Below are 72,089 nucleotides of genomic sequence, written 5' to 3' on the forward strand. Positions count from 1 at the left end.
GACAATTCCACTCTAGGGACTGCTGTTCCCCCCAATAATTGCCACACCTCCCCAGCACAGCCATCATTAGACACTGCTGGCTCTGTTATTCCTACCACCACTGACCTGGGAGAAGCCCTGTCCTACGCCACCTGTACAGAATTGTTTGCTCCCCCTACTCCTCACTTGCAACCCTTCCCGTGCCCCCTACACCATTTATTCCCCAATACACCTGCTCCTGCCACCTAAGGCCTTCATCCACTTTCAAATTATTGTTCAAGAACCCAAGAACACCTCGCCTGGAGAGTGAGCTTGCAATAGAGTGCTATCCCCACACCGCAAAACTCTTTGCCATGGAGAAGTCTCTGGGGGGCATCCCTTGCTTGTCCAGGGACCCTGTCCTGATGGTATCACAGGAAGGTTGCTGCCAACTACCCACACTGTCCCTGGGCCCTGAAGCTCCCACTTTGCTGATGATAGTCCGGAAAGAATGGAGCTGCGAACTCCACTGCTTCCCGCCCCGCTTTGCCGCAGTGCTGGCCATATTGATTCCCAGCCTTCAGGGTGTTGGTACCAGCAGTGCATGCACCTCTCTTGTCCACAAGGCAGTGGGGAACTAAGATGATCTGGACTTCCATGTCAGGACTCTCTCACTGATGCGTCCATCTCTCTTGGCTCTTCAGGTCACTCTGCCCCAACAGGTGTACTTCCCAGGGGCCTCACACCAGACTTACTGTGTGATGTTGCCGAAGTCTTGCTCCAGCCACGACCCACACCAGGGTTGACTAGGCCTGCCCTATCACTGCCTTCTGACTGGTTTCTGGCTCCTTCAGAACTCATTGTCCAATATCTAACCGCACCAGGACTGGAGTCGCTATTCTTCCTTCGAGCACCAGGTGGGGGCACCGCAGCAGTCCCCCCAACCTCCGGCACAGGGTCACCTGAGTTTCTTCCACACCTCTGAATCGAATTACCAGCCAAAATCTCCACCAAACCCTTGCAGACGCAGGCTGATGAGGGAAGCCATGAGCCGCATGACCCTCCCCCTGAGCAATCAATGCCAGGAGGAAGCTGCTCCATGGCTTCCAGGAGCATGAACATGTACTGAATTTCAAGCTCTGTGGCGTGATTGTAGCTATCAAGTTGACCCCATCCCCCAAACTTACTGCCATGTACTAGCATAATAAAATCAGCATTGCTCACAAATTAGTAAAATTGACCACCTCCAGCAAAAATTAGGCCTTCTGATAACTGTATCCCAAATTTAAGGAGCTCAGAAGATTGGCTTTAGCTCGGCAGTGGCCGCTACTGAAAGTGTGCTTGGCACCATATGTGCTGACGCTACATGTCCTTTCCAGCTTTCCCTCCCTAACACTCCAAGAGCCCATGCTTGGAGCCCGCCTTGAGCAGGCAAAATACCAGCCGGATCTGAGTTCTGTGTCTGTAATGAGGGTGAAAGAACCGAGATTCCAAGACTTTTTGCCCTTATTTTTATATTTCCCATATACCATATCTTTGGTTTTTGACTTGTTGGCAACCAACTTTGTGATTGATTGTACAAATGTAATTCCTTTCAAGTTTACTGAAGTCCTAGTTCAGCTTGAGCTATTACAACTACATTGTCTGCATATTGTAAAAACAGAATCTGGTGTGTGGCAGTCCTGGGAGGGAATGAGCCCTGGAAAGAGCTTGGCCTAGATTGACTGTATACAGGCTAAATAGTAGTGAGGCCAAGTTAACCCTTGTTTGAGCCCTTTGATTGTATTCATGCCGACTGATACTCTAAATCAGTTACCAATCTTAACTCTAACCCTGGTGTCAGAGAATAAGGAAACGATGGTCCTAATATCTTATCAGAGGTTGTAGATGGTAAATATAGTTGGAATGGTGGTGTGAGATTGTACAACCTCTTCAAGTTGTTCCCCATCGGAGTCTTTTAAAGCAATCTTGTTTGTGCTTTTTAAATTATTATTTCTGCTTTTGTCATCTGGGAGTAAGGAATCAATAGTTGAAGATAACTCGATTATGGAATAATCAACTTGATTTGAAATGCTGTGCTATATCTGAGCAATAGTCTCAATGTATATTGGTTGTTTGAAGTTTGAAGTTTCAAGGCTCGCTCAAGTAGAACTAGAGTCCTGAGGGACTCATTTTCCTCATTCTTGCACAGATTGCAAAAAAATTGGGAGATTGATGGAGTGGTCTCTTCGGGAAGGACCAACTCGCTCGAATATCTGAGGTGGCTTGTGCTATTGAAAGACAGCAGTGATTCTCCTCGCTCCTGCCACTTGGAGCTACTGCTGCCAGACATCCTTTAGCACTTCACTCTTTTCCCTGCTGCCCTTTGCCGAGGCAGTCGGAAAACTTTATGTGATACCTTCCAACTATGATTGAACCATTCTAGTAAAGGGGCGAAGCTCCTATTATTTCAGATGACTAAATTCCGACCTGATTTGTGAAGGCTTGGGAAGAGAATTGGAGCACTTGCTGGGTTTTCGGCAGTGCCTTTCTAACCAATGGGTTCCTAGAGGCAAGAAAGCACAGAAAATTGAAAGGAGTCCTTGAACCCGTACTGTGGAACTGTGGCCCCCACCAGAGTATCTCTGGAGAGACTGGCAATGATTGCTTTGCTGCATAATGCAAAGTCTCAGCCATCTGTCTGAGTTATTGTGTGCTGGCTTCTGAACCTCTGTCTGTTTTTTTCTTCGTTTTTTTCTAGAGTTTTATATAGCCCAAACTAGACCCGACAATATCGGGTGTCAGAGCGCTTTACATGAGCACCAGTTTCGTTACAGATGGACACATTCTTTTTTGTTAGGCCGATTAAGTGATTTGCCCAGAATCGCAGGATGTTAGTGGCTGTTCTCTTGAGGTAGAGGATACAGGTCCTTTAGCAGTTGAGACTTGGAACATAAAAAAAGTAACCAAATTTAATAAGAGAATGGGAACGTCCATCACAAATATGAAGAGATAAATTAATCAATCATAAGGTATTAAAGATAAAAAGTCGTAAAATATAAACCCCTTGCTCTGCTCACTGTCCCCCCATTCCACACTTTGAGTCAAGTACTCCTGGCAGCTGGTCTCTCCGCTGGGTATAATAGGCAGGACGACATTGATTAGAGCGCTTTGGACAGTTATGTCGGAATCTGTAAATTTATTCCGGGAACCTTTAGTTAGGAGGCCTGTTTTTGAATTTGATATCCCTGGTTGTGAGGGATAAAACGTTTTTGGGGGTGCATCTCACCCTGCACCCCAAACCGTACCAGTATCAATAGAATAAAAACATAGAACAATTTCCCTACACTACCAAAGACTGGAGGGAGGGGCAAAGGTGCTGGGGACGTTCCAATATCTCTAGGTGGAAAAGTACATTTAGAGTGGCTGTTGAGTATTGATGCCACTGTTGCTACCACCACTGTATTGTATTGCTCTTCAGCATTTGTTCTGTGAAGAGGGAAGGACTGTATTCCCACGTTTGTATATAATAATACACAGTTTCTGTTTGGTTACATAGAGTATAAGTCTGGCATGGAGCGTGCATCTGTTAACCTAGTCAGTATTAATTCTTGTAGCAAGTTGGTGCACATGCCACAGAGGTGCGGTATCGTGTAGTGGGATGTGGAGCTTGGTGATGTGTTTGATGATGACATAATAATTTTCTTTGCAATTTACACCTGTTTCAAAAACGCCAATAACGTTAGTTATTATTAAAAATAGAGATGTGGATAACTGGCATCTGCGATACTGTGGTGGGTGGTTAACTTCTCAATCATGCGACAGATCAAGATTGCTTTAAAAATTATTTTATTTTGTTTTTAGTGATAAACAAAATGTGCATCCATTCCTGGATAACAGAAATGAGGTTCTGCCTGAAAGGACATATGTACAATGGAATGTAAACAAGGTAACACATAAAGTGGTAGAGTAACGCCCCTGAAATGACACAGGTCCGCGAGAACATCAAACGTGAGGCCACAGACCAGAGTTATCAGCGATAATAAATCCAAATCCCAGAAGCGCCCATTGGAACACTTGCGACGAGCACATTCATACGGACATACAGTGATATATGATAAAATATGATTGACACAGGTCTTTCCCATCACACAGAACATAATAATACAACAGAGCAGTTAGCCCATGGGCTCCATGACACTATTGTACTATAGCAGCAGGATACACAGTTGGTTCATTTGTTGCTTTTACTGCTGTACTTCTACTTGCCACTACTTGCTTGTGGCTTGAACGAAACCATGTCTTTCCAGTGCAATGCAGATCCACCTCCAAAGACCCACAGTTAAGGCACAAACGTTAAGGCACTTGTTTAATTCGGCAACAACATAGTTTGGATGCTATAAACTTTTACTGCTGATTCTTTATTTCAAGCTTGGTGATTGTGATTTGGCAATATAGGACTAGCGCGTTGAGCCCCTCACGGGTGAGTAGTGCGCTCTATAAATCCCTGATTGATTGACTGAGCTTACACATAGGCTAGAATAGGTGAGTACTGATATGCAACAGTGTGGTGTTTACAGGATGAGAAAAAAACCTCACATTTCAATGTTTCCTCTTAAAAATGAGGAATAACATGCAGATTTTGTGATTTCCACTCAAGATTCCACTCTCAGAATATAGGTGCTGAAATGTATCTCCGTGGGCGGGTCCAATCATTGCCGCACTTCTTATAATTCTGATCCCTGTGCATACGGGTCAGACATCGAGTGGAATTTAATGGTCCACTCATAATCAGGGCCACGCGGTATTATGGCTTGAGGGATTTCAAACATACCCCTATTAGCTCTCTCTGATACAGATAGTGCAGCTAAAAAAGCTTCCTCCAAAACATGAATTTGGCCCATTGTATTTGTAAACAAAAGATAAAGCCTGATCATTATTTACAACTAAAATTAAGTTTATCCCAACTTTTATATATATATCTACATATATATACACAAAATCTGGTACAAAGAAATCTGTAAAACATACGTTAATGTCTCTTTAGCTGCTGATATTTCCACCAGCCATGGCGATTGAGCATCCTCCCATGAGCTAGTCCCTAAAATCTGATCTTTAATTTCAATATTGTGCAAATGTTTCTTTCTTTCTCTGTAATAATAATGACCATGGAAAACAATGAGAAATACGAATCATGAAGTAGGCAGCATGGGTATGATTAACATTTGTAAAATCATGACCATGAAATCCTGAATTCAAGTTTAGCAGGCTTATTATATTTAGCTTTTTTAGATGTGTACCACATATTTTACTCTTGTAAGACAGATGTGAAGAAGTGAGGCTGAAAAGAGGCTACTAGTCCCTTATAATCAGAGTTTTAAACGTTATGCTCAAATTATATTTAAAACAAATTGCTAGTTTTTTCTATTGGTTTACTGAGGGCTACCAGTAACTCCCACCAGGCATCCAGACTGTGAAGAATCCAGATTGTGAAGTCTGGATTCAGCTACTCATTGTGAAGAAAGCTAAACTTTTCTTTTGGGACAGAAGACATCTTTAAAATGTCATATTAGAAAATGTATGGAGCATTCAATATCAATCCTGGGAAAAAAAGGAGAAAAAGAAGAGTGTCTGTGAGTTTCACAAAGACGAAAATTCTTATACATTTTTTATTTTATGGACTCTTTTTTAATGTGGCTTGCTCGTTGATCCCTTAAGAAGTAGTCTCTGCAAAGAAAACAAGCATTAGCAAAGCCAAAAGGCTCTCCTATGCCAGCTATTGTCATTGTTTTTAGCCATGTGGCACAGCAGCATTGCTGAATAAGTTTAAAAATAAAAGAGTTATAATGTGCCCAGCGATGGGCATGTAATAGTGTGCTTTTTTAAAATTGCTGGTGGAAGTTGTGAGGGCATGCAATACAGAAGGTTTAGATGGCTCCTGCCACCCTTTTGCAGGCAATACAAAAATTGCTTTGACGCAGCTAGCACTGGTCCCGCCGTAAAGTTTATTTTTATTTTTATTACTGTGTGCAATAGCATTTATGAGAGAACCTCTGAAGAGATACTAAGAAGAGTTGCTAAGGTCCAGCCTAAAGGACGCAGACTTTGAACAAGGTATGATCTCACCTTGATTTATGTGGAACGAGAAGCGATCATCTTGATTCCTACAGTTAAAATTGGGTGTGATGTGGAACTTATCCTGCCGTCCTGGAGAATATCAGAAATGAAATCCTGTAGGAACAGTCTAATATTTTGTCAGAAAAGGGACAATGTCTATTGCGACAAAAAGGTCAAATGTTAACCTGTGTTCCTCTATATGGGAGAAGCTAAACCCATTTTTCCTACACGTGAGCAACATTACCCAGTTTCTACAAAATATTTTAGTCGCTAACTTAATAATATCTGAATGTTTACATCAATTTTTCTTACCACAAAACATTCATTTGTTACATTTTAAACATTAGAAACTTTTTTTAATCCAAGTTTAGAAATATACCAGTCATACTCAAATAGTTGCCATAAATAATTTTTAAGTTAAAAAACAGACCGTGTGCATAATTGCTGATCACTTTAGCTATTAAATGTACACATCCTAAGTGCTTGATTTTTTTATACATTTGCCTGCGTTTTCTTACCTATGAGGCAAACAGTGCATTTTGTTTCTTTTGCTTTGAATAAAGTAAACCATTTGTCCAGTGCCACACCTTGGCTAAAGGCTGAGATTGGCACACATTCTGGAACATTGAAAAGTGTACAACGGGTGGAAGATAGTTCTTGGCCGATTCAGTTTTTTTGTCCGATAATATTGTGACCCTTGTTATGTTATGTTGTTAATTTAATTTATAGCACGCACAAATCACCCCAGGAGGGGTATCTTGGCGGAAAACAAATCACAGGCAAAGCGGGAACAGCTAAATTAGAATAGCATTGTCTTAAGCAATTTTCTAAATTTCAAATGATTGTGGAGAGGTAACACATTCCAGTAAAGAGGAGCCAGGTAAGAAAAAGACCTGCCCACTGAATGGGACCTTCTTCTGGCCTGAGGGACAGTGAGCAGCGCTTTAGTAGTACCTACATCGAAGTATCTAAGTATGTTGTATTTATATAGCTTGAACCTAGCTGAAAGCGTAACGCAGTACAGGGTCAAAGGCAAAGCTACAGTCAAGACGTGGACTGCTGGTGGGTGGTGATGTAGTGCTGTTCAAAGAAGGGAATCTTCAGCTGTATCCTAAATTGAAGCAGGGTCTGTGTTGTCCTAAAGGATACATGGATGTTTTTTTCCAGATCCAGGGTACATAGAAATAGATCACAGCAGAAAGTGTTTCACATGATTGTGATAAAATGGCAGTCGAGAACCTGCTACCAGATTCTTGAAAACGTGTGCATGTGTGATGGAACTTCAAGTATTGTAACCTTTCATCTGCTGGTTTTCTACACACAGGAGACAAATTAGAGCTGTATGCAGGAGGAGGGCATGATTGGAAGGTGCAAGTCCTGACTATCCCACCTGCCTTGCATACTTAAGTAGAAGGCATGCACCCAGGGCCGGCGCTAGGCATGGGCAGTGTGGGCAGCTCCCCAGGGCCTTGTAGTCAAGCCTCCAACCTGGGGCCCCGCACCAAAGCAAAAGTCAGACCAGGCATAAAAGGTGAGACCTTGCAAGTGTGCCACCTTAGGAGGCCCCCCCTCCCCTGGCCTCAATGCTATGGTGTAGCAAGGGGAACCCAAGGAGAGGGGGGCCCCCATTCCCAGTTGCATGAAGACACATTCCTCAGGTTTGTCCGGCCTCCACACTCCACCCACACAGAGTTACAGCCGGATGACTATTGCCGGCTGTTTAGCTCCCTGGCAGTATTAGCCCTCTCTGGAGATAAGCAATTCTCACACTCTCAGCCCTTGATGAGCTGCTAAGAGATGCTTGTAGGTGACTGAGAGGGAGTGGCTGCAGCTTCAGAAGGAGCGGAGGGGGGGGGGGCGTCTATTGAGATGCAAACAGCCCTGAATGTTTCAGGTCTATGCAATTTAGAGGGGCTTCGCACATTTCCTTTCTGCCCATGGCCCCACAAATACTATAACCGGCCCTGTATGCACCTGATTCGTATCTATGTAAGCACTGATTCTCACAAGCCATGGGGGGAGAAAGAGAGAGAGGACTTCTTCAAGTCAGCCATTATCCTCCTCTCCGGCCTCCTCCAACATGGTTCATGGAGTGTTGTTCTCTGGACAAACTTTAAAAGGAGGTCAAAGGATTTTTAATGGCTTTATTTGCGCTCTTAATTAAGGGGTGCCAATGAGAATAATTTCACCAGCACTCCTACCAGTATCAAAGTGCACAACACAGGCATGGGATATTTTGGACAGCTATCTGCACACGCATCCCGCGTGGCTTTACAATACCAGCCCTGACTGGCGAGGAAGGACAAGCATGCCCATTTTTGAGCTTCTACTGCTTCTGGGTCTGTCACACCCCTGGTCACTTTCCGCCGCACAATTAGTGTGAGTGGCCTGTCTGCACATGCTCATGAGAAAACATGCTTACAATTTCAGCCACGTCCATTCTACACAATTTTACAATCTACCTTAATACACAATTTTAAAATCTGTGAATGCACAGATTAGGACAAAAAAATATGGTGAATCTTGGTTCCTGGTGCTTAGAAGCTAACCACATCTGCCCGGCAGAATGAGCTTACTGCACAAAAAATATATCATTTCTGATTCTGTCTCACTTGATTATTACACATGGACAACCATTTATGTACATTTTTCGAGGATATGTTCGAGAGGCCTCAAGACCGGGCTCTTTGCGTATTAGACGTGGCTTCACGACCCCATATTAATGTTTTGTATCCCCACTCCCAAAGCACTTACAAGAAATGACATAGTTTCTGCCAGTAACTGGTTCTAAAATGCACTTCCAAACATCATGATTATTTGTTTTTAACTTCGAAATCCCTTTCAAAAAAGCTGAGTGTGCTTTGTAACATCCACATATATTATTGTTCGAAAATACTTATTCAGAGTCTGTAGAAAAGCAGCAGTTTTTGTTGTGATTGCTCAAATAGCCAGAAGCAAGAACCAGGTTTCAGATTTGTTTCCAGAGTTTAAGTTGTTCTATTTTTATCAAAAAAGTATTGTTCGTCACAAAAAACATGTCGATCAACAACATTCATCGTCCGCAAAATCAAGGAAATATTTGGTTTTTCTTTGAATCAGAGCTGAAGATTTAACCCCTGTGCAAACTAGCCAGCATTCCCCTCCATGGTCCACAGCTGCAGCAAAACATGGGGTACTGGCTACCCGACTATGGTTTCCGAAAGATTACTTCGTTCACGACTAACATATAAAAGTACGACAAGGTTCTCCAGGTCTGGCATAAAATATTATTAATTCTGTGACGTTTTCCTAGGTCTACTGCACAAGATAACTTCCCCAAACGTAGCTTTGCCAGGCCCAGTGATCTGTACAGATCTGAGCTGAAACATATAAAAAAAACTCAACATGAGTCATTGCTTCCGGAACAGGTTTGAATTGTTAAGGGTAAATCGGCAGTGTGATTTTTGCTTTAAACTATGCTTCAAAAATAAGAGCTGGAGGCGATTTTTGAAATTCAGTTTCTTTGTCATGTTGGCATCACTTGATCTCGTGCACGAAGACAGACGTCAAAGCTTCTCAACTTCTTCAGGTCCAGACACTACCACCTACCCTTTTGAACAGAACTCTCAGTCACAGATTTAGGGTCTGATCAGAAATGTACCTTTCTGTAAAAGCATGTTCGACTGGGATTTATCCACCCTCTTGTGCAAGTTTTTCAGCTGTTTCTTCGGTGGAATTTGCCAAACTACTGTCTGTTTTGGCATAGTCTCACACATTTTTCATCGTGTCTGCAGTGCATTGGAACTTTGGTGGTAAAGCGGTACCAATGCGCCTTCTCCCAGAGATTGGGGGCACAGGTCCTCCTATAGGACGCCAAAGGAAAACAGCATCCAGTAGCACCGGTAGCAGCTAGGAACGATCGCCTATTGGCTCACATGATGTGGCTGTTCTGCAGGAGTGAGCTGACACTGTTCTGCAGAGCCACTGTCACTTTCTTGGAGGTTCTCCTCAACAAGGGGCTTTCAGGGTGATGGTCTCGCAGGTGCACATAGTTGGCCTCCTGGCTGTTAGCTGTGAACCCACACTCTTCGCATACGTACAACTTGGTGCGCCGCTCCTTGTAGGCATACTGCTGGTGAACACCATGGATTTTCTTCAGATGGGACTCAAGCGAGCACCGTTGAGTGAAGGCCTTGTCACACAGGCTGCATTTGTATGGGCGCACACCTGGAAGGGAAAGACAAGTAAGCAACTGACCACAGTTCAGCATTTATTGTGTATGCTAAATATACACTTAAAACAGTAGTGATACAACTGACTGTGTGGGCACAGAATATCTAGTGGGGGATATTGTTATACTTTAATATAAGTAGCCAAAATATCAAATACAAAATTATCAACAGGTATGTATAGACTTCATATAGCTACTCCAGATACATGCATATATTAAATGGAAAGAAACAAAGGTTAAAGTAATGTTACAGCTAGGTGAATTTGTCAGTGACAACATTAACATTTTGAACTAAAAAGACACAAAACTTTACCAGTTATAGTCAGCAGGGCTAACTATAACTTGTTCACCGCCATGCACTGCTTATGACCTCACATATGACATCTCTCATGACATGTTCTATGACATCATTTATGACATCTCTGATGGTTCTGCATAATTATCAGGGGGAGGATGTTGCTCCCCCTCCCTGGGCCAATTTCGGCACGTGGGGTCCCATTCCCGAGTCCCAACATGATTATCAGGGGGAGGAGGCATGTAGCCATACTTCAAGAGCTGATGTGGCCCTGGGGACCCCATCCCTGGGCCCTAGAGTGCTTTTTAGGGGTAGGGGGCACACAGGCTCCCTCTCTGGGCTAATTTCGGGCCAGAGGCCCCATCTCCCGGGACCCTCAAACTTAAAGATAGATGCCCAGGTGCCCACCCAGGGCACTGACCCTGGAACCCCAGCCAGTTCCACACATAGAACGGGAGCCAGTATTGCTCCTACCCACAGGTAGCAGCTCCTAATGCTTCTCCCTCTGGGCGGGAGCAATAATTCGATCTGTTTCCCTGCCCGCTTCAGTGTGGGCAGGGTGAACAAATCAAAGGTCCACTTCCACCGAGCAGGAGCATTTTCAGAGTTCTCACCCACTGGGAGTGGACTTGGTGTTTGCACCCGCTTGGTGGGAAATATAAAAATGCTCCCGAAGAGTGAGAGCTAACACAGGTTTCCCTGCATGGGCCGTCGTGGGCAGGGAAACCACTATATCTGGGGGTGGACTCCGGGGGACATATCTACTGAGCCGGCCCCAGGGGAAAGTGTCCCCGGGCCATTAATGGTTCAAGGAGGGGGGCTGCCCGGCTCCCCTCCCTTCAAGTAATTGGCCCTGGGAGCGTGCTCTCTGGAGCCTTTAATGGCTCAGGGAGGAGGGGGCTGCATGGCCCCCCCTTCCCATTTTGTCACATTTTTGCTCTGAGGGTGGGCTCCCCGTGGCCTTTGGAGGCTTGGTGAGGGGGGCTGAATAGTCCCCTCCCTGTTATTTCAAATTTTGGCCCCATAGGTGGGCTCCCGGGGCCTTTGGCGGCTTGGGGAGAGGGGCTGCATTCCCCCCTTCCCATATAAACACATTTTGGCCCTTGGAGTGGGCTCCCCAGGGCTTTTAGAGGATCTGGGAGGGGGACTCACAGCTCCCCTCCCTTCTATGAACTCAGTGCTAGGGTTGGCTCCCCAGGGCATAAGCTATTTAAATGTAGCCCGGACACCGTTTTGTTTTTCGATCCTGCAAGAATCTCAAGATTTTGGCATTTTTTGCCTATTTTTTCTTTTTGGGCCCGGGGGAGTGGGGTCCCTCTGTGCCCCCCACCCCATGGAGTCTAGGGGGTTAGCGTATACATGATTTTTAACAGCTCCGCCATACCTACTTGTACCATCACCACTGGCACATTAGAATAGACCTTGCTCTTCGGTCACTAATTTTGATAATTTTGCTACTTCAACCACTTTGTTCTTCCGTTCACCTCGACCCCCCACTATGGTTCGATCTAGATGGCATTCGGCACACAGTTGGCAATATGCGGGGGTGATTTATAAGGCACACTATCACTGATAATGCCTATAGACAACATCCCCCAGCACAATGGTCAGCTGCACAGGGGTTATTACACCTCCGCACCAGGTTGAATTATTTGCATGGTTAGATAGTGTGCATGCTTGATTGACTAAGCACACTCATGTGTTGACTGGCAAATTGAACACAACATGCAAATTGTATTTGACCATCATGCTCAAAGAAAATCTTATTATGTGTTTTTTCTTGTCTTCTCTCTCCGAACTTGTTTTTATCTCACCAGGTTGGGCATAGGTTTCTACAGAAAGAATTCCTATCAGCGCTTGGACGCTTAACTCCTTTAATATTAAGGTACTACAGGTTCACAGGCTTTTTCTCCCCTGGAACCTGTTTCACTTTGTTTTCACCTTTCATACCGGTCCTGACGAAGCGCCATGGGATCCCTTAGGGACCAACAGCGAGCGCGAAACATGGTGACCCCATTTTAGTAGGACTTTTTTCACCACAGCACCCCATCCTGACAGCAGCGGTTAGTTACACATCTGCCCTCCATATTCTTTCCAAAGAGGAGCTCCAGGATCCACTCCTTTTTGCTCCAGGATCCACTTCTTTTTATTTTGCCATATGGACCCGTGAATAAAAACTTTGGTTCTGGGTTCCATATAGTAATTTTAACACACTCACTCACCTCCCCTTTTATAGCCCCACACACCTTCATGCACAACTGCGGCGTCTCCTCAAAAGATCTACGACAAAGAGCCCTCTTGCGGGGGCTGTGAGGGACTGCAGCACCACCCCCATGAGGAGCAACGCCCGATGATGAAGCATAACACTCGCAAGGGTGTGTGAGGGCACTATATTCTAAAGGAGGAATTCCCCCATCCTTACTCCGACCCAACCTTGCGACAACCTCGCACACCTACTTTTAGGTCTCTTCTCTATTCTCTGAGGAACAGCTACCCTCCTAGTATTTATACTGTATCCTGTGGGAGCATGGGTACTGGACCTCCCCCCTTTTCTAATTACGCTCCCGGTCCCCAACTCTTTTTGTGTTACGATGGTAAGCGTATTCCTACTATGTCCCCTTAAACCAATTTTTAAAAAAAATAAGGGATAGAGAACTAAGTCCTCATGTCCTCTAATGGCTGCCAGCAACATAGTTCTCTTGTTGCTGGGAGCTAATCAGAGCGCTAGCTCCTGCGGGAGCGAGGTGGCCCAAGTGAAATAAAGCTTCCTGGGCCAATCAGAATGCTTAATTTTTCAACTGACACTCCTACAGGCTCTCGCAGACCCAACCATTTAGATACACAATTATTTTTTACCCTTAATTTCTCAAAAACTACTGAACGAATTTACACCAAATTACAAAAAGTAAAATCAGAAGACCAAGATCTAGCTTCCTGCCTAATTTGGGGTAGTTTAGTTCAGTAGTTTTTGCTGAGGCCCGACTTAAAGAGGCCTATGGAAAATGCATGGAGATTTTATGTTTTGAGGCCCCCCTTGGCCCTTGATTGACTGATCATCCCGAATCTTTCCAGGAAGGACCTGAGGTGGTAGAACTTTTTAGGGAGAGTTTGGATAAGATTCATCAAACTGCGCAAAAGTTATTAGTGAGCCAATAAATATTCTTTCTATGGAAAAGCAGACCTAACTATAACTACCCAGTGGCAACAATACATATATTGTCAAAGTAGGCAGACATGGAGATAATAGTAAATCTGTACTTCCCTATATGCACGTACCTTTCAATATTTTGGTCCTCAATATTTTGACTATGATATTAAGATATCACAGTACTTCATTCTCAGTAGTTCAGACTACAACAGTACAGACAGAACTTTCACAGTTATGCTTTTCACAGCATCAAATCTTAGAACTTGCTTCAGTCTATACATTTATACCACATAGATCTCGCCACATGTTTAATTGGGGTTGGTGTAGATGTTACTGCCTTTATGTATGTAGTAGGTTGCACATATTTGGTGCCAGCACTTCTTTTCAGACACAGAGGCTTATTTTTCATCATTAGAGGAAGTCAGCAAAGGGGAGGAGAAAGACACAGACACAGTGACAAAGTGAGATGCAGTAAGTGTAGTGAGGGTGGTGGAAGGAAAGGTAAGTGGTTAAATCCAGGCTAGGGAGCGCTGGCATTCAGCAACCCCAAATATTTAGTAGTACCAGTAGTGTGCTTCTAAGAAGAACTTTGGGACCTGTACTTTTTTTTTTTTACAAATTAAGAACATGGTGGAAGTGCATTAAGTTTTGCCACTTAAGAAGAATAAGAGATGGTGTAATTCTTGGTGTTTCATGAGGGAAAAGGAACAGAAGGTCTCTAAATTGAGTACCATGAGTTGGGTAATAGTAACTTATACTATTTACAGTGCTGGGACTCCACAGAAGTGTGGCTTGAAGTGCTATATAAAAGTCAAGTTACTATTTATTATCACCAATGACCCTGGCCTGGTTTGCTAGTAATAAGTGTGGGTAGTACATTAATAACAACAAGAAAACTAGTGACGTTAACCTGGAAGTAGAAAAGAGATGTCATCAACACAAGTATCTCAGTCTTAAAGTCAAAAGAGTTTATATTTTCCCATCTTCTTGGCCAGTTCTAGGTAATCCTCAATGATGCTGTATTGTATTGTATTGTCGAGCGTGAGAACCACTGAGGTGCGGTTATTGTGTTATGGTGATGTGCATGAGGGAGAGATGAGAGTGATCCTTCAAGACAGAGATGACACTACCAGCTATTGGCCTTTGGTGCTCAAAATGGCAGAAAGGGCACACATGTATCACCTGTATTTTCAGTTGGGCTCTCCCTTACCTGTGTGTGTTCGGACATGTCGTTTGAGGTCGAAGGTATCATTGAAGCCTTTGCCGCAGAAATTACAGAGGTGCCGTTTGATGTCATTGTGGCACTTCAGGTGGCGGTTCAGCATGCGCTGGAAGGAGAAGGTCTTCTGGCATATGTGGCATCGGAAAGGATCCCTTGGGCAATTTCCAGTCTCTACCTGCACAGGAAGAAGCACATATCTCAATCTTTTACACATATCATAATGGTACATTTCTATGTTTGGTTCTGAGATTGATTTGTGGTTGTTCTCCTGAGCACCCCAATATTGTGACTTAGAAGTTCCATACCCTCACCTGCTTTTGAGATTTACTTTTGACATTAAACTAACTCGACTGGAAAAATATCTTGAAGATGCATGGAATGCATATGCTTCATTTTGATATCAATATTATAATAAAACACAATAGCTTGGATTGTTTCTCATAAACGGGGCTACGGAAATGATGCGATTTTGTGGCCGCTGCATTTTCTGCATAATTATCAGGGGTGGCTCGTCTGCTAATGCGGAGAAGCATCGCCCCACTGTTCTAAGAGCAGAGCAAAGTAAAAATAAAATGATAATAACAGAACATTATTGTCATTTTATTTTTAGTCTGCCTTTAAGTTCCATGTTAGGGTGGAGCGGGGCTGGGCACACAAGACTCCAGCAGATGGAGGAGTGGTGGCTGCACCAAAAGTGCGCATGACGGTTTAGCTGGCCGTCTTGGGCCGGCCAACCCCTCATGCACACTGTGCATGTTCTCCACCGGCTGTATTGTACAGCCTGGGTGGAGAACATGCACAAGCTCCCAGTTCCTCTCTAAGCACCAAACCACAGGGATCAGACCGATCACAATGCTGCTGTAAGGCAGCATTGTGATTGGCTGGGAGAGTCTGGGAGCCTGGGTACTTCCGTTCCGAGAGAAGAGAATGGAGAAGAGGCAGCGGCATTAACAGGTAAGTCTTTTTTATGTTTTCTCCCCCCCCCCCGCCACCGTCACCACCAGCCACCACTGAAAATTATTGGTTTACCATAAACATCATATAATCCCTAATATGCTGCATAGTGTCTAAATCACAACAACAACAACAAAAAATCTGTAACCAAAACTGGTCAAAATTTACTAAAAGAAAGTGCTATATGTAGTGCTATCAGCTATGGGCCCTTTGCCAAGGTTAATTGACCACTGGTCAGCTGAGGTCGAATAACATAGTAATTGCTGGAAATTACATTCCCTTTTTAAATTTTGCAGAAACAGTTCCCATTCTATTAACAACAACAGTTCCTACATGCAGCAGCGGCCAGTACAGGTAAGGGCTGTGGTGCCAGGTATGGGGGGGGGGCGGGGGACTTTGACAGACGACGACGAGGAAACATTAATTATTTATTTAATTTCCCCTCATCTGTCGAAATCCCCACCGCCCCACCACTCTTAGCTGCACGGGCCACGGCTGCCTAGATGTTATTACTTAACGACTTCCCTGAAGCGGAAAAGGAAGGAGAGGTGGGAATCCTATACCAAGAAGATGAGAGTAGGGACAACCAACCTAAAAAAGCCTTCTGAGTAAGGTTCCTGTTTCAGAAAGAAATACACATTTGTGCAATAGGTTAATTAGTTGTTTATGGACATCTTAGGTCTTCAAGACTGCAGAGAAATTGTTCATAAATAACATTGCTAGGAAATACCACAAGAATGGGCTGTGGGCTTTTAGCTGGCATGCACAGGGAAGGAAACACATAAAGAGAAAGATTAAACAGGGGAGAATTATGAGAGAGAGTAGAGCATAGGAAAATACTTAGCATGAGAAAGATATGAAAGCAAAAGTAAGGATGAGAGCAAAAAAGACGGGAATATAAAAAGGAAAAAAAGAACGGGTGGCAAAAGGAAAGGTGACAGGAAGGAAGGAAAGGTGAAAGGAAAGATGGAGGTATGATGAAAGGGTGTAAGAATGAATGGATGGAAGTGTGAAAGGATTGATGAAATGGTGAAAGGTTGAATGGAAGAGTGAAAGGATTGATGGTAAAAGTGTGAATGATGGAAAGACGGAGGAATGGACAGGTGCAGAAAAGTGACTGGATGGATAGTTGAAAGACAGAAGGATACATGAACTACTATCAAATCAAATCAAATAGTGCTTGTAAAGCACACAGCTACTCAATAGAGTATCCAATTGAACGCTGGTCTTACCCGCCAGAGGGACACAGTATAAAAGGCATGATTAAAAAGAATGATATTTAAACTACGTTTAAAAGAGCCTGCATCCCTAGTCACACTGAGATCCAAGGGAGGGCATTCCAGTTTGCAGCAGCTAGCGCAGAAAAGGAGCCCCCCCCCCCAACTCTTCCACCTCTTCTTATGCATAGCAATGAATCAGCCGAACGCAAGCTTCTGGAGGGGTGATAACGGGGAAGTCCCTTGGACAGATATTTGGGGCCTATTCCATAGAAATCTTTATGAGCTAGCACCAGTCCCTTGAACTTCACTCTCACCCGGATGGGAAGCCAATGCAACTCCTTGAGATGGGCCTGAACAGAAACGGTCCAGGGAATATTGAGCAGGAGCCTGGCTGCAGCATTCTTCACTAGTTGGATTCTCTTAAGTTGGTACAGAGGGAGGCTCTAATAGTATGCATTAGCATAGGCCAGCTGACATGTTATAGAACATGGACTACCATCTTCATACAGGAGGCCAGAAGAAGGAACAAAAAGTTCCTCAGGAAACGAAGAAGGTCAAAGCAGGTCCCAACTGTGCTCTCCATTTGCGGTTTAAAAGACAGACTGCTATCGAACTTCACTCAAGGGTTCTTAGCCACTGTAGTTAGAGTCGGAGGAGAAAAAGCAGAACTAGGCCAAGCTTCACCACCCAACAAAGGTGGAGGGAGAACCAAAAACCAGAACTTCTGTCTTGTATTACACTGGAGGTTGCTCTGGCACATCCACTGAAACACTGCTGACAGACACGCTTTAAATCTGCATTGGCCACAGAAATGTTCTTGTCCCAAGTTAGGATGATCTGTGTGTCATCAGCTTAAGAGATCTTCTGCACTCCAAAGTACTCCACCAGGGTTGCCAAAGGAGACATGTAAACATTAAATAATGTCGGAGTCAAGGCAGAGTCCTGTGGGACCCCAAACTCAATGGACTTCGGGTTGATGCAAATGACTAGATCCACACCGACTGACATCTGCTCAACAGAAAGGAACCTAGCCAGGCCAAAGCAGTCCCATCCATCCTGATGTCCTGCAAGTGTTGCAACAGGATAGGATGGGACACCATGTTACACTTTGCCGATAGGTATAAAAGCATCAAGGCCTCTTTCTTCCCGTTGTCCACGGCCATGTTAATAGTCACTGAGACCTCAACCAAAGGAGACTCAGTGCTGTATCCGTATCCAGGGTGGAAGCCCAATTGTGAAAGATGCAACAACTTGTTAGCCTCGAGATAGCTGGAAAGTTGGATGTCAATTAGTTTCTCGAGGATCTTAGAGAAGGCAGATAACAAAGAAATTGGTCTATAGTTGGCGAGTCAGGTCTTATCTGATAAGGGTTTTTTTAGCATTGGGATTAGTCTAGCGTTCTTCCAGCAGCTAAGATAAATGGATTGGTTCAGAGAGTTATTTAGAAACACATTCAAGGTGGAATTTATGGCCTATGGATTAACCCGCAAGATTCAGGGAGGGCAACAGTCATCGGAAGAGTCCGACTTACAAGCTCTATGGGCTTGCTCAGAATCCTCCAATGAAATGGGGGAACTGTGTTAGAAAGCAAGAAAGTGGAAGAGGAACTGTCAAGGGCTGAACTCGAAACCAAACTGTCTCACTGCTATTAGTGTTAGTAGATACCCTTTGGCCATCTGACCAGTGAGAGTCAATGCTGTTGTTAGTACCAGCAGCCTTTAAGGATTCAATAATGCCCCAAATCTTACTCTCAGAAAAGTCAGAGAGTTGAGAACAGAGTTTTGGCGAGGCCTCCAAAGGCTAAGGGAGAGAGAGGGGATTGGTAAATTTCTTAGTGATTTTAAAACTTCTTTAGGTAGATTGCTAGACCTAGCGATATCGTCAACAAAGTGCTGATAGTATTGATAGGTGGATGAGAGAAAAGATGCACAGATGGCTGGATGGGGCAACGGGTGAGTTGTTGAAAATGTGAAGGGATGGACAGATGGATGGATAATTAGATGGAAGGGTAAATGGATAGATAGATGGAAGGAAGGTAAAAGGAATTCTTCTAAGGGGTGTTGCATTTGGTATGTTGTAAGTGGGGTGGTGGTATTTACATTTTCTGGCTGCTACTTTGATAGCATGTAAGGGATTCCACTCAGGTTGACAGTTTCCATACTTCCCATACTTTTGTATGCCATTCAACCATTGCCGCTCCGTTATTGACTGATCTAAACCGGGGTTAAACTGGTATTAACAAGGTGAACCATTTGTACATACACATTTACCATTTGGTAAAGTGAAAATATGTTTGAAAGTGATGAAACAGCAAAATAATATGGCTAGGCAATGAGCAACAAAAAGCTGTATTATTTTCATTTTGTTGCCATATATTTTCGTCAGCGGCCCGTGCAGGTAAGAGTGGTGAGGAGATGGGGACTTCGACAGACGGCAAGGGAACATTAATTATTTATATAATTTTTTTATTGCCACAAAATTCCAGTAGCTCTGCTCAATAACTAAGCGGCATGAGATCACGAGGGAGGGCGGAGTTTTAAGCATCATTGATGCTGGACAACCTGGTGAAGTGAGAAACGGCTGTATGAGCAGGGGGCTTCAATGAGAAGCAGAGCTGAATTAGCAAATGGCATCTACAGTAGGCTTTGCTTTTCTAGCTATCAGAAGTGTGAATATATGTTCAGTCATATTTAATACTGGCATAAATCAGCAGCCATTATAAAAGCAGTCATCTTGTTTCCTAGTCCTGCTATTACTCCTTGTCTTTTCACTGGAAGAACTGCCAGCCAGTTTGGAGACTTCTGGGCAGCTATTTAAGGTGAGTGTAATCCTGTCCTTTCTCTTGATGATCCTTTCGGGCACCCTTACCGTCATCTTGGCATGCAGATAGGTTGTAATTTCACTGTCGGTCTCGGAGACACGTTCGGCATCATCCTCTGGTCCATGTGACACGTACAGGGGACTACTTTCACCGTAACCAGAGTCTCGTCTTGAGAGGTCAATCGCCTCGCAGCAGGATGGCGGCATCTCAGTGTAGGTGGGGACCGCCTGGGCCACAAACCCGAGACTAACTGCAATGATCAAAAACAGACAAACATCATTATAGGGATGATGAAAGTGCCACCATAGATTCATGACAATTCAAAAACACATGGAATCTGATCCGGCAGCAGATCTCATAGTTTAGTACCCTGGCCTTCCTTGACCATCATTGCTCCCCCACCCAGCCACCGCACTGCTATTGGGATGCCAATATTTTAAAGCTCCTGAGAGGGCAGTTTTCACATCCAGGAGCTCCCTCTGTGTGCATACTTCCTAAAGGGAAAGACAAAGCATGGTGAAGGCTGGGACTATCGAATGCCGAATATCGACGGGACAGGATATTGTTTCCACAATATTGAGGGTCAAAATGTCAAAAGATACATTTCTATACATTTTTTTATATCTAACTCCACATATACGTACCATAGTGATATACATTTTCAAGGTATGTAGGTGTGGAGTTAAGAATAATACATCTTTACCTCTCTTTGTGCACTTATCTTTCAATACTTAGTCCCACAATATTGTGGAAACAATATTCTGTCCTGTCGATATTTGGGATTCGATATTCCCTAGTACAGTCCAAAGGATGAGTAACAGTAGCTTGGAATCCAGGAGGTATCATGAGATACTTCAGTCATGACCCTTTCTGATATTGACATCCTGCATTACAGGACTATTACACTTAATGCAACTATGCAAGCCTGTTCAGGAGCCCTCTAAGGTAGGTCTCCAATAACTACCACATCCACCCTTCTTTGACACATCACTGGGTGAATATTTGGGGAGTGTGTGATCTATGACAATTCCTTACTGCGACCATGTGAGGTAATGACATTTTGCATCTATTATGAGTGGTGCTGGACCTCCTCATTAGTCATTTTGCACCTAACTTTACTGAAAATGGGGGGGGGGTAGGTTAGTGGAATTACTGGGTCAATATGAGTTTTGAATCAATAAATCGGCCATACCTTCGCAGGACATCCGTGCTTCTGCACTGATTGCTGAAGGTTTACTGCCAGTTTGCTCCACACTTAGTCCATTTTTTCCTGCTGAAATGTATACAGTAAAATCTTGGGTGTGCGGAGCCCCCTCATCACTTTAAATTCTCATTCGGCCAGTAACTTCAGTTACCAGTCAAAGCGGGATTAAGAGCTAATTTGTTCTCGGCCCCTTAAGGGCAAAAGGAGAAACCAAAGTTTTTACCTTTACACTATGATCGATCTAACTTCAGGATAATTATCGCCTCTTCAACACTTCTGCCACAATGTCACTTGCAATAATTGGTGGTCAATGTTCTGTCTATGATGCTTTTGGAGCCACATATTAAAAACATGGCATTCTGGAAATATGCTTTACAACCTACACATATTCACCAGTATCATAAATTCCTTAACTTCACAACACAGAGTTAGCATGTTCTGTAGAAATGTGTTCCACTCAGTCTGAACTCTGCTCTAAAAGTGCTAATGGGAGCTGGAAACTCCTTCCAACAGTTCCAGTAGAACATAATGGTCAAAGGCATCCCTGGTCTAGTAAAATGTTCATTCAGGTGGCCTTTCTTCATCATGCATAGACATCAATCTGCTAAAGACACACACAAGAGCACTGGGCCCATCGAGTCTTCTGCTCCCAGTACATTCTTACAACTGCTACCTGACAGAGTTAGGAAGACTGGCAAGGTGTTCAATTTCCTCAAAGTGGTTATGCACCTATCTGTACTCCCACACTTGGCACGTCTACGTCTAAACTCTTTTCAACCGCATAAAGCTTGTTTGTTAGAATTTAGACCCCTATATTTAAGGGGACCAGGCGTCCCGGTTTACCGCATTCAAAAACACCCCTTAGGCAGTATATATTTCACTTTACATCTAGTATTATGTATACATAACTAGAAAGGCCAAGCAACGCACGTTTTTAAAAAGAAAATAGAACTTTTTAATTATCCAATATTAATTTAAATACAAAAGATAAATATATATGACACACTGCTATCCTATGAGCAATCTGAGAGAGCATATCCAATGACAATTCATGGTCTGGTTATGAATTTATAGCGTATATCAGAAAGGATCATTTCAATTGTTACACAGAACAATTCATACATTTTTTTATGGATCATAAGTTGGCTTAGATCATAGTTGAGGCTTGGTATACTCTCCTAGGATTTTCCACCAGCTGTCCCGGCAGATTTCGGCAACCAACTGTGGCTCATGTCCCGTTTTTAGAGGGGGCTCAAATGAAAACAGTGAGAGACACTTTTTGGGTATTCTAAAGCTGTGCTAGTTAATAGCTGTTATAAGCAAGCAATTTAATTAACAGGTATGATGCTGGCTGTAGAAGTTTCATTTTATGTGTTTTCTTAGTGCCTCTTCTGTGATCCTACGTTGTAGCGAGCCGTCATTCTGCGCCATTCCGTTGATGTAAAATTATAGTCCTTCTATTTTTACAAAATGTCCCGATTTTGGTTCTCAAGATCTGGTCACCCTACCTAAATTGCAACAGAAATTATATTATATTATTACTTTGTGGCCGCATGTAGACGGTGAGCTATGGTTTCAATGGTGAAAGTGGGGATAGAGGGCATTGTTTTATGACAAGCGAAGTCCCAGTGGCTGGAGTCAGTTCTGTCGGATTGCTTTTGTACCTTGAAATCAACTTTGGCATTGGCAGACTCTGTCACAAACTACAATAGGTTTACCAGGTTCAACTAATGCCAGCTGGAACAGATTTCCACCCCCATCTATGTGTTCCTGTGTTGTGCAATAAGTGAAGGCAGCTTTTAGACGCATGGCTTTTGTTGTGGTTTCATAGTGACCACATTTTAGCTGTGAGGAAAGGCCTAGTGCGCTCTGACTTTGATGTCAAGGCAGTTTTGACAGTACTTTACAGTTCACCTGTTTTGTTACTTTCGGCTATTGTTAAACATTTTGGGCCAATGTGCTGAGGCGGCTGGGAGCAAGGATGATATTTTGCTTGATTTGGAAAACCGTGGTCCCGATTAAGAAGGACTTTTCAAAGAGTAGAAGTAACTTACCCTTGGGGCACTGCTGGCTTGCTCCATTGGTAGCTTAATTTGTGCCTATGTTTGCCGCTGCTCTGTCTCAAAGCTTATTTCGCAACGTAAGCACTTATTTCTCAGAGGCCGCCACAGTGTTTCTTTCGGCATACATATTTAAGAAAAATTGATTTTTAAAATTCAATACAAACTAAAATAACCATACCACGTCTGGTTCGGTTTTAAGCTTTGGTTACATCCAATAATCCAGATTGGCACAGCTGTTGGAGTGTTAGGGTTAGAAGGTAACGGTGGTACTGGCATTTGGCAGCTCTGGTATGCCATGCAAGCTGCTGCGGCCTCTCGGGAAATACTTCGGGCCCTGGAACTCATGTTTTGTTTTTCCAAATTAAGCACTGAAGCAAGGAGTCCTCCATGCCTACCCTTGACTTACTCGTAGAACTCAGTAGTAAGTTAGGAGAACTAAAGAGTGAGTGGCAGCAAAATCTTTGCACATCCTCCCCCCATGGGTTATGTAGGAAGTACCTCTGGGGCAATCTAAGCTATGTGCAAGCGAAGATGACGACAGCACCGGAAATGCCTGAATAGAGTGAAATAAACGAATTGCAGATGGAGCAGGCAAGCAAACCATTTGGTCTGGTAACAACCAGTGCATGCAACTTCACATGAATGCAGCTAGCCGGACGTCTTAACTGCTTTCTCTCCTTCACTCCAGAAAATATAAATATTGACCAACCCAATATCCACCATAGCCGATGGAACGGAGATCCAAACATCCAGCGCTACACAACTCATTTGACAACTTTTGTGAAGTAGTAGCACGACAATAAAACATCTTACTGTAAAGATAAATAAATACCCTTGGAGGTAGTACTGTGCATTGGCACCTTTTGGAAAAGTCCCTAGGGAATTACTGAAAAATATAGCACAACAGTTAAAGTGACAGCTACAGCTTTCAGCATCTGCATTTGAGCAGGCTATGTGCGCAGAGGCAGTATGCCATGTTGATTGTATGCTGTCACCTTAGATTGTGTCTCAACCAATGGTCCTCGTACATTTACTTTATATTATGGGTGAGATGCTTCCCTTCTGTTTGTGTACCCACACTTATTGTTAGACGCATTGACAAGCGATCAATATAGTATGTTCTTCCAAGGGAGATATCTTGTGTTGACATTTAAAACAACACATACCAAGGTGTGAATAGAAACCTGTTAAATAAACCTCGGTTTCTACAAAATGGAGTTAAAATGGATACTGCTTAGATTAAACTGGAGCGATCATATGTTCAAAGTGCAACCAACTCGCCACCTAAGCCCTACTTTTATTCCATGTTATTAACGTCTCAAAAGGATCAGCTGTTCCGTTTGGTGCCCGACACCTGACAGTGGAACTCACTGGTGCTTTGCCAGAGAAAAAACAATTAGGAGGTGAAAACCTACCTACTTGCACAAGCCTATTCAATTACCCAACAGAGGTTGCCTCCACCCAGACTGACGGCATTGGCAATCTTACCAGTGCCAAGAAACACCACGGGTGTGAAGTCCGCTGCACAGGAACCACATAACATAATATCAGGTGCACGGATACTTGGGCAGGTAGCCTCCTCTGAGATGGAATATAGCATTAATGCTCTTGGTTTCAGCACAATGCCAAAGTGAAGAAGGGCACTGGCAGAAATGCACAGGGAGGATAGTACAGTTCTCCATTGCTTGCAGCGAGACCTGAAGTTGGGTGGATTGGGTTTACCATAGGAGGACATAACCACCACCCTTGCCCGGAGCCCACCCGACGACCCCACCGACCCCGACACTGCCGCCCGCAACCTCAGACAGTGGATCGACAACTGCGCCAAGACCCTCGCCCCGTACAAGAAACCCTCCAACAGCCACACCAGCAAGAAAGCCAGCTGGTTCACTGAAGACCTCCAGGCCTCCAAGCAAACCTGCCGAAAGCTATAGAAGAACTGGCACCGTGAACGAACACTGAACAGCTATGCTGCCCACAAGAACGCCACCCACAGACACCATCACCTCATCAGATCCGCCAAAAGGGCCTCCTTCAAAGACCGCCTAGACAACAACGCACACAACAGCAAAGAGCTCTTCAACATCGTGAGGGAACTCTCCAACCCCAGCTCCAACACCAACGACATCCCACCTTCGCAAGACCTGTGCGACTCGCTGGCCACCTTCTTCCATCGCAAGATCGCAGACATCCACGACAGCTTCAACGCCACGACCGCCCCGACAACCACTGGGACCTCCGCTTGCTCTCCTGGACCAACATAAATGACGACGACACCGTCAAGATCATGAACACCATTCACTCCGGATCACCGTCAGACCCATGACCACACCACATCTACAACAAAGCCAGCACCGCCATCGCACCCCATCTCCGGAAAGCCATCAACACTTCCTTCGAGACAGCAACCTTCCCTGAGAGCTGGAAGCACGCCGAGATCAACGCCTTACTCAAGAAACCCAAGGCAGACCCCAAGGACCTCAAGAGCTTCCGGACCATCTCCCTGCTCCGGCTCCTGACGAAGGTCATCGAGAAGACTGTCAACAAACAACTGACCCGCTACCTTGAGGAGAACAGCATCCTAGTCCCGTCCCAGTCTGAGTTACGCAGCAACCACAGCACCGAAACTGCCATCATTGCCGCCACCGATGACATCAGAACCCTGCTAGACAACGGAGAAACCGCGGCCCTCATCCTCCTGGACCTGTCAGCCGCCTTCGACATGGTCTGCCACTACGCACACGCCTCCACGACGCCGGGATCCAAGGGAAGGCCCTGGACTGGACCACCTCCTTCCTCTCTGGCAGAACACAGAGCGTCCGCCTCCCCCCTTCCGCTCCGAAGCCACCGAGATCATCTGCGGAGTACCCCAGGGCTCATCCTTCAGCCCAACGCTGTTTAACATCTACATGACACCGCTCGCCCACGTCGCCCGACTGCACGACCTCAACATCATCTCATATGCCGATGACACCCAGCTGATCCTCTCCCTCACCAGGGACCCCCACACCGCCAAGACCAACCTCCACGAAGAAATGAAGGCCGTCGCCGAATGGATGAGGAGCAGCCGACTGAAGCTGAACTCGGACAAGACGGAGGTCCTCACCCTCGGATCCACCCCCTCGGCCTGGGACGACTCCTGGTGGCCTAGCGCACTGGAAACAGCTCCAACACCCACCGACCACGCACGCAACCTAGGGGTCATACTCGACTCCACCCTCTCTATGACTAAGCAGGTCAACGCCGTCTCTTACTCCTGGATCCCCACCGAAACGAGAACAACGGTCACCCAGGCCCTCGTAAGCAGCTGGCTGGACTACGGAAACGCACTCTACGCAGGAGCCTCGGCCAAACTCCTGAAACGACTCCAACGCATCCAGAACGCCTCGGCACGCCTAATCCTCGACATCCCTCGCCGCAGCCACATCACACCCCACCTGAGAGACCTGCACTGGCTCCCCGTCAACAAGAGGATAACCTTCAAGCTCCTCACCCACACACATAAGGCACTCCACAACACCGGACCAGCGTACCTCAACAGACGACTCAGCTTCTACACCCCCACCTGCCAGCTCCGCTCCGCCGACCTCACCCTCGCCACAGTCCCCCGCATCCGAAGAGCGACCTCCGGCAGCAGATTGTTCTCCCACCTCCCCGCCAGGACCTGGTACACCCTCCCCATCCACCTACGGCAGACCCAAGACCTGCTGACCTTCGGAAGACTCCTCAAGACCTGGCTCTTCGAGCAGTAGCAGCATTACGCCCCCCCCCCCAGCGCCTTACGACCTTCACAGGTAAGTAGTGCGCTTTACAAATGCTATGATTGATTGATTGATTCTATCAGAGGTTCTATTTATGTCAACTGTCCACATGCATGAGGAGAGCTTTAACCCCACTTTGTTAGCCCAGAATGTTGTCTCAAGTGCTTTTGTTTTTTACAGATCCTCTTTCTGCAAGGCAGTTAAGCAGAAGCCCGATCAGTAGTCTATATTTCACCATCAGTACATAAAACCAGTACTTAAGTTCCAGGTGCTAGGCACCGGAACTCATTTAAGGGCACCCAAACGTATTTGTCATCATCAAACTTTGACCCAGAGCAAGAGGGTAAAAAAGAAAAAAGGGCAAAAGAAGAAGGAAGATAAATAGAGGATGAAAAACAGTGACAGAAAGAAAGCAGGGATGAAAAACTACTTTCAAGAATGCGATAAATAAACTGAAGTTGAAGAGTGGTGGAAGTAAGAGGTACTTAGTGGAATCAAGGCAATTTATGAACCAGGCATTTTGCAACCCCTGCAGCTGACTCCTAAGAAAAACTTTGGGCCCTTATATATTTATTTATTTTTACAAATCATAATACCGAAGTGCGATACCCTCATTTGAGTCTTCTTTAGAGTCTTTAAGGTGTTTCAGAGGTGTGAGAAATACCATTCCGTCATACTCTGAAGTCTTCAGTAACAATATGTATGAAACCACCAAAACAAACATTTTATACAGCAAAAATCAAATGACAATGTAAGTGTTGTATACATTTTTAATTGAGGTTATTCCGAATCCAATGCTTCTTTCTGCTAGATCTATCAGCTGCTGACTCAAATGTCTGAGCACAAGCACCATCTGAAACTAGTCTATTTTAGGTCTGCTTTTAGCTCTCTGTGTCAAAAGACCACTTATGGGCCATATCAGAAACTTGCAGAGGGCTCGCAGTCAGTCCACTGCTAACTATTGGTTGACTTTCATGCCACAATCATTTGTTACTTCTAATTAAATGGTTTTCCTTCCTCATCTTGACTGTGCCCCTCCCCAAGATCTTACTTTTTTTTTCAAAATCACTTTCACGCGCCTTTATATTTTTTAATTTGCTGATCCATGAAGCATACACCATCTTGGGACGGTAAATAAATAATCAAAATGGCAGCTACATTATACTATGTGTGCGCATGTGAACTCATACACATCATCCTGCTCTTTTATCAATTTTTTTTTTAATTTGCTGCACAGGGTCAGCCAAAAACGTAGGCAAAGCCCATAAGTTGAAAAAGCGTGCCTTATTAGCTTTGGCAGTGCTTGTTAAATATAGCATTTCGGTGCATTTATATGCTAAAGCATGTCTTTTTTTTATCAGAGTGATGATGCTACTTGGCTAATGAGACTCCTCTCCCGCTCACCATAATCCCTTTATGGATATTTTCAACTGTCCAAACCATGTTTGGGGCATGTCTTCCAATTTCCTCCACGCTATCAATATCATTATCAGTTATTTTTTTGAATTCTTTACTTGGAGTCCACTCTAGAATCCGAGCAGACAGACCTCTGACGTCACGGTCCACGTCACGTAGCTCTCCACTCTCTGGTTCATCCAATCGTTCGCACATCCAGAAGCTTCCCTGCCCAGCCTTCTGCACGTGCTGCCTCCGCGCGCCAGAGCGGTTTCTGTCGGGTGGTGGGGCGTGGGCTGCCAGCGGTAGTTACAAGCTTCGGCAGAACAAGTCGACTGTTACACATCTGATAGTCCTTGCCAATTCCACCCACGATTTGGGCATCGCCTTCCCTCCTCGCCTACCTCCGCCTTTTTCGTGACACCTTGTTAAAAGTTGTTCGACGTGCGTTTGTGTCACGGGTGGAGCCGTTTTGTTTTCTTTCAGGTAGATACACCCAAACAACACAATTCCAAGTAATCTCGCCGGAGTCTTTTCCCTAAATCTCTTCTTATTGTGCTCAAGGACGGGAGTGATCGCTGATGACTCACTAAGCCGGTGCAGGTAGAGGGAATTTTATCACCTCTCTGGTTTCTGTTCCACCCCGGGAGGGATTCGCAACAGTGAGGGCCCGGGGGTGACCACTGTACAATCAGTATGGGAACTGTTACACCACGTTCACATCAGTTCCTTAACGGAAAGCGCCAGTGGAATTTTGCGGTGGGGGGGATCAATTTATGTGGCACGGTTGACTGAATTAAGCGACAAGAAAAGGCAAATTATGCAACCTAATCCGACACATTTTATGATAGGACTGCTTCATAATTTTGTATGCAGCAGATGACGGTTTATGTAGTGAATGGTGAAAGCAGCCAATAAACGTGTGAGAAAACACACAGCGGCCGCAGAATCGCATAATTCCCTCAATGGAGTAACACAGGCCCCTACCACCCCTGTGGCGCATGGGTGAATGGGCGCATGAGTGATTTGGCCTAAATGGGGCCCCAAACCTTCATTGTGGCCCCATTCAGCCCAAGGTCAATTAATATCTTTTGAGTTAAGGGAAACTCAGGGCCCCCCCTGTCACATTCATAAGGGGGGACCCCATCATTTAGTGTTACACCACTGAATGTCAGTGGTCCTGCTTATGCATAAATGCCTATATCAACAAAACCAGACATCTGAGCGTACAGTCTAAGTTGTAGGGCAAAGGCTGTATGGGCGGGTGGAAGGGTTAGTTCTTCCTAGGCCTAAGAAGTGAGGTCTACAGAAATCCTAGTCACTGGGAGGGCATAGATTCCGATCTCTAACCCTGAAAGAGGCAGGATAAGGGAAGAACGTATACAAGCATTAAAGTACAGAGTCAGCAATGGATAATGCACCAGCAAAGTAAGCCATACAATGTGTCTTAGGTACGATGGGCAAGTCACAAAGCAGGTAGTGTTTTTTTTGCACACCACAAGACCTTCATTTTGTGCTGCAATTACTTTACTAATCAGTCGCATCGTAAAATTCCCATTCGCAAGCGCTTGCAAAAACTCCTGTTGCATGAATATGTATGAGGAAGTAGCCCTCATAACAACTGACTGTGAGTGCAGGTGATAGGGGCTTCGATGGGCAGTAGACTTCAATTCCTACATTCATATTTTGTTTGAATTAATTTTTTTAAGCAGCCCTGTCAAGGGTGGAGACAAGGCTGCTTTAAAAGCAAGCATATGCGAAAGCTATTGGCTTTGTCAATTTATTTTTTACATGTTGCACAGCAGCGCAAATTGATGTTCAACATGGCTAAAAAAAAAAGCACTAGCAGTCAGCCAGTACTGACAGCCTCATGGGGCTTTTTTTTGCTTTAGGCCATGTTGCACAGCAGCCCGCGCTGCTGTGCAATACGTATAACAAGCATTGGCATAGCCAATAGGTCTCGCCTTTGGGACCTTATAAGTGTTTAGCCATGCAACAGTTGCATAACTAAAAACTTATAAGGTCCCAAAAGCGAGACCTATTGGCTATGCCAAGCGGCCGTGCGGCCGCGAAAGTGATCACGATCAAACATCAAAGCAGCCGTGCGGCCGCGAAAGTGAAAGTAATCGCGGTAAAAGCGGCGCGTGCTCCCGCGCACATGCACTGTAGCTCTAGGCTGGCCTGGTAGCGCTTTTTGGAGACCTCTCAATAAGTCTCACCAGACCAGCGCATGCGCTGGGTCAGGCGAGACCTAAAAACTGCATAGGGGTAGTGAGGGGGGATAAGCAACACAAGGGAGGAGGGTGGGAAACACAACTGAAAGCGGGAGGATGTCCGAACGTGGATGAAACAATGGAGAGTAGGAGGTTGAAAGAACAGAGCGGTAGGAGGGTAGGGCGGTGGGTGGAACAACAGCAAGATTGAAAGAACAGAGAGTGAGAGTAGGGCAGGGGTAGGTAGAAAAACAACGGAGAATGAGAGGAGGGCGTGGGGTGGATGAAAAACAGAGATCGGGAGGAGGGTTGGGAGTGGCTGAAACACAGTGGATAACAGGAGGAGGGTGGAGGGTGGGGGAAACACAACCAAGAGAGGGAAGAGGGGTGAAGGAGAGGGCCTGCAGACTCTCTTTGAAGATGGCTCAAATAAAGTGAGACTTCTATCACTTCTGGACTTCACCCAGGAGCAAAAGGAGTCCAATCCCAGGAGACATTTTTAGTCCATCAGCATTGACTACATGTGGATCTTCCCAGGAGCAATAGGAGCTTCTCCTCAAGAGGCACTGTTAACCACCAACAGCAACTTTATGGAGACCACCCAGACGCGATGGGGCCTAACCCCAGGAGGCACCGTTAGATCATCCGTATTTGCTACATGGTATCTACCCTGGAATAGTCGGAGCCTGGCGAAAGGCAGCACTCTGAAACCACTGGTAATTATTTTACGGAGTCCACCCAGGTGAAGTGCCAGCACAGACTCATGAGGCAGTGTTAGACTGGCAGTAACTACTATAAGGTATCCACCGAGAGCACTAGTGGCCCAACCCTTGAAGGCACTGATAGGCCACAAGTAAAGTTTTGAGTGCATACCATGGAGAAATCCACCCTAACTGCATGCACTAACTGGTTTCGATCGAGGGTACCTGCAGGAGGAGGATTATAGCTTGAGAGGAAAAGGAAGGGGGAAGAGATAAGGACCACGCTTCTTCCAGGAGGAACAGGTTTTCTGGCCCTAGGCCTGTTCCATGCCTTAAAAAGTCCTGACAGAGAAGAGGATTCAAGAAGCCACCTTTAACCTCTTTACCCTTTACATGGACAGGTGGACTTAATGATCTGAATGGGGGGATTAAATATTTTGGCCGGATAGCGAAGGGAGGTGGGCAAACGCTAATTGCAATCGCTTTTATATAGGAAGCAGGAGTATAGCCAGGCCCTACATGTGATCAAAAAGCAACCAATGTGAAACACAAACTATGGACAGACATTAGACCCCAGATACTACAAAAACACAATGCAGTTCAAATGGAAGTGCAGAAACAGCTAGAGACATTGTCTTCCGTTTGCAAACTCAGCATCAGTGTAACTCCAGATTGAGATTAATGATCCCAATTAATCTGTATATAATAGATAAAATCCACAATTCGGCTAACTGCGGGTTATGGGGAGATCAGAGCTCCATGCTCACGGTGGAGGCAGGGCGTCATTAACACAAGGGTACCAGGCCACTGATCTTTGCTGTGCCATCTCTCACTTTAAAATGACAATTGCCTGGAAAGGAAGGAAGCCACTGGAGGAAGGTGACAAGAGCGGTCATTTAGACCAATGGCTTCCAGGGAGAAGGAAGCGTAAGCCAGCCCCTCTATGCGGTTCAAAAGCAGACACAAGAAACATAAGCGATGTGCAGAGATTAAGCTCTAGTACTTTAAAAAAAACTTTACAGTTTATATCATCCTCAGAAATTCAAATGAATGTGAATAAACCTACAGAGGCATTTTTCCACATAATAAAAACAGCCCCCATTTACCATATCAGCATCAAAGCAACTCCGCATTAACATGCAATTTAGCATTTCATGTATTGAAAACGCATAACCTGCATAAAAGTGCTAAATGTGGGCCACCCAATCTCCATGCTCAGGGTGTGGGCAGACCGTCTTCAGCAGAATGGAAGAAATACTCTGCTCTTTCCTATGCTGTCTATCCAATGCCTCGTAGAAGCTTGCTCAGCTAACCATAACTGGCCAATTTCAGGGCACTTTAGGTTTTGTTGCAGTAATTATAACTTCATTTTAACTTTGTTTTTACTGAATTGTTGATTTTTTTTGTTTTAATTACATCAGTATCTTGTAAGCAGAAGAAACCATACTTTACAATTAAAGGTTTTTTCAGAGAATGTTTTTCTTCATGATATATACTTCATACCCCTTTGTTGCACCCACCGCTGCCTTTGGTCGTGCACAGCGAGGGTTGGTCCCACAAGTAGGCCTTTGGCCAGGCCCTGTGACCACTCTCTCTGCCCAAGCCTTTCCAGTGTGGACAGTGTGGTTTGACTGCAGGCCTCCGCCCAACCTCTAACCCTCCATTGGAAGCAGTCACAGTTGTGTTGCTTAAAGAACATCCATGTATTTGGACATTTTTAGTAGGCTCTTAATGGAGACCCCGAGCCAGCCCACAAGTTATTGAACCAGCTCTGTTCGGCATTTGGAGTTCTCAGCAGCTCTGGAGACATGGACCATCCAGGGTTTATCTGGGCAACGGCGATGCCCAATGGGCACCCCAACAGCATTCCTCCTAACATTAAAAGTCATTCACAAGATGAAACATGAGCAACCGAACTGACTATGCCACCGCTTATGACACATTCTAGGAAAGTGCATTAAAGCGAATGCTGTGTTGAAAGATGTAAAGGTACATTTTTTTTATTCTCAACAAAATGGGAATTCAGGCCAGGACAAGAAAATCTTACCCGACTCCTACTTCTCATACAGCACTGAAGGAAACATTTAAACATGCGCACTTTGGGTGCGATATAAGGATCCATGTGACATGTATGTTATGTTTTGAGGTTCCTCTAACTGCCTTCCGGCAGCGCAGCCATCAGTGCCCACGTTCGACACCTGTGCTGGGGAAGCTTGGCGTCCTCGTCCTACGTCTACTGTAGTGCCGCCCAGATTACTGTTACCATTTGCATCCCAAATAACATTTTGAAACCTTGCGAAGGAACCAACGCCTCTGGGAAACCAGTTACTCTAGCCACCACCTAGGAATGCGCACAGGAGCCTCGCCAAAGACCTTCCAAACATGGCGTTTCCGGCGTCGGCCTGCGTGCGCTTCAGACCTCGTTCTACTTCTGGAAGAACCTTGCGCGCGCCCCCGGCGCCATCAAAGGGATGAAAATAACAGCACTGGGAACTGCTGCCGAATTCGTGTAAGAAAGATGCACCCCTATCAAGAGCCCCGAATATACAGGATTGAGGACCCAGACAGACAGACCACTAAAGATCTACAACAGAGCGTCGAACACCACAAATCATATTCCTGCCATTGAATGGTAGAAGGTCTCTGCGAAAGGAATAAACCGCCAGTACACGATGCATAAAGCTTCTTTATAAAGTCACAAAGGGACTTGTTATGAGTGTCCCTGTGATGCAGATTGCTGCGATCGTGTGCCTAAAGGTAGCCACGGGCTCCAATGCACATCATAAAAAATAAGCCCTCTTGTCCCCTGGTTGGTTAGTAAAAAAAACATAGCCCTAATTCTGATGCAATGGGCCCCTCTCATCCCTTGACCCTGGTACCCCTGCACCTGAGTCATCAAGTATATCCTCGCCCTGGTGTGAGCCTGGTATCTTCGAGTTCTGTGCCTAGTCCCTGTTGTTTGACAGTTTTTGAGCTGACCCAGCGGATGCCTCTCACAGGGTTGGGGTCTGGAGTGGGTGTGTGAGGGGTCATGCCTATTGGTGCTTGCTGGTAGAGATGTGCGTGTAGGTGTGGCCCAGCCTTATGGATTGGTTGTTCATGTGTCGTTGTCGGCAGACTCCTGAGTGGGTGAAGTAAGCTTGCCTGGGATCTCGTAGGGGACTCTTTTGTCATCAGTTCTGACAGACAGTAAGCTGGACAGCTGTTGTATGACAGTTGGCTTGTTAAAGGACTCTAGAGGGTTGCACCTAATCCTCCTCCAACAACTGTTGCAACATATAAATAGGTCAAGTCATTTACTTAAAATATTGTTTCAATCTAAAAGCTCTGATGGTGACCCAGATTTCCATAGGTTTGCTACACAGTGGTATGAAACTGTGTTAGCCTTGCCCAGTCAGTTTATCTGTGTCACTATCAGACCATCTTGAGACTCTCCCTGTATCTTCCCTTGTCTAGCCAGCTCAGTCTGTTTACTGCCTTCAAAATTCGCGAAGTTTGTGTTTCTTCATTCGTTGTCCTAGCCTGTGTCTTTCTATGTCTTCAAAGCGCCTGCCGAATAGACACTTTACCCCTCACGCTTTCGCAACGCGTGCCATTACCCTGCGTTTTTTACTCCACAAAATCACAACGCAGGGCTTTACAATGCAATCCATTACAAGGCATTCCCCATTACAACGCAATTTACTATTCTAACTCCACCAGAACGTCACTTTGGGTAATGCCTTGTAATGGTTTGAGGTGTTAATCCCTGCGTTGTAAAAGATTTTGCAGAGTAAAAAAATGCGGGGTAATGACATGAGTTGTAACCCGTGCATTGTAGGGGATGTTTACCATGCCTGCATATACTCTCGGTGTGCCTATCCATGTCGTCCGATGTCTCAATCTTCCCAGTATATTACTGCGTATCTGTTTTCATGACTATGGGCCTTATTTGGGGTTTGGCGATTGGGATACACGTCATAACCGTGACGTTGCTGATGTCCCACCTGCCTTATTACAAGTGCATTATAGCCTATGGCCCTTGTAGTACTGCAGATGGGATGTCTGTCATGTTTTGACGGAGTATCACTTCTGCCAAACTCTACATACGGCTTTATCATGTGGGCTGCAAAGGCCTGGAATGACCGTCCCTACCACATTAGAAATGCCACTGACTTCATGGCATTTAGGAAAGGACTAAAAACCTGACTTTTTAACGGGTAGCATCATTACATCATTCTGTGCTCAGACGATAGTAGCTAGCGTCAGGACACCTTCGGGTAACCGCTGCACTTTAGAAATGCATATAACAATAAGATAACAATGGTCCAGTGATGTCCCCTTATGCATCCATGTTTGTGTTGGCCATTATGCATTTCCCAGGTCTGCCAATGCCTGCTTTCGTGCGTCTGCCTCAGCCTGTGTGTATTTAAAGGCCTTCCCACCTTTCTGCACCACAACATTGACGGAAGAAAATCGAGGTGGCATAGACAAAGGTGAAATGGTAAAACCAGGGTCAACAGAGGTCACACACATTTTCCCCTGTGAAAGACATTCGACTCCCATCAGGAGATGGGGTGTTGGAAACAGCACCACTTGGGCTCTGTCTTCAACACTGTTTGTTTTTTAGGTCACGCCTGACCCAGCGCATGCGCTGGTCTGGTGAGACTTATTGAGAGGGCTCCAAAAAGTGCTACCAGGTCAGCCTAGAGCTACAGTGCATGTGCGCGGGCGCGCGCACCGCGCTTTACCGTGATTACTTCCACTTTCACGGCCGCTTTGATGTTTGATCGCGATTGCGATCACTTTCACTTTGCATAGCCAATAGGTCTCGCTTTTGGGACCTTATAAGTATTTAGTTATGCAACTGTTGCATGGCTAAACACTTATAAGGTCCCAAAGGTGTGACCTATTGGCTATGCCAATGCTTGTTATCCAGTACCGTGTGTCCCATTGACGATATCCTCGATTCAAATCTTCATTTACATTTGACTCTTTCAAGAGTTGCAGCTGGTCGAGCAGTGAGAGAATGCACCTGTGTGGTACAAGCACAGACTTTTATTGAACAGCTTGAAGAAGCTGCTTTCCACCTTGTGACAATGATTCAGTAGTTCTCACTAAGAAGTAACAAGATGACATTTTTTAATCAAAAGTACCACAGTTGGTTTTATATGACAAAATAAACTTAATCGTCTACAAAACAAATAAATACACGGAAGCCTGCAATCCCAGAACAAAAACCTGTCTCTAATGTCCTTATTGCAGTCCAATTGCGACGTATCTAGTCGTCTGTAATAAGAAAGTAGTTGTGCAACTGTAATATTAAAGTTGAATTGTAACATCATAATGACTGCAGACATAGCCAGTAGCCAAGGTGAATGGCATCATTGCATCTACAGTGTAAACAACGAGAACTTGAATTTTGTTCTAATGATCTGTTTTTCTAAAAATGAACTGTGGTTAGTAGAAAGGAGATGTTTATGGTAATGTTTGTTTTCTGCACATTACAAAGCAATAATTTCTCAGTATGTTGCCACTTGTTGTGAGGTACAACCCTTTTTAACCCAGTTTACCTTAGACTGATATTAATATGTTTTCGCAACAAATTACCAATTACTTTTTAGTGTGTTTGATTTTGCACTACAGGATGCAATTCTATGACTAATGTCTGCCACCATAATATCTCTTTCATGTGACGGAGCAAGAGCTCAGTGATTTAAGAGGTTTGTGGAAAGAGTGATGGTGTGACCTTGTATTATAATAAAATAACCTCTGCCATACATTGAATGATATTTCAAGCCACTTCAGAGTTCGATGACCTTTTAAAGGAATACGGTCACAGACCAGTGGCGGCTCCTGCGCTACGGTGGAGGAGAGTCGCCCCACTGCTCGCCGAGCAGTGAAAAAAGGGGATTTTTTTTATATAATTACGTTATTGTCATTTTTTTTTCCTACTGAAGTGGCTCCATTGTTTCCTGGGGCGAGGCTGGGCCTCGTGATGCCAGAGCACTGCAGGGGGAGGAGTGATGGCATTCCAACTGTGCATGACATTTTGACCTCTCGGGCCGCCCAAAACAGTCATGCACACTTGCCATGTTCTCCATCCAGGCTGCTTTACCGCCTCCCAAGGCTCCCAAGCTTGGTCTGAGCACAGAACAACAGCACTCAGACCAATTACATGGCTGCATTGCAACCTTGTGATTGGTCAGGGGAGCTTGGGAGCCTGGGCGCTTCCTGCTGCCGGACTCCAGACAGGAAGGAGACAAGAAGATGAAGCGTATCGGAGGAGAGTCGGCAGCATCACCGGCTGTAGCCAGGTAAGTGTTTTTTTTAAAAATCTTTCTCATTTCCCTGACCTACCCCCTTCCCGCCCTCCCTGCCTCACCACCCAGCCGCTACTGTCACAGACCTCCTCTGTGACTTGCAATAGGTGCCTACAAAAATGGCTACCTGTTAACAGATTCCCAATTCCTGCCATACTCACTTCCTAATGGCTGTCTCTTACTACACGGCTCTGATAAAGGGGGCCCATTTTCTAAGCTTGAGTGAAGGCCCATAGCACCCTTGCTACGTCACTGTACCATAGTTTCCCACAGCACTATCATTTTTGGGTACAAGTGCGTGATACTGTGTGAATATCAATATTTTTGGATATAGATGTTTTGTTTGATTTGTAATTTTGCAGTTTATTATTTTCGATCATTATTGCTGTAGGAAAGCTTTTCTCACATGCTACATGGGACGTTTTTCTAAATCATGAGTGCAGTGAGGACAGAGCTGACATATGTCATCATAAAGGACAAACAAGTCCTTAACTTTATATTGGAAAAAAAAAGCGCAGTGGCCCAAAGTTTCTCTTAGCACCCCACCGCTCGCGCAGGAGATTGCTGGACCTGTCGAATACCGAGGATACCCAGTCCTGGTTCAGGGTTAAAAACTATCACTTTTAATAAATACCTCTCACGGCAGTGACATAATGTGATGTACTATGGTGAAGCACTACTGTATGTTAAAGAACAACACATTTTTTAATTTTGAAGAAAATTTGACATCTGTGTACATGTTTGTTGCTTGATGTACCTGCAAATATTTTCATGGCTTGGTTGGTGCACGGACTCTTAGAGCCAAGCCAAACCCATGGCTCGGCTCTCCCTGTTAATATGGTCTGGTACTGCCTAAATCCCCCTCCTCCCATTAATAAAAGACCCTTGGGTGGGGACCGTCCCGGCTCCCAGCTCATGAGGGGCTTGCCGCCCTCCCTTTCCCCCAAGGCAACCATTAAACCAATACAAACAACACTACTGTTTGGATTAGGGGTCGTAAACCCCGGCCGTATTTTATTACATAAAATATTATAACATTCAAATTAATATTATTTACATTATGTACACAATACGCAGAAAGTCCAATACATTGATAGGTACAAGATGTCAGTTGGCTAACCTTAACATGTTTCTAATACATAGCCATTCCTATAGTAAGTTAAGCGATGAAGATAATTTCTTTCTTCGTATCCCCGTTAGAGCCTACGGCAAGGTCAATGACTGGCGGCCCCAGATCACATATCACACTAAGTCCCAAACTCCTACCGGAGTGACGTTGCATAGGGGTCCAGCTTACCGGATGGATACCTCCCACGGGCCCCCCCTACGCCCTCAACATTAACTCCATAAACGGGCCGCTGCAATTGTGCATCCTTGCGCCCTTGAGCGGCTCGTCCGCCTCTATTTCTCACTATTGTTCATGGTCAAAGTCTGGTAGATTGAGAAAAATACATCCCGGTCCCCAAAAATGAGTGTTGGTGCCAGCCATCGGCAACCAATAGCACCAATAAAACACAAGCAATTGTTGTGAATTTTCTCTTCTCTAAGGTGCTCACACTCACAGAATCTTAAAAGTCTGATTGGAAGGCACTTTGAATTTTGGACCAATTATCTCCTTGCTTGTGCAAAAGCAGACGGTGTACTTTTGGAATTCAGTAATTTACCATTAAGGAAGTGGAAGCATCTATGTATAATGGGGAGTAGTACCAGCACAAGCAGATTTGCAGAGGCACTTTTACAATATGCAATAAGATAGCAGGGATGAGATAAGAACGAGGCTCTTTAAGGTCCATGCATATCTTCAGGGTTTCACTGTGCATTCTGGTACTTGTAGTCATGATTTTATAATGGGATAAACAATCTCCAAGTCTCAGAGTACAGCTTAAATCTGATCTGGATGAGCTTCTCACACATACACGTGGGAAATTTCAGAGCTCTGCATTAATCAAAAAGGACAAATATTTATTTCAAGTTTGGATTGTAGTGTATAATGTTGTAGCAATATTTATATAGCATTTACTAGCCCACACGAGGTGCTGAAGCATTACTTTTTTGGAGTATTGGCTTTATGGATTTATTAGTTTGGACTTCCAAGAGTTTGAGCCTTACCATTCAAGGGTCAGTAGGAATACGTTGCTGTTTTGGAGCAATGCAATTGAAACCTGCTTCTGGTTCTAGACCGTAGTAAGAGGGTTCTTTGACACATTTTACTATCAACTCCTTTTTACCATATAAAAATAAATCTCCCATTCATAGATCATGAACACCTAGGTAGCTTTAATTTTTAAACGAGTTCTTCAGCTAGTGTTTTTTACTCATTCTGAAATTTCTCTCATTTTTAAGGACCAGGACTTGTTTTTCACCATCAGACTTTCAACCAGAGCAAGAAAGTGGACTGCAGGAATGGGGTAAAGAGAAGGAGAGGCAAACAGTGACAAATGGAAGGGATCTCATGAACTGAAAGACGGTTCAGACAGCTGAAAAAGGAACAAACCTTCTTCTCCGCGTGCCTGCTACCTGAAAGAATTATACATGTATTCAGTAGGTTAATCGGCAAGTGCACATACTGCTTGTGAGCCAGTTTCAAATCAAAGAAGTGGCAGGGTCACATGCGCCAACTTATTACATATCCCCTCTTGTACATAAAAGAACAGTTCTCAAATAGGTGCTCCAAGGAAGTGGGCTGCCACTATTGCCCCCAAATATGGACGGGGTACACCCAGTCCTGAAACAGTCAACAAATTTTCCCGAGCACCCAAGAATACAAATATGTCCAATTATTCTTATATCAAAAAGACTTATTTCTTCAGGATTCTTCAGTTTCCAAATATTCTCATCTTCCAATATAGCCAACACGTGTTTCGTCAGACAATCGATGTTCTTACATCTCTGACTTAATCAGGGCTTCACAAATAAATGTTAACGATAGTGTTTAAAGTAATCCTGTCCTTATTCCATTAATCTCCTCTGTAGTAACACTGACCGGACCAGTCTCAAAATGACTCAAACGAGCAGAGAGTACTCCATACTCAGTTTTGAACGCCATTCAGAGGAGATTAATGGAATAAGGACAGGACTACTTTAAACATTATCGTTAACATTTATTTATGAAGCCCTGATGAAGTCAGAGATGTAAGAACATCGATTGTCTGACGAAACACGCGTTGGCTATATTGGAAGATGAGAACATTTGGAAACTGAAGAATCCTGAAGGAATAAATCTTTTTGATATAAGAAGAATTGGACATATTTGTATTCTTGGGTGCTCGGGAAAATTTGTTGACTGCTTCTGAGCCATTATGGGCTTTAATTGATAGAATCATTTGCAGTTTCATGGGGGCAAAAAGCTATTCTTTCTGGGAGATACTGTAAAAGGATGTTACCAGTTCTGAAATGTCTACTTTGAAAACAGCAAGCTGAAATAAAGAAAAAACATTGCACTGTGTAAAGCCTGATTGTATATTACTAAAAATATAACATTTGAAAGCACAGCAAGCACTTACAACGCTGAATCTTTTTACACATTATGTGGTAGCCTATCGTACACTGTGTGCAGCCTCTCTTATACAGTAATACACTTTTTAAACTGTAGCAGCCTACCTCACACTGTGTTTAATACATTTTAAACTAATGACTAACATATTTGTAGTGCTTTCGATACTAGGCTCCGGCTCATGGCTCTACAAATATACATGCCACTATTCCCAACTGCACCAACCAGGATTCAAATCAGTGACACTCTATTGACACTCACAGGCACCTGTAGTGAATGCATTAAAGTGTTTGTTTTTTTAACCAGAACAATGCATATCCGACAGATTAGTTTAACTTGTATTTATTTTTCATTTAAAGTTGTGTCCATTAAGTTCAATATACAGTCATCTGTACTAATGTTTGGATAATTGTATTATTTTTACCTATGTCTTCGGCCTTGCTTTCAAATTCACTGTACTCAATATCAGAGTTCCCCTCATATTTCTTTTTATACACTTCGGCTGCTGCTTTAGGGGGGCCTGGGGGTCAATTCTATCGTTAACTGACAGCATTGGAGAGCAGTATTCTTCTCACAAAGCTCTGGTGAGCAAGAAACGCCCCTGGTGTACCTGTTACTTGCACGTTTGCTAAGCAGTAAGAGGTTGGAAAGCAGGGACTTTACCATATGTTTGTTCTGGGCCCTAACCACACCTGCTGTGATATCCACAAAACACACAGCACGCCCTCGCCGCAATCGCAGATGTTGCCTCACTGGTGGCGGCTCTGGCCTATACGGGCCGACAGTCAAGCATACATGCCAACATTTTAGAGTGAAGTGGGAGATTTAAAAAAATATAACCAGGAGAACGTATGCTGCTGCAAGATCGGATATCAGAAGAAATGCAAACATAGACTTTTTTCCTTGCCTGTCAGGAGCAGGGAGAAAGCGCTATGGCAGGTAGAGAGAGCGCGACAAACATTTCATGCGTTGGCCTGTGGGAGAAGGCTACTGGCAGTGCATACTCGGTGTCACACAAGACCAGTCCCTGTCGGCAGAAGCCCGCTGAGGAAACGGGTTTTTGCATGCAAGATTCGGGAGGTGGGAGACTGGCCTTGAAATCCGTAGTCTGCCGCCTAAATCGAGGGGGTTGGCATGTATAGTCAAGACATTTCTAGGAACATTGAAAAACTTGCCCCTATCTTATTTTTATTTAGAGTTTTATATAGCGCAAACTAGACCCGAGATATCAGGTATCAGAGCGCTTTACATGAGCACCAGTTTTGTTACAGAAGGACACATTCATTTTTGGTAGGCACGGGGACATTAAATGATATGCCCAGAATCACAGGATGTTGAGCGTCATCGCCGAGACTCGGTTCCCCAGCTTCGAGGTCGACCGCTCTAGCCTTAAGGCTACATCCTCTCCCCTACTGATAGTGAAGCATGCATGCGCGTCAGACGCCGCTATTCAAAGGGTTGGAAATGCAGAAGAAACACATTTACTGTCAACACCCAGGCACTACCACATGCCTCCTATTATCAACCTGAATACCATGTATTTATTTATGTTGTTTCTTTGACAATTTCCTCCAGGTGTAGCAGGTGATTGATAGAGTTTATCTGTCATTAGGATGACCAGATGTCTCCTTGTCACTAGAATACAACTTTTACAGTTCTGGGTTTCGATTTAACATATCGGTGTATTCTGGGAGTTGTAGTCATGGTTCATTTTAATTGGGCAATTGGACCAGCACACCTGATAACAATGAAATGGAAAAGTAGAGTCCAGGAATGGAAAAGTGGTGTTTTGGAGGCATGAATCCATCTGGTCACCCTATATGCGATGTTCTGGTAAAAAGGGGAGTTGGAACTCTGTGGGATTTAAAACGTAGCAAAGGAAAGATGCACAGAATGGTGAATTAGATATTGCAGGACCTTCTTGTCCGAATCCAAAAATAAATTCTTTAATTTGAAGAAATCTTTCTTTTATTTGTCTTGAAACACCTCCTCCAGTTAACCCTCCCTCGGACATTATGAGTAGAGGTGTTGCGCAGGTGGCACATGCTTCGCCCAGACTCTGTTTGCCTTCGAACTGTTTCAAGGCGTATTCAAACAAGAAGTGTGATAACGACACAGTACTATGACACTAACTGTTTGAGGTTCAAGATTTTGTTCTAAAGGATTTTGAGAGAAGTGTGTTTCATACTTGCCCAAAATCAGAATACTTCATAGCCACATCTGGGTACGAAGGTCAGTCCCAGTAGAGGGAAAACGCCTCCCACAAGAAGTTTGTGATTCCCAACAACACTTTTCCAGTTCCAGTCTACTTGCCAATCACTGACCCTGAGGAAACTTATCAGGGTCAGGTACATCGTCAAGGAAACCCGACTTTAAAGCAGCAGATTGGCCGCAAGCAGTTTTGGTTTAAAGCACTGTGAGCTATCTCAAGGAGTGCTGGTATGGGTGGTTTCTGTGAGGGAGGTTTAAGGGTGGTTGGTAGTTAGTTGTTGCATTGATCATACCATAAGGCCTGGAGTCTAAAAGGAGTGCCATTCCCAGGGTTTACTTTAGTTAGTGTGGAGCTGTCACATTAAAGCAGACTTTTCCACATTAACTGATTGCCCGTCATGATTGCACCATTGCATAAAATAAAACATTGATTAAATGGGAGTCATAGGAAATCGTGCAAAGGCCATGTAAGGGGTAGTGCGACAGGTTGTATGTCTCTAATGAGGAGGGCATAGATAACAAGTGCTCCGTGGTCATTTTTAAAACCTTTAGCCAGTTGTAGCCTTTTATCCAAAGTTTCTTCGCATGCTGTGATTATTAATCCCATAATCCTAATGGTTAAAAGAAAACTACAAGTCCCAGCATGCAAAGATTTGTTGGCTAAAAAGCGAGGACTGGCCGAAAGTGTCACACACATCGTGATATGGGTCCACTTGGCTTGGCCTCCATGTGTTTATGTGACAAGGAATTTGCTGTAGGAAATGAGCTTTGTGGTCAATAGAGGATCAGAAAAGGAGGGCTTTGAGCCCTCTCACGCCAGATACACAGAGCGAGTAAGCCAACTTTGTTGAAATGAGGCGCATTCCCTGTATTGGATGTCTATCCAGATCTCAGGCACAGGCAGGGACTTTATGCAGGTGCTTCTTCAGTGAGGACTACAGCGCTCTCAGGTTTTCCAAACCATGCGCGAGTATCTCATTGAGGCCAGGTTTTTTTTTCCTTTGCATTCTGAGACTTGTAGTCCTGATTTTATAATATTATAAATCCAGTGCTTTAAATGGGCCGGTACGCACCGGTACGGGTACCTGCACTTCTGAATATTTTGCCCTTGAGTACCGGAACTTCTCCTTGGCCAAAGAGAGTACCGGTACTCATGGGGCACCAAGGCAAGCTCAGTGGAGTGGATATATACACAGTAGCGTAGTTGCTGCTGCTCACTAGCTGACAACAAATTAGCCTGTCCATTTTCGTGCTGCATTCTGACAATTGAGTGCCAAACCTCTGTTGTCCTGTGCTGCTGCTAGCTGATCCAGCAGTGGCTTATTGCATTTATTCAGAGCTGCCCCGGAGTTTGGAATTGGCCTGCGTCACACAGTGATTAATGGCACTGGGTCCAATAAGGCCCTGTGGAGTCGATACCATGCAGTGGTGTGACGGGGCCTGCTGACTGCCACATCTCGTGACGCGTATAAAATGTAAGTGAAGACTACATAATGGTAGGTAGGTAAAGCTTTATTCGATAAAAAATATCATAAAAGCACAACATACAGTAATATAAAAAGGATCAAGTTGGACAATAAAAAATCAATTAATCATAGATATGTCTAAAAGGAATTATAAAAATAGCTAAATACGACATGTGCAAAGTGCAAGAAGCTTGGGGACCTAAAATTCATTGTAGTGAAATAAAAACAGGTCACATAGGTAATTCAGTGCATATAAAGGGCAAGTTTTTTCTTCCGCAATAACCAAGCACAACCCAGATACTTAGCAATACCACAGACAATGGTGAGGGACGAGGCATCAGTTTGTAGAATGCGTAACACAGTACGGTAATCGCGGCAACCGAGCATTCTACAAATCGGTCTCAGCCACTTGGCTCTTACTCTTCTATAGTGGAAACAGGCAAATAAAAAGTGAGGAATAGACTCTTTGGGTGCTGCACAACTCGGACAACCAACAGATGAAGGGAGAAATCCCTTCCAACCAGCAGTAACACAGTGAAGAGGAAGGGACCCCATTCTGAAGCGCACATACAAAGATCTATCCAATGGAGACTGAATAAAATCAAGATAGGGTTCCAGTTTGCAGAAAGGCTTATGTTCGAAAAAAGCCTCGCTCAGCTTCCCCAACTTTACATTGTTCAGTTCTCTTGAGTTTACCCAGCTCCAATAGGCCTTCTTAAGATCCTGTTTCGAAGGGGGTATCTGGGATTCCCAGCAGTCTTCGTAGCCAATGGACCTCAATGTTTGTTTTATATAGGAGATCCATTTTAGCCTCCTCCCAGTATCCACTAAAATAAGTACATAATGGTGTAGCAGAGTAAGCCAGCATGAGGTGGGATAGGGCGACAGTGACAGTGAGGCACGGCGGAAGGCAATCAAGGTATATCAGAGCGAACATTAACGAACGTAAGCATTTGTAAATACAAATGTATTGAATGCTGTGTGCGCGTACATGAGTGCTTGTATGTCACTGTGTGTGCTTGCATGCGAGAGTGTTGCAAGCAGTGTCCATTTTTTATTATTAACAGATAAGGCTTTTAGTTAAATAGACTGCTATCATGCTGTTTGATTTTAAAGAGCCCATACTATTTGCTATTGTGCATAATGGAAAAATATGAAATGTCTCGATCGTTAATAAATGTGTTCCCCTAGCCACGCCCCTAAAAACAGCTCTAGCCCCGCCCCCAAACCCCACCCATAGTCTGCTTGACTCAGTTTGGAGAGTACCTGCACTTATTTTCACCATTTAAAGGACTGTATAAATCGGACTACAAAACCTAGAATGCAAAACTGAAACCTTTACTGGGGGGAGCTGCTCATGTATGGACCATACAAACAGGGCCTTAAATGGGATTAAAAAACTGGGGGAGTCTCTCAAAGGGGCGTGGCCAATGTAATTAAGGGCATGGCTTAAAAACACGCAAGCTAAAAATCTGTGCTTAGCATAGTGTGCCGCCCGACTTGTATTTTGCTGTTTCTGTCATTGCATCTAGATATATGACACAACAAGTCACATCATACCTTCAACAAGTCAGGGCTATTGGCTTGGTCAATGGTTGTTAGTTGCATAAGGCAAATAAGCAGCAACTATGGCTTGTATATAATAATGAAAAATCTTCCACTTAAAGCCCTGGTGACACCTCGACAATGGGCTGCTCCTGAGTGTCAAAAAGAGAAGGGAAATCCAGAGAGAAAATTACTCTCTTTAAAGGATTTCCCTTCCTCTACAAGACTCACCTGGCATGACGTCATGCCGTAACTTCTCCACTAGTGAGTAGTGAGCAACTGCCAGTGCTCAGTACCGGCGAGACCCGGCCCCCTTAAAGCCCTGCATACAAACATGGGACTTCCGCAAAGTTTGCTGTTTTGGTTTGACTCCAGAGACAGAAACATTATTAAGGTCATCAGATGACTCCAAGCATGCAGGGACCCCATATTCCAGTTTTGGGCTTCCCTTTTCAAATCACTGCATTCCAGTGTATTAGTCCTACTGGTGTAGTTGACGTGAACCACGAATATAACTCGCAGAAAGCACTAGATCATTAAAGAAATTGGAAAACTGTGCCTCGGGTGTCATTGAGAAACTTAATAACCTTAAATTGTCTTTGAAAGTCATGAGTTACAGCTTGTACCCTTAAAACTTTATAAGAATGAATCTATCTTAAAAAAGCTGAAACCAGTGTAACTTTTGACGCCCTGTGCAGTACTGCCAGGGCAGAGCTTTCCAGTTTCCCAGCTCCATCCGTCAGTAGCTCATCCAGGCTGGGTGTTTTCTTTGCATTCTGGGACTTGTAGTCCAGATATTAAAATGGGTTTAACAGGGCTACGAGTCCTACAAGGTAAAAAAAAAAATAGACCTGAACTCACTCGTGAACCTCTGACTCTTGCGGGCGCTACCAGTGTCAATTGGTCAAAAATGCTTGCTGGAGGAAAATGTGCACTGATGCGGTTTAGGGCCAACTTCCCACCAGTAAATCCCTAAGAAACTGTTCCACTGGCTGGAGGGTTCCTCCAGGCCCACCTGTCCTCAGGAACTTGTGTGGGATCTGGGCAAGACGGGGCGGAAATAATGTAGTTGCGGGTTTGCTCTTATGTGACAGAGATGCAATCTAACATATTACGCCCCAACACCACCTCAAAGCAAAAGAGTTTTTAGACAGAGCCTCTGAGTTGCGAAAATAACTGCTAAACTGCCCGTGCCCGCTGTGTGAGAACAGACCCACACCGCTGCCCTCTCCTTCCCCAAACCCAATTATCTGAGCCTCCTCCAGTTACACCCAGCGCCGGAGATTACTCGAACTTTTCATCCAGAACAAAGGCGGAAGTGCCGAAAACTAACGGGTGAGGCCAGTCAAACACCGCCCTGTGCAAGTTAATAGTTTGGGAGGGACATCTTAACCCCCTCCGCCTCCCCCCCCGGGTATGTTCAATCACTGGATAACGCAGCTCTCGATCCAAATGGCACATTTGTTAGTTTAGGGGGCACATCGCCCCCCCCCCCCCTTCTCCCCAGATTGCCTGATGAAGTCCCCTTCTACTCCTGCACACGGAACATTCGGAGGGTCAGCAAAGCAGTGTGGGGCACGCGTTTAGAAAACACCTCCTCGAACACTGTTCCACAGAGGTTAAAATAGCCCCTGTGTGGGCTACTTGCTACAGAGAGTTGTGTGTCTAGTCTAACCTGAGTAGAACAACGTATTGCCATGGTAACAAGAGGAGAGAATGTGGCCTTACATCTAGAGCTGCCGACTTTGGAGTGGGGAACCGGGTTCGAACCTCGGCGTCGGCTCAACATGCTGTTATTCTGGCTAAATCACTTAATCTCCTTGTGTCTACCAAAAATGAGTGTGTCCTGGTGTAGTGTAACTGGTGCTCGTGTAAAGCGCTCCAATACCTTCGGGTCGAGTTCGCGTTATATACATCTGCAACAACAAAAAACACTATAGCTCCTATTGTCTAGCGCCTAGAATGATTGAGGCTAGTGCTGTGCAATATAAATTTGACATATCTGAAAAGATCCAGCAGCGTCTGGGCACAGAACAGTGGCTGTGCATCTTCCAATGCCCGTTAACTCATAAGTATTAAAAAAAAATCCCCAAAGGGGTGCTTCTGTACAACCACACTGCTAATACCATAATTGATCATCACAAGGAACAGCGTTAAAGCGCTCGAATAACATACATTAATATTCACAAGAATGTGGACACTTTTTTCATCACTCTCCGAATTTGGCCTGCAGGTTATGCACACACCTGTGCAGTGGACTCTAACTGTTGAGCTGTAGTTGCAAAGTGGCACGCATTCATATTGTGATAGCATTTTATAGTGCCTACTACCCCTAAAGTGCTTTATGCTGAGTAGCACGCTACTCCTAGGCCCGAAGCTAGCTATTCATTTGATGGGTTTGTTTGTTGGGATCAGTTATGGGTTCTAGGCAGTGATTGAAATGGAAAAATAGAAGTGCAGGTACCCTATAGCAGAGTACCTGCTCCTTTCTGAGAAGTGCTTGTACTCTCCAATTAAATGTCTTACGTCACTCTTGAGAAGTGCAGGTACTCTCCAATTAAAAATATTGCGTTTCCCTTGAGAAGTGCAGGGACTCGAAATAAAAAAGTGCAGGTACTCCCTACCAGACAGTACCGGCCCATATAAAGCACTGCTTCTAGGGAGTTGTTTCCAGTTCCTTATTGTGAAGACTGTCCAAAGTACACCTTCAGGGTCGGACTGGGACAGAAAGCAGGCCCAGACCCAAAAGAAAAGTGGCCCACATTAGCGAATCACATAGCAAGAAATAACAAGCTTTGGCATAGCCAATAGGTCTCGCCTTTGGGACCTTATAAGTGTTTAGCCATGCAACAGTTGCATAACTAAATACTTATAAGGTCCCAAAAGCGAGACCTATTGGCTATGCCAAGCGGCCGTGCGGCCGCGAAAGTGATCGCGATCAAACATCAAAGCGGCCGTGTGGCCGCGAAAGTGAAAGTAATCGCGGTAAAGCACGGTGCGCGCGCCCGCGCACATGCACTGTAGCTCTAGGTTGGCCTGGTAGCACTTTTTGGAGCCCTCTCAATAAGTCTCGCCAGACCAGCGCATGCGCTGGGTCAGGCCAGACCTAAAAAGTGGCCCAAACGAACCTGACTGTAAATGTGCAGGGGCGTAGCTTGGTCAGTAAGACTGAGGGGGTGTGAGCTTCGTTTTTTTTTCGACAATCGGGCTGGGATATCAAATTTATTATCATATGAAAAGCAGCGCTTGAGGAGGGCTTAAGGGCCAATGGAAAGTAAAAGGAGTGTAAATTGTGAGAGGTAATTAAAACACAGTATTTTGTAAAATACCCAGTTTTAAGACCTTCAAAACAGAGGACTCTATGTGTGTTTGTGTCTGAGTGAGTATTTAAAAATCTAATGTGTAATCCGGCATACACCTTACCATACCCGACTGAAGCTCCCGTACCCAACTATTTCCTAAATATTACATTTATGGGGGGGGGGGGGGGGACACACACAGGGAACACTGCAAACACCCAGTGCTTAATTTGAGCCAGTGGTTTCTAGTGCTCAGCACCATTCTTATACCTTTGGGCGCCTGGAATAGTCAGAATTGACACACTTGAAGGAGAGCGATGGTTAGTAGTTGTGTTGTTGCTATCATTGGCAGCATGGCAGGGGCAATGTGTGGTGCAAGCTGCAGTGGCCTCCAGGCGAGGGCCCTGCCACTTATTGTTTTACAAATTCATCACTGCAAACACCCCCCCCCCCCCCCCCCCCGGTACGTTTCTGGCAATGTGTGCGGTAATATCAGCGAAAACAGTAAAACCCAGCCCACTAGACCATAAAACAGGTCCACAAGCAGCCAAAAAACACAGCCCACACACTGACCAGTCATATCAGCCCTTCTAGGACTACCAGACAGTCCTATAGGCCAGCCCGATGCTTTCACTGAGGTATGTTAGCTCAACTGAGAGGCAGTGCCATCCTTGAAAGCACAGTATGCCCTTCATCTGCCACTCTCAGCAACCCAAGCCCATGGGTCAAGAGCCATTGCCAAGGCATAGGAAGTTTACCTCCCAAAGGGAGGGGGTTGTGCCATGTAAATGGCCAGCTCATTGGTGTGCTCAGCATGGCTCTCATTTTGTCTTACAGTGTAGTCAGGCCTCGCTTCTTAGCTCCTATCAGTTTGCATGGTGTAACTTCGAGCTTTCTCTTTCACTTCACCCTGAGAAACAAAACATACCTGCTAGTTTGCAACACATTTTTGGAAGAATTTGTTGCCAGGCCTATTTTTAGGTCTCTCGCACAGACTGCTTTGAAGGTGTGTAGGCAGTCCTCTCTTCTAATACATAACATATATAGAGTGGACTGTGGACCAGCCCCCTGCTCATAACTGGATGGTTCTCTTGTCTATCTCAGTTGTCTGCTCCTGATTCGATTGTGTTCCTCGTTATTCTTGTGTTTACCTCGCTGAGGAGCATTTAGGTCTTGCCGTCTTCTAACTGGATGAGTTGTATGCTTCCACTGATAAACCTGAGGAGACTCTTTCATTTAGTTTTAAGCACTCAAAACTGAATGGAAGTGCGTGTTATTCATTGCTTTCCCCTCCTACCCCCTTCGTCACCCCCCCCCCGTAGGTTCATGCTCTCATATCTCCCCCCCTTGTTTTAATTATTTTATTTATTTATGTTATTTTTTTCAGACGGCAGGCATGCAATAAAGTGGCATGTGCTGCAGAAGTGCTTGCTTCTCTTTTTGTCGCTTTGCTTACATTCTTTCACTTTTTTAACATTTTAATTTGCCATCCTAGCATGGCCTTCAGCCATTTTGGATTGGTAAGTTTAAAATAGCGGCTATGCTTCGTGATTCTTGCCCACTCAAGCATCAGGACGCAAGCTTGTCATGAAGAACGCATGAACCCCCTAGCCATCATGGAATCATCAGTTTTCTTCAACATAAACCCCATTTCAAGTCTGCCGGTCCTGCGTACATCTATCTGCCTCTGATTCTGGACGCATGCATGCCATTGGCAAAAACACACCTGCAAATGCCTGGCCTTTTAGCACTGAGAAGGCTTGCAAGGTTTTAAAAAAAAAAAAAAAATCAATAGGGATGTCATGCATCTTACTCTTGGTGCCGTTTTGATTCCAAACGAAGGGCCTGTCAGTCGCTCAGCGCCGACTCCTGGCGGTGTCATTTCTGCAACAGGAATATTAAAACTGCAGAGCAACTTCTGTGACACTGCACAAAGCCATAGGATGTCAGCGCCGGTTGTTGTTTTAAGTCCTGATCACTAGTGGACCGAGATGGGCTGCTTTTATTTGCCAGGTGTGAGAAATACCTCCCATAGTCACATTATGAATTTTCAAGTGGAAAGTGAGGAATTAACCCCATCAGTAATCATGGACTAAAAGGTAAGACAATGTTTTTCTGACACATTTCTGATAAACCGAATGAACCTATGTTTAACGTGTTCTTTTGCAATTAAACTTTTCGCAGTAGGCCTAAAGTGCCAGCATGTTCAGTGCTCCTCTATCTGTATCTGAACCATATCAGTGCTTGTTGCAGGGCGCCCGCGTCACGCAGTGACACCTGTCAGCTGTGATAAAATGGCGGACCTGCTTCTGCCATGACACGTACATGAGACAACAGACGCGCTGCGAGATGACCTACACGCGTTGACGAAAACACTCCCGCGGGAACGTCGGACGTACTCTTTTCTCCTGTGTATGCTGTGCCCAACGCAGAGTCCCTCCTACCGACCCCCGCACACCCCTCCTCCTCCAAAACCGAGCGGCCTCAGGGGAAATCCGTTACTTCCATCACTCAAGACACCAAAAATACAGCTCCCTGTCCCCAACAGACCAGGGCGTCCTGCAGCAGGCCCAGTTAGGTGTCTGAGTGGGTTGCGTGCCTGCTGCACACATCAGTGTGAGGCACACAGGTTGCCGCCACAAAAGAAAAGCAATGGCCTAGGACCATAAAACGGGCATCATCTGAGGGGTGTAGGGTCTGTAAAAAAGATTAGGTTTCATTTGTATTTATAAACCCCCACTGATTCGCCCTACACGCGTCTCCTCCTGATCACAGTACTTCCCCACACCCGCAAGCCTTTCTTCCACAGGTACTTTTCTTTATCACTGCGATCAGCCCTACAGGAATAGTTGTTGGAGAGTTAATTTCGGACCCTCTACCGCCCGCCACCCCCCCCCCCCCCCCAACGACGGCATCACCATCCGCAGAGCCCAGAAAGCCGAAGCCCCGTTATTCCCTTAGTAACGAAGTTATTAGAAGGGCAGCAGGTGCAGTGACACCGAGGCCCTGGGTGTGAGGGTGCCAGACCCCACCCCAGCCCTGTTTACCAACAGTAAGACCCAGGCAATAAACATTGCCCAGCCTGCGGAGTCCCGGGCTCACCTGGGATGTAGATCTCGCCCCGCTCCTCGTCGGGCAGCTCGCTCCACTTCCTCCTACTGTTGGACGCAGAGGATTTCTTGATCAGGAAGGCCCGCGGCATGTTTCTTGGGGTGCCGGGCAGCGTGAGGACTTCTACTGGGGTGTTGCACCCCTCGATCTAGTGCCTCGCGGCGGTTGGGGGGGGGGGGGGTCTCCCTGGAGGTGCCGACCCTTTCTTTGTGTGCCTTCCCTGTGGTTGCCTGGCCTCTCTCTCTCGGGGTGCACGGGGGTGTGCGGCTCGGCCGCTTGCTCCGGGGTAGGTAAGTTTCTCCAGAGGCTCCTACAGAGGGAGGCGTTGGGTGACAGGCTCCCCGCCCCTTCCGAAGGTGCACCGGGTCCAGGCAGCTCTCCTTTTGTGAGACTTTTTACACGGTCTCCATCTCGCTTCTTTTCTCTTCTGTAGGGTGCTTGGTTTCCAACTCCTGCAACTTTAGGTTTTTTCTTCACCTTTTGTTTTGTCTTCGGTCTCTCCGCCCTTTGTCGCTCCCACCTTTGTATTTTCACTTTCTGTTCATTATTTCTCTCTACGTCTGCGCGACTTCTATTTTACGTCCAACTTCTTTTTATATTCTCCCCTCACTTCTTTTGATGTCTCCTCTTGTTTCCCGTTCGAATTCGCATTTTTTTCTTTCACGTTCTTATCTGTTTTTTTTTTACCCTGATTTATAATTCTGTGTTTAGCGCGTGCTTCGCTTCCTTGGGTTTACGGTTTGCAGCATCCTGTTATTTCTCGCTGCAGTGTAGGTGACCGGACCTCTTGAGTGCAGTGTTCCCGGCAGCAGGAAGAGACCTGACTTCAGGACAACTGATAGGAGAGAGCCTATAAACCGGCTCAGGGAGGGGAGGAGGCGCCTGCGCTCAGAAATAACGGTGACATCCTCGTCTTCGGATGTACCTGTAATACCGGTTTCCAACCCGCTTCCAGAAGGTGGGGAGAAACTGCAGCAGGCATGACAGAGCCCCACCCGCTGTGGTTACACCTGCCCTCTCTGAATGCCTTTCTGAAGAAATCACCGTTTCTAAAGGGCGGGAGGGGCCGGCTAAGGTAACGTTACTGCTGCAGTTTGCATATATTAGAACCCCGAAAGGAGGCGGCGGGCGACTGTGATTTTGAAACACAAATCGCGCCTCCGTGCAGGGTGGGGCCTAAATTTGTCAAGAATGGGCGACTATTTACTCACAGTGGATGGCTGGTGTAGATTTTGTTGACAACCGAAAATGTGAACGCTGCTAAAGATGTTTTTGAGCCTGGGTGGGCAGAGCTAACATTGGCGTAACAGGGGCTGTGGCACTGAGGCCCGTTGCATCCCAATGCGGTCTGTGTTTTTTTAAACTAGGCATATATGTCCCATTTTCCGTGTACATTGTGGCTCATGGCACACTTGCTATTGAAGACTACGCTTTGATTGGGTGATCAGATTTTGAAAACCAAAAACCAAAATATGTTGCAAACATAAATCTAGTACTACAAGTATGCAGCCACTTTTCACTAAAGAGAAGTTAAAGGCACTTTCACACTCCGTGTCATTTGTGTTACATAAGCTGTTTTCTGATAGTAGTCGCGAATTAGTCCTGGACTTGCTGGCATGTATTTTCCAATCTTGCTCACAACTTATGCCGCCCTGCTCTGCACCCATATGCACATTTTGAATTCGCAAGATTCACACTGATTTTTGTCCATTGGACCTTTTCCATCGTCTCAGCTAGGCTCTGGAATGCCCTGCCCCTACATTAAAGATAATAAACAAATATTGCCATCCTCCAGAATAGTGCTTAATTTGTAAAAGAATAAGTGCAGGGGCCTTCATTTTTACTCAGAAGTCTGCGGCTGGCGCTATCGAAGGTTGGGATGTGGAATACCAAGGGTGCGGTCACCTCAAGTTGATTCCACCTCATGCCTCTTTAATACACTACCAGACACACCCTGCCCCATTAACTCACTCTTGCAGGTTCTTTTTCATCCCTGGTTTCCTCATTCATCACTGTTTTTCCATATTTCTCGTCTTCCTTCTCTCCCCATTTTGTGTTTTTCTCTCTCTTGCTCTGGATCAAAGTCTGTTGAGGAAAAATAATTGCCGGTCCCCAAAATTCAGTGCATGTGGGTCTCACCTGCAGCCAGTAGCTCAAATTAAGCACTGCACAAGATCAAATCCTGGCTCGCCACCACATCAGAATACATCAGGGCTCGCCAGACTGTGGCAATCAATCATCCTATAGCTCCCTCTCCTGCTATTAGGTCTGATTTATGCAGATCTGTTGTGTTTCTTTTTTTATTTGTCGAGTGTTACATTACTATAGCTAGTGCCAATAAGCTGTGCGCTTGTGCACTGTATAAATATAAGTAGTACACAAGAACACTTGTCTCTGTGCTTAGTCAGCCATCTTTGACATCTACTACATTAGAACAAGCATTAGCAAACCTGGTGTTGGTTGCCAGACTTTTGGCTTTGCCAACGCTTGGTTTGTTTTGCTGTGTGTTTTTGTTTTGTCAGAAAACGTTGTTGTGGTAGTTATCAAGCCCTCTCCATTTTTTGTTCTTAAAATGCACACATCGTCATAGAAGTTCCTTACACTGAAGGAAACTACTTTGCGTGGAGATGTTCTCCTTATGAAAGACCAGAATGCCATCACTCACAGTGAAGGCAGGCCATGGCTGAAGTGGGATGACCGATTGCTCTATACTCAAGGGAATTGGAATTATGCGTCAGGAAGCACCAAATTATGCCGCATAGTGGTCTAATTTATGCATCAAGAAAAGGCAAATTATGCAGCATATTGCAGCACTTTTTTGAAAATATTACTCTTTTATTTGGTCATTTTTGCAGATGGTAATACCGTCTGGGCAAAGATTTCACGTAATTAGTCCCACTTTAACAACCAAATACAGAAATAGGCAGCTGAAAGATGACCAGTTAAACTTTATGAAGGGCCTTTCACTGCACTCAGACATGTTGCACCTTTTTTAGTTACTATTGATCCTTTTGAGCTAGAAACAAATATATTTTTGCTAAAGCCTGCAGATTAGGCAGCAGATGATACATTATTTGACAAATGTTGCAAATCCATAATCATGCAACAAAAATCTGCAACTGCAGAGTTGCATAATTCCAGTGGCCCTGCCTATATTGTATTCTGCAGTGAGTGGAAGAACATGAGAATGACATAATAACTAGGGGTGGGCGGAGCTTGCAATGCTTCACTCTGTGGAATTCCGCCAAGTTACCCAAAACATCTGTGAGATTCTGTGGAGTTCAGCAAGTGGAGGGAATTTGACCGGAGGACCCCTTTATAGACGGTTGAGCGGCGGAAGTAAAGGTAGTCACAGGGCAGAGAGCCGCTGCTCTGGAAAGATGTTACCAGTTATTGCATCACCCTGTGTGCCGGTGAATGTTAACCAACATTACCAGGACTGTCTCACTGCAGGCTGCCATTGTCACTTGAAGTCCAATGGAGACTCATGAGGCGCTGAAGCAACGTGGGCCCCTCAGTGCCGCTCAGACTGTGTGTCCTTTCAGTGACTCTCGCAGAGGACTCTGAAGAGCCTGCAACTTGTACTCCTGGGCAAACCATTTTAGGGTGTGTGCAGGGAGCGCATCTTACATTTTTACTTGTTGATTAGGCACTATATTGAGTAGGCATTCGTTGATTGGGCGCTGTGTCCCAAACTGTCTTGCGGTGGATGTTTTTTTCCACAAGAAAACTTCGGACGTAGTCAAATTTAGGAACCACACAAGTCAACTCCGAGGATACTCAGCATACAGTTTGCAACCACCTTATGTCCATCTTGTCTAACACAACTGCCCGCTCTCAAGAAAGAGTGTATATTGAACATAAACTTCTGGGGTGCGCCACTTGATGTTCTTACCTCTGACACCGTATAAAATGCCAGCACTCTTTCACTCATGCTCCTGGTTACTGACAGTACTTGCCTCTCTTAACATTTAGGTAATCTCTTAAGCTGTGTCACTGTGAAGGTGATATATATCACACAACAGGGTTCAATTATTTGGAGTAGATCAAAGCATCAGACATCACCAACTCCTAACGAATGTGTCTCACAAAGAATGATGAGATGCTACTATGTACAAGAGGAAAGAAAAGGTGTGTATAGACCGGGAATCTTTATTTTTAAAGACGAGAACCCTCACTCACCCAAAGGTGACATGCTTCATCATTGGGTCCCCCCTTACACACTGCCACCGCAAGGTATACAGTGTGGGCTACAACTCTCAAGAAGAGAGGAGCGTGAGGTGTTTTGAGAGGATGCCAACTTAGGCAGGGGGAGTAAGGGGCAGAGTGTGAGTTAGAAAAACAAGGGGTGTGTATATAAAACTAGCTACTGGGTAACAAAATTCAATTTATTATTAGTCCCCATCAGCTAGGGTTAAAACGAGGTGATATAGGATTGAAATAATATCCTAATTACTAGTGGTCGACATGTTTCTGCCAGATGACTACGAGTTCGCGGCATTCATCAGGACCTCTCGAAATTATCACTCTGCTTACAAAACAAAAATTGAAATAAAAACCATACTCAATATTATGGTGGTTTGTGACAGCAGAACCAGCTGCATTCCGGTCCAGTGTCTATAAAAAACAAAAAATGGTCAACAATTCCATTATCATTTCAAAAAGTATATCATGAACTCCCAACACACCAATACAGACACATCACACGTGATTTTGTACTACACACGTGATTAGAAAGAGGAATACACACATAATGAGGTAAGTATCAAAATAGCTTACCTAACAGGTAATGTTAATTTACCTCTCCCTTACAAGGAATGATGCCTCAGATCACAGATTATTGAGAGAGAATACATAAAAAACAAAAAAAAAGACAACTCAGACTGGCTTTTCCAAGTTGCACAGAGCTACACAGGTGTGATATAAGTATAGCGCTTCCATGAATGCGCTAGGTAATCAATGTTCATACAAGACATACATGCCCTGTCTAATAAATTAATTAACATGGTCAAAAGGGGGACAGATCAAGCAAAAATCGGGAGAAACCAGAAAATGAAACAAAGACAATCAGGTGATATTGGACCTAGCCCAGCTTGCTTCAGAATGGTGACTGTGTAACTCTCCCATCTTACAAACCAGGTAACAGTACCTCAATCACAGTGTCTAGTGCTGAAGTAATGTAGCGTGTAATGCAAAGTGTAACCAGCAGAATCTACAGATCTTAGCCACATCCTATACAGTCTGCCCGGCATGTCATGAAGATAAACGGCAGCCATTCGCAACCCACATACCTTTCGTTAAACCGTGTCTTTCGTTCAGGGCATCAAGCGAGGGGAAAAAGGAGCGCGTCTCCAAATGTTTTAAACCCGACAAGTATGTCCGACCCGGAAGTTGAACAATTGACATCCGGGTCGGAAAGGATCACAGGAAATGTAGTTCAGCTACACGAGTCATAATACGCTATAAACAAACTTTAAATAGATAGCGTTCTCACTTTCGGTGGCTCCATACATATCAATGTAGAAACTACCGACATTTATAGACAGTATTGTCACAATATGTTACAATTTCCAAGTCTATAAGGATAATTAAGCGGGAGCAGTACATAGCAGAATCACCCCTATGAGACACCAGGGCATCGTATTCATAAATAAAAAGAGAGTGCAAACGTTCCAGCCCAAATAACGACCCTACCCAAATGTTTCGTTGTACATGTGGTGTAACGCATATAATTACCAGATGTTAATCACTGGTATATTCGAGGAATATAAAAATTCCAAACACCGATTTAATAGGGACAGGTCAATATGATTTCGTATATGTTGTTGTATACAGGAAGGGGCAGGAAGATGGTAAACAAAACACCTTGCACTTTCTCCATCACAGGCCTGATGATAGCCTTATAGAAAACACAGTATATATCAGTGTAATACCCCAAACTGTCGGAACTCATCAAGACAAATATAACTGAAGGGGACGGTAAAGAATTATACCGAACCCCAGGGAATGTCCTCAAGTAGACCTGTCATATGACTCCTAGTACGGAAAACCCACCGTTGTTCGCGGCGGAATAGAACCTTATCCAAAGGTCCCATGTTGACATCGTAATGAGGTTTATCAATAATGACCCATTGAAGATCATTTTCTGTATGTCCTTTGTCTAGATAGTGTTTTGTCATGCGTGTGTTTGATTTCTTGCACCGAATGGTGCTACGATGTTCAGTTATTCTATGACGTACTTTACGACAAGTCATGCCAATATAGATTAAAGAACAGGGGCACTTGATCATATAAATCACCCCACTAGTATTGCAGTTAGTGTGGCTATTTAGTTTCCACGGCCTCCCTGGTAGAATGTCAATTTCCGTAAAATGGCTTGTGAAGGGACAACATGCACATGAACCACATGGAAAATGCCCAGTGACAGGTTTAAGATTCCACAGTGTTGATTGATTGTTGTGACATGTATTGATTCTAGGTCTTGTGTGCACCATTAGATCTTGTAAATTACTACTGCGTTTCAACGCAAACAGAGGAGAATCTAATGTCAGTTTCCATGTGTTCAGTATATGCCAGTTCTTATTAATGGCCATTTTAACACTAGTGGTCAAATTGCTGAAAGTAGTAACACACACCAATCTTTCTGATTTAGGTTTGGTATATGTTTCCAACAACGCCCCCCTATCGTTGTTGCGTGCTCTTTTAGAGGGTCTTTTAATCAATTGTGTCGGATAGTGTCTGGAAGACAATTCCTCAGTAAGCTTCTTGGCATGTTTATGATATTGGGCCAATTCAGAACAATTTCTCCTGAGTCTGAGAAATTGGCCTACTGGTAAATTAGTAAGTAATACCCTGGGATGAAAACTATGAAAACTCAGCAGGGAATTACGGGCCATCGGTTTCTGATATAACTCAGTGTGAATCCTACCATCCTTAGGATATAGTCTCAGATCCAAAAAAGGAATGGAGGAGTTGTTATTCTCACCAGTAAACCGAAGGTTTACATCTCGTGTGTTCAGCCATCCTGAAAAATCCTCTAGAGATCCCTGGTCATCTTCCCAGATGACCAGGATATCGTCTATATAACGCTTCCATAGTTTGAGATGGCCATGGAAAGGGTTATGTAGAGGGTAAATGTGTTGTGTCTCAAAACCATGCATGTAGAGATTGGCCATGCTGGGGGCACAGGTGCTTCCCATGGAAGTACCGGTGATTTGCCAATAAAGTTTTCCTACAAAACTGAATTTTTTTTCTTTGAGTGCCAACGTAGCACACTGCATAACAAAATCATTAGGGGTTTGGTCATCAAGTGGATTGTGATCTAAAATATCCCGTATAGTCTCAAGGGTGGCATCTTGCGGTATATTAGTATACAATGCCTCCACATCGTATGTTGCCATCAGTTGACAGTTAGGAATAAAGGCAAAAGATTCAAAACACTGCAACACATGTTTAGTATCCTGCAGATAGGATGGCATTTGGGATACAAAAGGTCGAAGAAAGTAATCGACAAATTTCGATAAAGGCTCTAAAAGAGAGCCAATCCCTGACACAATAGGCCTGCCAGGTGGAGGTCGCTGTTGTTTGTGTATTTTTGGGAGGACATAGAAGGCTGGTATTCTAGGGTTTTTCTGTATCAAGAAATCAGCCTCATTTTTCGTTATCCACCCAGCCTCTTTCCCTTCATCCACCAGTGACTTAATTCTCTGTTGTAGCCGTTTGGTGGGATCTTGTAAAATATGGGTATACCATAATATTGAGTATGGTTTTTATTTAAATTTTTGTTTTGTAAGCAGAGTGATAATTTCGAGAGGTCCTGATGAATGCCGCGAACTCGTAGTCATCTGGCAGAAACATGTCGACCACTAGTAATTAGGATATTATTTCAATCCTATATCACCTCGTTTTAACCCTAGCTGATGGGGACTAATAGTAAATTGAATTTTGTTACCCAGTAGCTAGTTTTATATACACACCCCTTGTTTTTCTAAATCACACTCTGCCCCTTACTCCCCCTACCTAAGTTGGCATCCTCTCAAAACACCTCACGCTCCTCTCTTCTTGAGAGTTGTAGCCCACACTGTATACCTTGCGGTGGCAGTGTGTAAGAGGGGACCCAATGATGAAGCATGTCACCTTTGGGTGAGTGAGGGTTCTCGTCTTTAAAAATAAAGATTCCCGGTCTATACACACCTTTTCTTTCCTCTTGTACATAGTAGCATCTCATCATTCTTTGTGAGAAACACTGTGAAGGTGATCCCATTTATGCAAAGTAAAAAGAGATTACAGACTAGACTAGAGCTCCTGCGAATACTTGAAAACTTGAAACTTTAACAGGCAGCACCTCTACATATCCAATACCAGGAAATGTGACACGCCTGTTAATTGAGCTGCTGTAACATGAGATGTTGTGAAATCAGGACTAAATTAAATAAGTGGAATTCGGAAAATGCATTAGCAAGTTTTATAGCTAGCTCAGTACATTAATGCACCCCCTGCATTGATCTGGGTACAATCAAAACATGCTATTTGGCGATCCTCCTTTATGCAGAAAGAAATGTGCACTCCCCATTTTTAGGTCGAGCCTGCGCAACGCATGCGCTGCTCTGTGGCATGCTGTATTGGGGTTTGGATTGGAAGTCCCGCCCACTCTCCGCCCATATTTGTCATTGGCTTGTGTCATTGCCCTTTGTAAATGCTGGCTTCTGATTCGTTAAAAGGCGTTGTTAGTCCCTCCTTAGTACCGCTTTGTCTTCATTCTTAACCTCCCACGAGGACTGGCCCTTTTACTTCGGTTGTTACACGATATGTCAAGATATGTCTTTTTTTGTCTGTAAGCACTATTTTCTTTAATGAGTTTCTCCGACATGCTTTCCTGCAACATTCTGCGCACCATGCGCGCTTTCACTTTCCGAGCACCCCGGGACAATGGCTGCCGCTTCTTTGAATAGGTCTCGCATTTATAAGAGTTTGAGCTATATTGTCATTGTAAATGACAATGCCTTTTATGTGTTAATTAGCAAAACAGATAAATAAAAGGCATTGTCATTTACAATGCCAATAGCTTACACTCTCGCAAATGTGAGACCTATTGCATTGCAAATGCTTGTCTGTTGCTGTGCCACAAACCTTCACATTCAGGCCTCCCTTTGTTCCCACACGAAGACTAATCTGGAATGCATGGCGGAGCGCCATCTTCCTTTCAGAGGGACAGCCATGGAGAACCGACGTTTCAGACCCGCAAAATGATAAGTGAACTATTTCTCTGCTCTTTCTGGTGACAAACTCCCTTTTCCCATACGGACATATTAGGATCTTTCTTTAGGTGGTGAAAGCCTCAGCAGGGCCATGACAACCCCGTATGATGCCAGCCAAATGAATCTTTCTAAGGAGCGGGGCTTAGTCTGTTAGTGACCTGAAATAGGCGATAATTTTGGGGAGGTGTCAATACCACGCTCTGGGCAATCAATATGAATATTTTGCATGTCTATATAGCAGACCTCAACATGTGTTTGGAGAGAGGCGTATTATTAGCTTACCAGTTTGCTGTTTGGTGTCGAGCACCGAGGCATATGTGCTGCCTTAGAGACTGTCAGACGAGGGTGTGTCCTGGTTATTGTGTACTAGGAGAAAACTTCATGGAGCCTTGGTAATCCTGAATTTGTTGATGGAGTTGTGTTGCTCAAATGGCCAAGCAAGGCGCAACAGTGACGTCTCAAGTAGGGGGAGTCTGTTGTGCAGGCCCCACATGCTTTAAAGTACTGAGGAAAACATTTGGTGGCCATATTTAGAGGATGGGAACTGGGAAGTAGCAGGGGTGGGCAGTAAACTCTGGCATGCGTTGGTCGGCCGAGTTTTTGCTGAACTTCGTGCTCCAAACGGAGCGTGGAGTGTCAAAACTGTGTTGGAGGAGCGGATTTTACCGCCCACCCCTAATAATAACAGACAAAAATAGGAAGAGGGCTGGCCGAAAAGGCTCTAAAGGTAACTATGTTATGCATATAGTTTTACTAAAATCAAAAGGTCTTGGCTAATGCCAAACAAAAAGTATGTTATATTTGTAATTTTACTAAAATCAAAAGATCATGGCCAATGTAGACCTAAAAAGTTTCAGGGAATGGCATTGAAAAGCCTGGACTGTCTTGGCAAATCCTAGATGTCTCATCAACCTACGTACAGGGAGGCCACTGGGAGCTGTTCTCGGTTCATTGGCCCTTCAGCTTTCACTTCTATATGCAATTTTCCATCAATATTTATCCTACCCCAGATTCTGATTAAGTTAACGCTAAACAGGTTTAAAATGACATGTATCGCCACAGATTGCTGCACCAGTGATAGCTCTCAGATCTCATCCTCTTATAGTTAGAACAATGCAGGATGCTTCTGTGCAAACAATCTCCTTACACCCTTCGATTGTTGAACTTGTCTGCCTAACATTTGAATATTTCCAGAAGCTTCTTCTCAGCAGGTTATAACTGGATGGACAGCTACCAGTATCACAACTTACTATTAAAAGAGCAACCAGGTAAGACTAGGGCTCAAGTCACAAATGGAAGACATCATTACTCCCTTGAGAATTGCCCCTGTGAGTGAGATTTGTAGACGAGCAACTTGAAGAATAGTCCACACTTTTGCCAATCCCTATTGCCTTGATTTTGACACCAATATGGACTCGTGACTTTTCCAGTGAATAATAAGTCAATGCAGAATTGTTCACATATGTGTACACCTACATCCAGGGGATCTTCTGCAGATTTAATCTGTTTTGACATTCCCCACGAGAGCAGTATTGGGAGTCTTTCCTCTTGTGGGGTGAGACTTGAGACTGTTCAGCACTGTTTCACTGGCTTCTTAATAACAAAGTATATTGGAGGACACTATTCATCTAAAATTCACTTGATCTGAGGAAGCTAAACCAGTGTAACTAGAACCATGATTTACAAAAAAGCTGTTTTTGATTTCTTTATATTTTTAGCTTCACCAAGATCATATTTTAGGGCTCATTCTATGTATAAGGTATACAGAGACCCTTGAGAAGATGCCAGATTAAAAAAGAATAAGGCAAACAAAGTTGTCTTGTTAATGTGAAATCCTGATAATACCCTGAGAATGAGGAGAAGCTGAAACACATGAGGTAACTACTTTGACCAGTAACAAAAGAGCATTCCTCTTGCCTCAGCTCAGGTGTTAGAATCAAATGTCCCATTGCCCCGTCCCCCATGATGTATACCATGTTGTGTTAGCATTCATGTAGCTATTTTATATTGATCGCTATTGCAAATGTGTGTGTCCAGCTTTTAGTAAAGTTTTGCAGGCTAAAGTTAGCATCTGAGACGCCACTTTCCTTTCTGTAGTCGCCATGTTACGCTGTAAGAAGAACTCAGCCTCTGTGCCCGCTCTCTGCTTGCTTCAGCAGAAGCTGCTGTTCAGAAAGCTCCATTATTTCATCCAAGGTTGGAACACAGAGGCACAAAGAGAATAGTTTATTCAGCTTTGCATGCCTATCAATTCAATAATCTTTATTCTCGATCATTTAGATCATCAAAGATTTAAATACATAACAGTTTTTTAAAATTAAAAAATTTTCAATACTTTAAACAATTTCATTTACAAGTAAATTTCAGAAAGAAAAGGAAATCCCCGTAAGTCAAACATTAAGAATCATAAAAGGATAAGCCAATATCTTATAGCTTCATACAGTGCCCCCCTCTTTTAGAATGCGAGACCGAACGTGCCACATGGCCGTTAGGTACTTTGCCACAGCAAAAACAGTCGGAGGTGACAAATCAGTTTTGAGGATTCTAAATGCAGGGAGGTATTTCCTAAAGCCCATATTTTTGAGGATAGGTAAGAGCCAATACCTCCTTGCTCTTTGGTAGGCTTTACAAAAAAGGACCACGTGTAGATCACTCTCCTGGGGATATGTACAGGCTGGGCACTGCTCTGTTGTTAAGAGGCGGGACCAAGAGCTAGTGAAGGCCCTCAGAGGTAGAGTGCCATACCTCCACTGTAAGTAGAGTTTTCTTGTCAACACAGGACCCATACCATCTAATACAATTTCCAATTGATAGGAATCATTCAGTTGGATAAATTTGTGGGTCAAAGATCCCGCACGTGTGTCACCTAAATCGTTAGTCAGCCTTGTCTGATAGTAAAGTTGTGTAAGTGCCTTTCGAGAGATCCTCCTACTTGAATTAGCAGGGTCGGTCCATAGTTCCGGGAGACCTAAACTTTCACATGTGCTCCTTATATATTTTAGCCAGGGGATGTTATTAGTGTTTGGTAAAGCCAGGAACTCCTGGAGCTCAGTGATATAATCACTGAGATCTGGCTGCTCCATATTCATCGCCAAAAGGCTAGGGGCTTTATACCTAGCTCCTCGGCAATTGGCCTTAGACCTAAATCCAGTCTCAGGGGGAGCAGTGGAGTACTAGAGGGGAGGGCCACTAGTTGTCTGAGGAATTTATTCTCTGTAGTTGTTAAATTTTTTACAGGAACATGGCCCCAAAGTTCCGCCCCATATACAACTGAACCCCGGGCTTGAGATTTATAAATCTGTATCATAGGGCCCAGTGGGCGATATATAGATTTGCCCGTCATCCTTAAAATGCCCCCCGCCTTCTGCAATAATTTCAAATTTGCCTTAGTCGTATGTGTCCTCCATGTCATCTTCTCGTTCAGGGTTACCCCCAGATATTCAAATGTGGAGACCCTCTCCAATCGCACCATACCCAACAAAGGGTTTGGGCGTGTTGAGGGGGTAGGGTTTAGGATCATAAATTTTGTCTTGGAGGCGTTGATTTCTAGGCCCCTCTCGGTACAAAATTTCAAGAACCCATCCACTATCCGTTGGATTCCCATGGGGGATTTGGACAGCAGCAGGGTGTCATCTGCAAACATTATGGCAGGCACCCTGCTGCCATTCAATTTGGGAGCATCAATGTCTTTCAGCCTGGACAGATGGGCGATTACCCCGTTGACAAAGAGGCAGAACAGGGTGGGTGCAAGCACACATCCCTGCCTCACCCCCCTGTCAACTGGGAATCTTTCGGTTAGGCCCCCCATCCTGCCACACCTGACCCGCGCAAAGTTATCCCGATGTAGTTTAATCAAAATAGCCAGGATATCTGGCGGGACTCCCAGGTCACCCAGGACACTCCAGAGCTTGGATCTAGGGACCAGGTCGAAGGCGGCCCGTAAGTCCACGAATACCGTGTACAAGCTGCCGCCCTCGACGAGTGCCGTCCTCCAGTAAATAAGATTGAGGCGAAAGATTTGGTCCATAGTGGAAACCCCTTTCCTGAACCCGGCCTGATAAGGGCTCATAATGGCTGCCTCCTCTATCCAATTCTGTAGGCAGTCCAAAATGAGCCTTCCGAAGAGTTTTTGCGACACATCTATCAGGCTGATGGGCCTGTAGTTGGATGGGAGCAGGGGCGAGCCTTTCTTAAAGATCGGGACCACCTCTGCGCCCAGCCAAGTACAGGGCACCTCCATGCCCCCTAGAATCGCGTTAAATAGCATCAGGAAATAAGGGGCCCATATGTCCGGCTCCTGTTTGTAAAGGTCGCCCGGAAGGCCATCCAAGCCAGGCGCCTTTCCAGTTGACAAGCCTGTTATGGCAGCCCGGACCTCTCTAAGTGAGAATGGGTCCCCTTCCACGAAATTATAGAGCGGCGAAATAGTGGAGCAACCCCCATGGCCAGGCTCCTCTGTATACAGAGACTAAAAGTGCTCCTGCCAGGACTTGGAAGAAATATTTGGCTCTATTGCCGGGGCAAGTTCCCCAGAACCTGAGTTGACAATTCGCCAGAACTTCCGTGAATCCATAGACGCTAGGGAGCTAGCAAGTTCTTCCCATTTATTCTGCTCCCAGTCAATCTTTGCATTGACGATCAGCTTTTTGTATTCGCGTCTCCTGGCGTGAATTTCCAGCCTACTTTTACGATTCTTAATACTCAACAAAAGATCTCTCCTTGCTCTGCGGCACTCCGCATTGTACCAAGTACACTGGTTCCTTCCACCCCCCCTCCTTGGACCATTCTTAAATAAATCTGCAGACAGAGTCTTTATGACTTCTTCGTGGTTCAGCCAGATTTGTTTGTTAACGTCCCCTATATTTGGTTCCTCACTTAAAAACGCCATATTCTCTAAAATAGGAATAAAATTTTTATAAAACTGTGGGAGCTTGGCTGTACTTGCTGCAATTTTTTCCCACTTGATTCTTCTCCTATCACTTTCAAGGACTAAATCGGGGTTTGTCTTGGGTAATTCTACTTCCCCAAGGTCCCGTCCGGGAAGGAGAAAGTCCAATTCCAGGGCATTGTGGTGGCTGTCTTCTCTATCAGTGACCCTAAAATCAATGACATGCGACCACGAGGATAGTTGCACTAAGATATAGTCTGATCTTGATTCACTGCTTTTCCGATTAAATGTAGGTTTACTCGGGGTATCAGATTTAGCTCGCCCGTTACAGGCCCTGACCCCATGTCTTAAAGTTAGGGCAGTAATCTGCACTGCCAATGGACTCCAAGCTTTGGGCGGAATAGATACTAGCGATGGTACTCGCCATCTTGTCTCTTCCTCTAAGAGGTCCCCATCTAGGAGACCTGGCAGGGGCTCATAATGTGAGTTCAAATCCCCACCCACTACAAAAGGGAAACCCTTAGGGAGTTCAGTCAAAAGATCCGCTAATTCATCGATGGTGGGTGACTCCTGAGAAATGGTTACCGGTCTCGAATACACATTTACCACCGCTAGTCTACAGCGATGAGACCATTCCAGTAGAACCACAAGTATATCTTCTGATGCCACTGGAAAGCGCGTGGCTTTGCATCCCAGGTGCGCTGCTACCCAGGTTTCAAGTCCACCCGATGGGCGCCCCCTTCCTCCCCATTTCGCAGGAATGGAGAATACTGCAAATCCCTGCCTTGCATGTTCCTCTCTCTCCCAAGTTTCCTGGAACATGCATAGGTCTTTGGAGTCGATGTATTCAAGCCATTCCTGAAAGTCAGACTTATTACCCAGGCCCGCCACATTCCATGACAATATTTTTAGTATGGGGGGCCTATCATTCAAAGTAGTGGTATATGTGTAGACAGTCCCTTTATTGCTGGTGATGATCTCTGATGGTATTAGGGGGGTACTTGATTCTTCCCGCGCTTTATATCCTGCCCCGCCAATGGAATCGCCCAAGGCCCCTTGATATTCTGGGGTATTGGGTGGCTCCATTCCAAGACTGGTTCGATCCACAACCTCCCATACTGTATTATGACCTAAATTGCCAATGGAATTGCTCAGAGCCCCATAATGTTTGAAGGTATTGGGCGGGTCTATTTCTAAGCTAGTTTCATCCACAGCCTCCCATACTACAGAGTTGGACTTCCTGCCCATATGTATAGGCAGTCAATCCACCATGTCTAGTTGGCTGTACCTATTGTGGGTTGGAAAGTAAAATTGCTGACATTGCTGGAGGGGTCTCCGGGGATAGTAATTTTGCCCACCTGCACCCCAATTGCCGCCTTTCCTGTGGCAAATTTCCCATCCCTCGTTGTCCATATTGGAGGTATAGTGGGCTAACTCCTGTCTTCGAGAGTTGGGTGGTTCTCTCCGTCCTCTTAGCAGCCCTCCACCCGATCTCTCGGAATAAGTGTATTGTGCATGGATTTCAGGGTGCTCTTGATATTGGGTTCTGGGGTGGTGTTAAACTTCCCTTCTTTTGTAATCTCCCCACCCGGTCGATCTTTGTATCCGATCCTCCCAAATCTCGTCCTCTCTATCATATGCTAGAGGGGGGTAAAAAAAAGAGAGGGGTAGGGATTGAACAGTAGTCCCATCTTCCTCTGAGATCCATCCACATATATGCAGGACGGTCCTATGATCTTTAAAGTTGACTATAACACAGTCACCATTTATGGATTTAGTTGAACTGCCCAACCATGGGACCCTTCGTACCATAAGAACAGGGCTCAGTATACCTTCCGGGAGCGGTCTATGTGTACGAAGCCAATTTATCACCTTGTTTTTAAGGGAAATGGTGGATTCTTTGGAGGCCGGATTCAATTCTGGTACCCCCGCCAGAACAACAGTATATGGGGCTGCCTCTGGTGGAAGGTGTATTGGTCCTGGATCTAGCCTCTTGCTCACACCCCCGTCAGTTGCTCCCCATTGTTCGGTGCATTAATGGGAGCACAATCACTTAGCCCCGCTTGGTTTACCCTGTTTTGAGGGGAAGAGGAATGATTCAACTGAGCTGCATGATTTTTTGAAATTTTTGCCTTCGGGCGAGTGTTAATACTTAGGGACGGAGTAGGTGATGCCTGGTGCACTATGTGTGTAGCGTTTTTAGTCCCATTTGTGGGCTGAGAGAGTCCCCTTTTTGTTGCCCTGTCTGGAGCCTTGGTCCCACCATTGTGCGTTGTTTTCAGACTATCGGCTAGTTGGACTGTCGATTTTTCTATAACCACGAGCCTAGCTTCTATTTTTATTAGCCTTTCTTCCAATGGACTTAAAAGGTTTCTAATGAGGGCGCCTATATCTGCCAGGGTGACATCCTCCTCAATGGTCTCAGGCAAGTTTGATTCAACTTGATTACTTGTCTCCCCCGGGGGATTAAAACGCGGGGTCTCAGCTCTATCTTTTTGCATTTTTTCTCTAGTATTTAGGCAGAAACTTTTTGGCAGCGGATTCAGGGAGGGTTTTGAAATGTTTGGCTTTCGCACATTCTTATTCTTACTTCCTCCTCTGTTTTTCGGGATAGCTCCTTCTCTGGACCCCTTTCGCTTTGTCATTTTTAAGCATGTGGAGTTGACATTGTCAGGGTCTGGCGTGGGATTTATAGTAGGTGTGGGGTGGGGTTGGGCAGGAGGGAGAGTTAACATACTAAAATCAACAAAATCATCATTGGGGTCCTTCCTGCTTAACTGGGAAATACAATTTGATATGTCCAATGTCCCAGAAAGATTTATTGTGCCATCCACCCCTGTATCCAACGTAGGGAGGTCTGTGCTTACCACAGGTGACTTTGCCAGAGCCAAAGGACCCATGGACGATCTCCGCACCCAGTCCAGTTCTTGAGATATTCGTCTCTCCAGGAGCGTTATATCCTCAATTAGCAGGGACCCAGCTTTCACAAAATAATTGTCCAATGTTCCCTTTGGTGTAGGCTCAAGAGCCATGGCGCTTTTACTCCTTGTTTCTCTTGTTGACATATCTGGAAGTGAGCAGAGATGATAGCCCTCGCACTCCGCCAAAGTTTCCGGGGGGTCCAAGGAGGGAGACCCAGGCCCGGCCTCACCCGTCCTCTAACGGCCTCAAACGGCCCGCTCTTTGCCCGGTCTTCGCCCCGCGCTTAGACCCGCGCGAGTCCCGCTAGCGCGTATGGGAGGGTCTGTATTAATAAGGGGAGAGGGGGCGGAGGTAGGGGAGGAGTCGGGAAGAGGACCAGGTGCAGCTGGTCTGCGTCACCCACAGCACCCTGGTCCTCGCAGTCCCGAGTGCGCTAAACTCCCACTCCTGTCCGAGTTTCAATCAGCGCCCTTTCCTCAGTCACAGGCACATCGCATGAAGTGTACGAACGTGCAATCAGCTCCCAAAGATGAATCCAAGCGGCAGGCAGCAAGTTCTCTCCCTCGAGCGGCTCCCGCGAAGCGGGGGCCGCGAGTCGCAATAAAGGTGTTGGGGGAGGAGTCGGGAAGAGGACCAGGTGCAGCTGGTCTGCGTCACCCACAGCACCCTGGTCCTCGCAGTCCCGAGTGTGCTAAACTCCCACTCCTGTCCGAGTTTCAATCAGCGCCCTTTCTCCAGTCACAGGCACATCGCATGAAGTGTACGAACGTGCAATCAGCTCCCAAAGATGAATCCAAGCGGCAGGCAGCAAGTTCTCTCCCTCGAGCGGCCTATCACTGGACATAGTTATGCTCCCACACTAAAGAGAGCTGAGACCGAGTAAGATAGCCTTGGGAGCCTGATTACTTGTATCCATTCCACAGGTGGGAGCTGATCCCTCAGTGCCTTCTTTGTTCAGTTTGCTGCCCAAGCAGTATTTTTCCACCAGGGGCTGGGTTTTGAGAGGTTTTGGAATGCTTATTTTGTGTTACCAAGTGTTCTGAGGCCAGTCCCACAACAGCTATCCCATGAGGCTGGTCAGACCGGGCTCCACTGCAGTGTATTTTACTAATAAAGGTGGTAGATGGTGTTCTCCACTGTTATCCCGACTCTTCATTTTTGGGAAGGCCGAGAGGTGGTCGCGAGTGACCCGGGTGGCCCATTTCTGGTCACTTCCTTTAGCTAGCACCCGAACAGGGACTCCAGCGGGCTGACCCATCTTGCCCAGAATTGGGTTTGGAGGTCGGGCCGCGTCCGGTCGGATGGGCAGATTGGGGATCCCCACACAACCAAGCTTAGTTCTCTGCCCTGCCTGTCTGATCAGGCAATGCCTCACCCAGCGGTCATCCCAGCTGGGGTCCTGAGAAGGCGAAACCCTTGGATCTGACCATTTGGTCTGAAGAGTCGCTGGTGGAGAATAACTTGGCTCGACCTGTGTGCACCAGGTGAATTTGTTTTGTCTCTTGGTAATCATGGCGCCATCTTGAATAATTTTGATTATGGTCTGAGGACCATTCTTGGCTTGTTTGAACTTGGTGGGTCCGTGGACCCTTGAGATACAGAGTGTTTGCGAATGCTCTGCCAGGCCACCTGCTGAATTCTGTTTACTCTTGAAAAGGCCTGGGGCTAGAGCCTGTCTCCTTGTCTTGGTACAGTCTTCGGACTGTCTGGTGCAGTCTCCGGACTGCCTTGTCTTGGTACAGTCTTCGGACTGTCTGGTGCAGTCTCCAGACTGCCTTGTTTGGGTGCACTCTGTATGTAGGCTGCGTTTTGGATCCCGTTGTTTGGTGAGTGGTTGGTTTCATGTGAACAGGGAATGTGTCTGATGTTAAGATGCCTTGTCTGAGTAAATTGTGGTGTGAGGGGTGCTGCTGTTGTCCTGCCGAAGCTCGGCTGAAGGAGAGGCAACCTGCCCCTCCGGAATGCACCCCGAATTTCGATATGTATACCAAGCACGGCATTGGCCTTATTATGTTTAGTACATTATGTCACAAATATACGAGGGACAATGCCCAGCTTCAGTGGCCACTGACAGGTACCTTTGAAGAACAGAAATTTAATTATCTGCAGGATAAAATATTTGCATTCGATGTTTGATTCACTTCAAGTCTGGCTGAAGGAAGCTAGGCAAAGGGGCATGCGAGCAGTGAAGGAGGCCCGGAAAGGAAAAATGCAAACAGTAACACAGGAAGCAGTAGCCTACGATAGAGAGAAAGTAGAGGAGGGTATAGAGCAGAGGTCTTCAAACTTTTGGATGCCGAGACCCCCTTGTCAACATCGTGAGGTGTAAGGACC

The 72,089-nt window shown here is 45.1% G+C and overlaps 1 protein-coding gene across 1 annotated transcript; it reads right to left on the minus strand.

The window, feature by feature from the left end:
- Nucleotides 1-8,191: 8,191 nt before the first annotated feature.
- On the minus strand, nucleotides 8,192-53,148 carry OVOL1 (ovo like transcriptional repressor 1). Its single transcript, XM_085625845.1, has 4 exons — nucleotides 52,680-53,148; nucleotides 19,972-20,174; nucleotides 14,918-15,104; nucleotides 8,192-10,260 (listed from the first exon to the last, which is right to left on the minus strand). Exons 1-4 carry the CDS (start codon nucleotides 52,777-52,779, stop codon nucleotides 9,965-9,967), a joined length of 786 nt encoding a protein of 261 aa, XP_085481971.1. The 5' UTR covers nucleotides 52,780-53,148; the 3' UTR covers nucleotides 8,192-9,964.
- Nucleotides 53,149-72,089: the final 18,941 nt, after the last annotated feature.

Source organism: Triturus cristatus, chromosome 9 (assembly GCF_964204655.1).
Source record: "Triturus cristatus chromosome 9, aTriCri1.1, whole genome shotgun sequence".
Lineage (NCBI taxonomy): Eukaryota > Metazoa > Chordata > Amphibia > Caudata > Salamandridae > Triturus > Triturus cristatus.

What these genes read in the sequence shown, in the direction of transcription:
- OVOL1 (XM_085625845.1), bottom strand. Translation starts at nt 52,779, where the DNA reads ATGCCGCGGGCCTTCCTGATCAAGAAATCCTCTGCGTCCAACAGTAGG. An exon ending in ATCTGCATGCCAAGATGACG is followed by an intron (nt 15,105 to 19,971) that starts GTAAGGGTGCCC and finishes CTTCCTGTGCAG; the next exon opens with GTAGAGACTGGAAATTGCCC. An exon ending in ACATGTCCGAACACACACAG is followed by an intron (nt 10,261 to 14,917) that starts GTAAGGGAGAGC and finishes TTTCCCTTCCAG; the next exon opens with GTGTGCGCCCATACAAATGC.